Source organism: Theropithecus gelada, chromosome 3 (assembly GCF_003255815.1).
Source record: "Theropithecus gelada isolate Dixy chromosome 3, Tgel_1.0, whole genome shotgun sequence".
NCBI classification, from domain to species: Eukaryota; Metazoa; Chordata; class Mammalia; order Primates; family Cercopithecidae; genus Theropithecus; species Theropithecus gelada.
Window position 1 is genome coordinate 64049945 of NC_037670.1, and position 72089 is coordinate 64122033.

The window sequence follows — 72089 nt, forward strand, 5'->3', positions numbered from 1 at the left end:
CCATGTTTAAAAAGGAGAGCAGATAACTAATGATTCACTGAGAACATTTTTGCTAACTCGGCTACAAGTTACCCTAGGAAACAGCAAAGAGTAGATGATGATTATCCGGCTAAATATGTATTTTTTTTCCTAAAATTTGTGATTACTTTCAATGTATCTTTTTTACTATCAAAATGGATAATGTCAAAAAGCATATTCAAGAAGTGAAATAATTTTGCTTGAAGGGCTTGTGATTTGTGGCAAGATTACTTATTGAATAACTGTTATATAATCCTGCTTAAATTTTTCAAATAAATCACATTGAATTTTTATAGTAGGCATAGAGATTTAGCATTACTTACTGTTAGATGTGAAAAGGCAGCATCTTTGATTACTTGGTTGGTGGTGCTGAGCTCTAGAGCATCACATAGGAAGGACGGACCACAGGCCCAGTAGGGTGCTGTGTCTTGGCTTTATCACTTCCTTTTGTTACTCTCTCCGCTCTTCCCACCTTTTCATTTGTTGAAAGGACTGTAATTTTATCATGTGTTTCTCTCCCCATACTTCTTTGTAAAAATATAATTTATTTCTGTTATCCACTATAACTTTTCTCTTCTAATCCTTAGTATTCTCATTTTTCTTTTACTATCCCTTTGAGCCTTTTAATATCCACAGAGTATCTTGGCAGATGTCTGCTCTGTTTACTTTCCACATTTTGGTAGATATTAATAAAACAGGTGAAACAGGACTTGACTTTTATTGAAAAGATGCCTTCTTTGCCAATATCTACATTTTATACACACACACACACACACACACACACACACATATGCACACTGACATATATCAAATGATATATACATATATATATACACATATAATTTTAAAACTATAAGATGAAACCCACAGTTCAAGTACTAGTCAATTATTTCAATTTTGATTATTCTTCTGCAAAACACCAGTAAAAATTCAAGCTAAGAATACTGACTTTTGAATAGGGTCAAAAGATCAGATATTCTAATAATTTATCTGGCATGTTTCTTTAAGCTGTATTCCAGATATTGTTAGATATTCTATTCTTACCCAGAAAACTATACATCTAAATGATATTACTAAAAAACGTTCCCAGAATTTAAAATCAAGGAATCATCACTTTATTCTGATAAAATCCAATTTATTGAATTAGACAATGGAAGCTTTATAAATTTTTCTTTGATTGGAGAGTGTGCTTAATTACGATGTTTTCCTTTGCACTGTTTAATATATGCATTTTTTCATTCCCACTTATTGAAATATTCTTAGTATTTTAATTTTCATTTAGCTATCTCTGACTGCTTTTAAGAAAATGAGTATGATCAACTAATCAATACATTTTTTAAAATGCCTTTTAAATATATATTTAGAGTCCAAGATATTCTTGGACATTTGAATATCATTTTCTTATACCATTTGTTCTTTCCTGTGACTAATGCAAAACCCATAATATTTATTGTAATAACTATAGAAAATGTATACACAAAGCACTGTTTTGTAGATGTTTGAGGGTGGAGTTATTTCAAGCATTGGGTGATGAGATTACCTCACCCATCGTGACTTTTTAAATGCTGGCATTCTTTGATCTTTGACATATCCTTTACATGTTAAAATAAAATCTGTTTGTAAGCCCAAATTTATTTGGTTATAGTCAGCAAAATTTATTCAGGATAAATTTACGACTTTCAATAAGCTTTATGGTATTTGTGCCTTACATGATTATATATTTTTAAAGGACTACTTAATTTGTTTTTATTTATATGACTATAAAGTCACTTTCACTTGTTCTTACTTATAGGTTGTTTATGGTACCTTTAAGCCTTCAGAGTCTGCAGTTCTATCATGAGTTCTGCAGCGATGAACTTAGAAACACAGCCTAGTTATCTAATTGCATTAACTTCTAGTGATTAAACAGGAAGATAATTAGCAAGTTTACTAACTCGTAACTTAGTAGAGAGCATTACCCTGGTCTTGTCCTTCTTATAGTTTGCTTAATTCCGTACCTACTGATATACACAAAACATTTCAATAGCTGCTGTTTAATAAGTATGTGTCGAATACCTCTTAGTTTCTGATCATTTTATCCTAACTCAAATTTATTTTCCACAATCACAGATTTACTTCTTATTAAAACTATATCTAGTAATAATAAATGTAGAACCTAATTTCTAAATTACATTACAAAAAAAGCTTAATGCATCTGAAATTATTTAGACGAGTCTCAGTTATTCTAAACCAAACTGAGCAGGTATGATATACATCCCAATGAGCAAAAGATCCCTTTTTATTCTTCACACTCAGCTCTAGCTTGACACACTAGCTAATGTTTTTTAGATATAGTATTGCTATTATAAAAAATGCAGGAAAATCATTACTTTCCTGTAACAATGTGTATGGATTTATTGCTTAATTAGTCTTCTTATCTTTATTTGACAGGGGTTATTGAGTGCGGCTTACACCTCTATAAAGCCAGAACAAAATCTAAGTAATCTTTTATAAGGTCCCACATTAAAATGTAATATAACCAGACAGTGAAATGTATTATCACACCTCAGAGAGTTTTCAATTTGTCATATCTTTCAAGCAATTGGGAAGATGCATATTCAAGAAGTGAATTATTTCCTGGAAAGGAGCAAAGCCACTCAACAACAGCAAAACAATTCAATTAATTATTTCTACTCAATTGAAAATGGTCAATACCTAGACAACACCATGTTAAATATGAGCTTTATGAGCAAGCAGAAATGGAGACCAGATAATTATATGAGGAAATCATATTAACCATAACACAGTGAGTGTTTCAGATAATTTTTGGTGAATATTAGCCCCAAATTGGATACTTTTTAGAGATCCATAATGTAATTGTTGCGTTTTGACTGTTGTCTTCATGTTTATCTATCTTATCTGTTACTGACTAGCAAGACAACGATCTGCTTGATAGTCAAGGTACTCAATGCAAACAGTCATATCCCAAAATAAAGCCAAAGCTATTTATGAAAATATAAGCATAATTTTGAATATAAATATTTATTTACCATAATGTAGATACTATATATTCCACTAACCATCAGACATTCCTCAAGTCCCCTGAAATTCAGTTACTAAGTATCAAAAGTTGTTGCCTGAAGGACCCCTGGACCTTTTCCAAGAGTCTCTGTTGGTGATTTTTAGTTCCTTTTTTGGGGGACTGTCACATGTCCATTTGACTCTCTGTTTCCTCTCAAACAGTTTGATGTCATTCGAATCTTGTGGCTGTTGGTGTTGTGTCTAAATTTGCTTATAACTTGACTTCATAGAGATACATTGTAATATTCTTTTTGTTGTTGTTGTAGATAGTGTTTGTGGGTGTTTAGTTTTGTTCCTTTACATTTTCTGTATGATTTTTTTTTTTTGAAGGATTTGGTTTAACAGTTATTTGGCCCAAACAATTCTCAACAGATTTGTATAAAACTGAAAGCACACAATGTATATTCTCCAGCCACAATGCAATTAATTTAGAAATCAACACTAGAAAGAAATTTGGGGAATTCCCAAACATGTGGAAATTAAACAATATATTTCTATAACCAATGGGGAGAAAACTCCCAAAGGAGCTGATAATGTTCTTTAAAATGAATGAAAACAAAACGCAAGGGACTCTGGGTCATAGGGGCTGTCCCTAATTTTGGGATACCTGGCCCTGGGTAATCAGGGCAGTTGGACAGTGGCCCAGAGTGTGAGAGCCCCATAGACGAGGAGCTTGTGGTGTTGACTCTGGGTTTGTTGGTTTGTCTTTCAAAAACACAATTCTGGAAGGTCGACTTCCACCACGGCAATGGAAAGGAATAATGAGGCAGACAGGGCATCAAGGCAAGGTGACTCAGGCACATCATCAGGTTGTCCAGAACAATGTGTGTCCAGCACATGCATGGAGGTCAGATGTTAAAGTATCAAGCTTACAGTAACTAAAAACATGATTTGCACAACCCCCAAATCAAATTGATCTGGACTTAGATTCTTATCTTCAGGGTGGTGGTAATGGTGGCATTAAACATGGAACTAGGAAAGTAAAAGGGAGGACAAGGAAGCAGTATTTCTTCTTTGGGAAACCTAGAGACAGACTTTGTGTCTTCAAGTCTCAGTATTCTCCCAGCTCAGTCTCACTGGTTAGAGAAAAAAAAATGCATCAACTAACAAGGAGATTAACTGAATCCATTATAGATGTGCTAGAAGGAGTTAAAATTGTCTCATCAATATCTAAGACAGAGGCAATTACTACTATGTGAGGGCAAAACAGAACTGCTTAAGGGTTGTACTGAAATTAAACAGCCCATCCCTTAGAATTCTCTGCTATCCAGCTGACCAGGCTTACTCTAGTCATTTAAATAACCTCAAATTATCCCATTATGAATTTTAGCCAATTTAGACTTTCAGACTCCACCAATTAGTAGGATAGAATCTTTGGATTTCTGATTAAATTGAGTTTGTTGTTTTCCTATGTATTAACATTTCACTTCTGGGAACATGCTACAGAGATACTAAGTGAGTGAGGAAGCATAAATAACTATGCTTACTCTAATGAGTATAGTAGTGAAATACTAGAAATACATTTTTATTAGGAGGAGAATGGATAATTGAACCATTGAATACTAGTGCAATAAAAGTCTGTATAGAACTTAAATAACTTAGATCTACACACATTCAATGGATACATCTCTATTAGAAATGCAATGGCATAATAATACATTGGACCCTGGAACATCAGGATTATGATGACCCACACACAGTTGAATATCTTCATATAACTTTTAAATCCCCCAAAACATAACTATTAATAGTCTACTGTTGACCTTAAGTTTTACTAACATAATCAATTAGCATGTATTTTTTATGTTTTGTGTGCTATATATATTATGTATTCTTAGAACAAAGTAAGGTAGAGAAAAATGTTATGAAAAACAATAAGGATTTAATATATACATAGTTTATAATTATATAAACTATAAATATATTTACTGATCTTTAATTGGAAATGAATCATCGTAAACATCTTCACCCTCATCATCCTCACATATAGAGCAGGCTGAGGAGAAAGAAGAGAAAGGGTTGTTGGTCTCACTGTCTTAGGGATAGCAGACCAAAAGAGGTGGAGGAGATGGAAGGGGAATCAGGATAGGCAGGAACATTGGAGTGAATTTTATTGAAAAAAAATCTGAGTATAAATGGACCTAACATGTTATTCAAGAGTCCAACTATATAAATATTTTAAATTTTACAAAATAATTTAAGTGCATAAAGTATGTATTTTATTTATACAAATGTAATATAAGTACAAAAAGTATACAGACAGATAATATCCCCAGAAAATCGATTTTCAGAATGATTGAAATATTTGACATCTGGCACACCAGGGACACTAACCAATGAGAACAGATGCTGCCAATGCATGGACCATGTTTTTTAAGACTCATTTCTGGATGTAATTTATCCTTTTAACTATAGTTTACTTGGGAGTTCCAGGAGGTCAGAAGAGAGAGTTAGATGACAAGAAAGTAGTCTGATAACTGGTTGGGAGAAGGGTGCAGAACTTAGGGAATTTTATTTTATCATCTGTCATGGAAGTATTTCAAGGTCTTAATAACCAACATGGGTATACTGGCTGAATATTAACTCTGATAGGCAAAGGAAAATTGCCTAGATAAGATTTTTAAAAAATGCCTATCTTTGTGTGTGTGTATGTATACGTATGTGTATGTACATGTATACTTAACACACATGTATAAATGTATAAATGTGTCTCCATATGTGTTTGTTTTATTTTTAAAAGACAATACCGATATAACAATAGTCATATTTTTATGTGTTTACATTTTTGACACTGAACAGAAATTGTGTAGTGTAAAATATTAATGTTTTAAACTATGTATACATGTCAAATGACTAAAGTAAGCTAATTAACATAGACACCACCTCACATACTAATCATTTATTTATGGTGAGAACACTTATATTGCCAAAATACGTTTTTAATAAGTTAAAACTTTAGTTAAAATTTCTAGTAATATTAGCACAAAAAGTTTGTTCTTCAGAACTCCGTAGCAGATAAAATAGTTTAAAAAAATAATAACTAAAATGATATAACTAGGTTCAAATCCTAGAACATAAATGCCAGGGGCCAGATAGAACACAGAAAAGCAAAAATCTTAACAGGAATTTTGCCATGGAGAGCCTGTTGGATGCAGGATCTACAGATTGGTACTGGCATCCAACAGTGAATTAGGGACGATAATTCTGAGGAATTTCTGTTACCATCAGAAAGAATACAAAGGAGGCCACTATCACCACATCTATCCAACACAGGGAGGAACATAGCCAATTCAATAAGACAAGAAAAGGAAGTACATATCTATGAACTACTGAAACGAAAGCATCAAATGGTCCTTATTGTCAGATTATAAAACTGTACATATAGGAGCTACAGTAGAGTTTAAAGAAATCCTATTAGAAATAATTTAAAATTGAGCAAAGTCAATAGAAATAGAATGGATATGCAAAAATAAACCAATAATATACAATATTAAATGTAGTAGCAATGTTTTATTCAAATAGCAACCACACTTGTATAAATATCTATAATTTTTTTTAACTTTTATTTTAGGTTAGGGGGTATATGTGCAGGTTTGTTGTGTAGGTAAACTCATGCCACGTGAATTTGTTGTACACGTTATTTCATCATCCAGATGCTAAGCCTAATATGCAATAATTATTTTTTTCTGCTCCTCTCCCTGCTCCCATCCTCTACCCTCTAGTAGATCTCAGTTTCCATTTTTTTCCTCTTTAAATTAAACTATGTGTTAGTGTATCAAAAGATGTTCACGTGGAATATATGGAGCTAGTTCTAATATTTACATGGAAGAACAAATAATAAAAGAACCAGTATTTAGAAAAAAAAAACAAAACAAAACCTTGGAATCTTGCCTTACAGTATCTCAGGATTTATCATAGAATCTTATTATTTCGGAGTATGATATCGATATAGGAGTACACACACATACATGGAACCATGTCTTAGTCTGTTTTGGCATCACTATAAAGAAATACCTGAGGCTGGGTTATTTATGATAAAAAGAGGTTTAATGGGCTCATGATCCTGCAGGTTATAGAGTAAACATGGTGCCAGCATCTGTTTGGATTCTGATGAGGCCATAGGGAGCTTCTAATCATGTTGGCAGGCAAAGTGGGAGCCAGCATATAACTTGGTGAGATAAGTGCAAGAGAGTGGGGGTGGTGCCAGGCTCTTTTTCAACAACCAGCTCTCATGTGAACTAACTGAGTGAGAACTTACTCTTCATTAAGGGATGATGCTAAGCCATCATGAGGGACCTGTGCCCATGATACAGTCACCACCCATCAGGCCCTACCTTCTAAACTGGGAATCACATTTCAACATGAGAGTTGGAGGAAACAAACATGCAAATCATATCAAACCATGTAGAGAAGCATAAAACAGAGGCGCACACAAATGGGGATGTAATATATCACAGAAGCAGCATTATAGCGCAGTAGGGAAATAGTGGAATACATAACAAATGCTGCTAGGATAACCAGGTGTTCATTTGAAAGAGAAAATTAAGTGGGACTCCTAACATACCATTGATTAAAAAGAATTTAAGATTTTTTAAATGTGTGTTTATACCTACTATGTTTCATTCACCATTCCAAGTGCTTTACACGTATTTATTAACGTAATATTCAAACTATTATTATAACTATTATACAATCATCATCCTCATCTTACAAATGTGCCAACTGAGGTATACATAAAGGCAAAACATTAAAATTATGAAACATTTTTCTAACTTCTGTGTAGTAAGTGCATCTTTTAAAAGCACACAAAGCAAAAGTCATAACAAAAAATATTTCACTACACTAAAGATCAAAACCTTTGTTTCACAAAAATAAGACAAAAGATTTAAAAGACAAAGCTCGTGAGGAAGATTTTCCTATGTATATTACTAATACAGGGCTAGTATCTATAATTTGTAAAGATACTCTAAAAATCTTAATGAAAAAGTAGACAAAGCAGGAATTCACGGAAAAGAAACAAAAATGGTTAAGAAATATATCAAATATGCTAAGCTTCATTAGCAATGAAGATATGCAAATGAAAGCCACAGCGAGGTTCCATTTCACATACATCAGATTTCTCAAATGCGAAAAAGCTGAAAAATGCCAAATGGTGGAGAGGAATAGGATGAGCTGGAACTATCATGGACTGCTGGTCCAACCAGTTTGGATAGAAAAATTAGGTGTAATGTCATAAAACTAGCAGATTGGATCATCCCTGAATCTCTGGTCCTATATTATAGGAACACTAGAAACAGTGTAAATGTATACACAGAAACAGGAGCTTGTAGGTCATGTATTTAGTTTTATATTAAAGAATCTAAAGTTAATTTTAACTTGATGTTTTGTTGAACATGCTATAAACTCTCAGATATTGAAAAACACTCTGGGTACCCACGAAGCCTAATATTCATGAAACACGTTTAAAAGCTATTACTTCTGGCTCTAAAACTCTGCACGAATTTTTTCAGAGGAAGCCTAGCCACTTGGAATAGAACATGTCCAGCGTCCCCCAGAATCTACCCAGTGAAAGGAATAAGTCTATTATTTACAGTTTCAGGAAGCCAACATCGGTCCTCCAGTCCCTTATGAATACTGGGTGAATAAAAGAACTTTGAGAATCTGCTCTTGCCAAAAGGAGGCCCATGGTGATGAGGTGTGGAAGATACTTGAACAAAGCTCCTAAGTAACACGTGTTCTGCCTGTCTCCTAGAGGTCTTCTAAGGATGGAACCTGTAGTATTTGATTATAATCTATTTATTGTAAAAGCAGTCTTCAGTTGGGAATAGGACTGCAAAAATTCCATTCTTCTATGGTCTATAGACTTGACCATCTCTCTGCCATCCAGGAAAACATTATTCCTTTTGTTGTGAAGTGTGTGTTTCTGTTATTATTTTGCACACTAGGAAAGACAAAACCCAGTACATCACCTAACTTAGCAGTAACCTGTAGAACAATGTTTCAATATGCCCCTCTTTGTTTTAATCTTCTATGTTAGGCATACTTTCTTTAATGCAGCCGTACTTCAAAGTGTTAGTAAAAATTTTCAATATGAAGACATAAATAATATATATGTAAACCAGTAAATACAATTAGTGTACAATTAGAATTGCAGTTTTCTGGTTCCCATTTTCCATTTAATATCCACAGATGACAATTAAAGGATGTAGAAGTTTCTTGTTCAGGTCTCATAACTTGTGTTACTAGGGTAGTATAAAACACCTCTCTTTAAACATAGACTACTACAAACTTCTATTTTTTTGCTCAGCTAGAGGCGAAGGAATAATCCTGAGATCTAGTTCACTCTGTGCTTCTGAAGACTTTTTATTCTAGAAAGATTTTCAGCTTCCAGGGTTTTTATAGTAAGTTTTTGTTTGTTTTCTTTTGACAGAGAAATTCAAATAATGAAGAAAACTGGAAATTGGATGGCATAAGCTATTTGCCCTCAGCATGTGCTTTCATGCTAGATTTTTCTTAGTAAACCTTTCAGCAAGCTTACTATAGTGAACTGTAATCTAAATTGACAAAATATACTGTCCCCATCACATTGACTCATTTTTTACAAAATTGATAACACAAAGTACTCAAAAGAATGTAAACAAATTGAAACTTTTATATACTATCAGTAAAATGTAGACAGTTTTACAGTCTGTCTTTTCTTTTCTTTTTTTTTAAGTATATGCATTGTCCAAAAAATGTTTCCTTTAGGAGTTTGCTTATGGTTATATTCCCAAAATACATATCAGCAAGAAAAAAAAAAAAAAAGCAAAATGTCCATCAGGTGGAAATCGGTTATACAATTACATTGCATTTATCCAATGAAATTACCAATGGCTAAATAATTTTCTATGTGATGATATGGATATACATAAAAATATATATATATTAAGATTTAAAAGCAAGGTTTTGAAATTATATATCATTTGATACTATCAATAAATAAGCATTCAGGGATTGGGGTAAGGGAGGAAGTGTGTGTTGTGTGTGTATACTAAAAATATAAATACAGCATTATATAATATAATTTTTATTGCTTTTAAGGAAGGAATTTAAGAGTCAAACTAATCAACTTTAGATAAAGAAGAAGGGCAGAACAGAGGGGAACTTTTCCTTTTCACTTTGTGCTTTTCTGTATAATTTATTCTTCTGTTTTCTATTCATTGTTCAAAATGTACCAACAGAATTACCTAGATATTTGTAATATGTGTTAGGTTTTGTTTCTTTTTTATTTCTTTGTGTTAATAATATTAATAAGTATTGCTGAGTATCCACATGAGTAAATATCTGACTCTTTCATGTCTTGGAGAAATGGATTCTAAACTAGGTGGATTGAATAATCTGCAGGCTCCAACAGATGGCCAATACCTTGGACCTTTAGCCTAGGAAAAGCCCCTTCCTCTGGGCTTTACAATTCTCCATTTCCCATATGCTGCAGTCTCCCTTTCCATCTCCTGGGGAGGTCCCAGTGCGAGGAAGGAAAGACTGCTACTTGTTGCAAGGGCTTGTTCTCCAGCTCTACAAAGCGCTTGGCATCTAGATTCTGTAATGAGGCATTGGACAAATCAACGGACTGAATATATTCTCGGCAATTTTACCATCCCTATCCTATTTTTAACCGCATATAAAGGGGATATTTTTCACTGAAATAATCTTGTTGCAGATGCTCAGGCCATAAAGATGTTCCCATTTTTTTTCTGGCAGAGATGTTTTCTCAACCCAGATATCTAGGTATCAGCCAATACCCAAGGGAAGAGTATGGACTATTGTGTACGTGAATTAAATATCTGCTTAGAACTGATACCATTGAAATATACAAGCAATTGTAGTTCTGCTTCAGATGGTGCACATTACTTGGATATGGTTAGTACAGGGCAATTCGTCACTTGATCATCTCCACTTTATTTCCTTATATCAGATATCGGGGTCAAATCAAAGCACATTATAAAATAAATTATTTCCTGAATTTTTCTCCTAGATTCATAAAATAATTCTATAGTGGTAAATTATGTGTTGCAAAGAGGAATTATTTGAAAAGTAGTTTATCCATGGTGTTGTCACGGAATCCATTACCAAGTCAAGGTCAGCTCCTTTCTCACACACCCTCCTGGCTTCCTACAGATCACCTGATACTATTTAATATATGTTTTCCTCTTCCAAAGGACTGTGAAATCAATGGCATTAGGAAAACTGTTTATTTGCGCATTCTCCTATACTAAAACCTAGAATTCAAAGATGGTACTCAGTTGAAGATAAGTGCTATGTAAAATGTTAATGTATTTTTACAAATGTAATGCATGTCTAAAGGTTTAAGCCTGTAGGCACATGATGCATACATTTAATAAGGGACAGCACCCAGCAATAAATTTGCATATTCTAATTCCAAGTGTCAGGAGTTTTCTCAGTTATGTCATAATATGTAAAGACAACTAAAATATGTTGTGAAATACATTGCTAGAATCCTAGAAAACAATGTAATAAGGAGATGATCTGAGATTTAATAGATGTATCATTGCCTGTACACATATTATTGAGTATGCAAAGCATTACATGAGACAGTAGGGCAGATACAAATACCAAGACTGCATCCTCATTTAGAATATTCAGGCTAGGGGAGAGAGAAACAACCAGAATAAAAAGTAAAAAGTACCATGAAAGAGACACAAATAATGTATTCTTGGACTATAGAGAGTATCAGTCATTTACTGTCATAAACTGCCTATTTCTAAAATTTAAGTATACAAGAGCTTGGCATTTTGTTTGCCTTAATTTATTTTTTGAAGTTCTGTACCCACAATAAATATCCTATATACACAGATATCTTACTGAATTTTGAAATGATGCATGTATATTCACTAACTTGTGTCTCCTTTGTCTGTTGTAGCTTATCCCTAGGCAAATCCAAAATACCTTGCATTGAGAAAAAGGAATTAAGTATCAAATATAAAACAAATAAATCCTAGGACTCCAAAGTTAAAATAACTGTAAAAAATGCTAGGGAAGTAGTGAACTATTTGTGAAAATTGGCACTTTAGGAGCCCTTAAAATCCAGAAAGGAAATGTCAAGTCTGCTAAATTGATATTGAAGTCTTTTCTTCTACCAGGAAACTGGGTAAAAGGAAGGGCTGGGTCTTAACATTGGAAGCACTTGTGACAAAATAACAGGCACTGGAGGCTTTACTTATTTGACATCATGTTTGTATCAAGTGACTTAAGCAATGAAACTGAGAGGTAAGAAAATTTTCCAGGTCAGTTTTTATTGCTAGACATCTGAAACTTTATGAGAGTTATTTTAATACCCATCATAAAATAATGGATGTTAAAATAACAACAACAAAATAATAACATTGTGATGGTTAATTTTAGTTGTCAACTTCACTGGATAATCAGGCCCCCAGATATGTGGTTAAACATTATTTCTGAATGTGTCTCTGAGGGTGTTTGTGGATGAGATTAACATTTGAATCAGTACACTGAGCAAGCCAGATTGTCCTCCCTAATGTGGGTGAACATTATGCAATCCCTTGCGGGCCTGAATAGAGCAAAAAGAGGAATAAAGGAGACTCACTCTCTTTGAATGATAGTCTTCTTTAAGTTGAGACATGGGTCTTCTCCTGCTTGCAGATTCAGACTAAAACTTACACTATCAGCTGTCCTGGTTCTCAGTCCTTCGGCCAGTAAATCTTGTGACTTCTCAACTCCTGTAATTGTGTGAGCCAATTTCTCTAATAAATCATCTCTCATCTATCCATTCGTCTCTCTCTCTCATATATATAGGTGTGTGTGTATATATGTATTATATAGGTATATATAGGTATATATGTATAGGTATATAAAGGTATATATTATATAGATATATAGGTTTATACATACACACATATAGGTTTATATGTAAATATATAAATATATTATATATAGGTTTATATATACTTATATACCTATATAATACATGTATACCTATATATACCTATAAATATACACACACCTATATATATACCTATCTAGTCTATCTATCCTATTGTTCTATTTCTCTGGAGAACTCTAGCAAAACAACAGTTATTATAAGTAGTTTTTATTTTATAAAAACTTTTTTTATATTTTATATAACAGTTTAATAAGTAGTTTTTATTTTATAATTAGTTATTATTTAATAAGTTTTATTTAATAAGTAGTTATTATTTAATAAGTAGTTCCTCAGTGTCAAATTCCATCTTATTATTCTATCCTCATCTGAAGAAGATAACTTTGATTATATGCATTCTAAAGACAAGTATACTATGTCGCAAACTTAATTAACTAACCATAATTAACTAACTGGCCTCAGTTAATTGCAGAGAAGATTAAACTAGATTTTGAAGACGTTTCTAGTTATAAAATGGCAGCATAGCAGCAAGTTGGCCTAACTTCCCCACACAGAAAACAAAAATAAAACATAAGCCACTGAGATTACCACAATACCCCAGAACTCAAAGTATGCGATTAAGACAGTTCCTGGAGCCACAAAGAAGTGAACAGAATCTGAACCGATGGTAAGAGAACTGGACTTTCAAATCCATGACACCCTCCCATCCTTCTGCCTAGCACCAAATGCACATTTAATTTCCCTGAGATTAATGGTTTATAACAATGAAAAAGGTGAGACTGAGGTGAACTACTAGCTCCTTCATCATTTTGGATTCCATGGAAGGTTTATCTCTGCCTTAACCCACAAAAAACATCAAAAGTACACAGTGAGATATCTCTCTAAAGACAACTAGAGACAAAGAGGGGAAGTAGAACTACAATCCTTAGCCCAGGAAACTGTGCTCCGTAACTTGGCCAAAGGAGATGCCAAATCAGAGTGGCTATTCAGCAGTGCTGCACTGTAGGAGGCATGTTTCACAGGTTCCCTAGGCACACACCCCTAGCCATCCTTCCTACTGTTAGGATACCCTCTTTGGGACCTCCCTTATTTTGGAGGAGCCCTGCTACAATTGTTTACCAAAGCTGAAGCAAACCTGGGCTTAAGCCACCATCCAGTGCCACAAAAAAGTCAGCAACTTAATGGAAAACAAAGAGAAAAAAATCTAATAGGTAAATTAAAAAGACACTCTAAGCAAATATACTCAGTAAAAACCAAAACAAACCAGAGAGACTAGAATAAATAACTAATCCTCCAATGCAAAGGTATAAACACAAAACCACAAGAGACAACAGCAAACAGGGAACCATGAACTCTCCAAAAATAAAAAGGAAGGCACCACTGACTGACCCTGAGATGGCAATATGTAAGCTCTATGACTGAGAAATCAAAATAGCAGTTAATAAAAAATCTATGTGCTCTCCAAGATAAAATAAGAAGCCAGTTCAGAAGTGTGTCTGAGGCGGGTGAATCACCTGAGGTCAGGAGTTCAAGATCAGCCTGGCAAACATGGTGAAACCCCATCTCTACTAAAAATACAAAAAATTAGCCAGTGTGGTGGCAGGCACCTGTAATCCAGCTATTCCAGAAAGTGAGGCAGGAGAAGCGTTTGAACCTGGGAGGCAGAGGTTGCAGTGAGCTGAGATGGTGCCATAGCACTTCAGCCTGGGCAACAAGAGCAAGACTGTATCTTAAAAACATCTTAAACACAAAACAAAACAAAACAAAAAACAAATAAATGAAAACAAAAGTCAGAGAAATTTAGCAAATATTGAAATAATAACAAACAAAAATCTTGGAATTGAGAAATATATTTGCTAAATTGAAGAAAAAGAGATTATTCCAAGTAATATAAAAATCAAACTCTCAAAGGTTAAGGTAAAAGAGTAGATTCTAAAAGGAGCAAGAGCAAAGAAGCAAATAATATATAAAGGAGCTCCAATTTATCTGGCAACAAACTTCTCAACAGAAAGCATGGTAACTAACTGGACTCAGTTCCCAAATGCCAGGTGGGAGTGAAATTTTATATATATATATATAGAGAGAGAGAGAGAGACAGACAGACAGAGAGAGAGAGAGAGAGAAAGAGAGATATTTATATGTATAGATAGATATATATATATTTTTTTTGAGATGTAGTCTTACTGTGTTGCCAGGCTTGAGTAGAGTGGTATGATCTCGGCTCACTGCAACCTCCACCTCCTGGGTTCAAGCAACTCTTTGCCTCAACCTCCCGAGTAGCTGGGATTACAGGCGCCCACCACCATGCCTGGCAAATTTTTCTATTTTTAGTAGAGATGGGGTTTCATCATCTTGGCCAGGCTGTTCTTGAACTCCTGACCTCATGATCCACCTTTCTCAGCCTCCCAAAGTGCTGGGATTACAGGCATGAGCCACTGTGCCCAGCCTGAAATTATATTTTCAAAGTGCTGCAAGCAAAAACTGCCATTCAAAAACTTATCATACATTCACTAAAAATAAAAAGCAATGAATGAAAATGTACTACCAGAGAAAATCATTTGATCACAAAGGAAGATAGTGAGAAAATAAAGGATTGGGGGAGTTACAAAATGACCGGAAAAAAAGCAGCAAAAGTCAGTAGTAAGTCCTTACTTATCAATAATAACACAAGCTAAATTTACTTAATTCTTTAATTAGAAGACCTAGAGGGGCTCAATGGAAAAAAAAAAAAAAAAAAGTCTCCACTATATGCTGCCTAAAAGTTATCCACTTCACATATAAAGACACATACAGATTGAAAGTGAAGGAGTATAAAAAGGTATTTCATGCAAGTGGAAACCAAAAAGGAGCAAGAGTAGCAATTCTCATATTAGATAAAATGAAATCTAAGTCATAGACTGTAAAAAGAGACAAAGAAGGCCACTATATGATGATTAATGGGTCAATTCAGCAAGAAGATATAACAATTATAAATATCTGTGCACCCAACACTGGAGCATCCATGTATATAAAGCAAATATTAATAGATAAAATGGGAGATATACTGCAAAATAATAATAGTTGGGGGACTTCATCACTGTACTCTTAGTAATGAACAGATTATCCAGACAAATATCAACAAAGTACCAGAATTAAACTACATACTAGACCTCGTAGACCTAACTGACACTAGATTAACTACAAGGAAAGAGAGAAGGCTCAAATAAATAAAATCAGAAATGAAAAAGAAAACATAACTATGATCACAGAAATACAAAGAATCATTAGAGGATATGAAGAACTATACACCAAGATACAAAAAACCTATAAGACATGGATACATTCCTAGACACATGCATACCACCAACATTGAATCATGAAGAAATAGAAAAACTGAACAGATCAATAATGAGTAATGAGATCGAAATTGTAATAAAATGTCTTCTCATGAAAGAAAAGGCTAGGATCTGACGGCTTCACTGCTATATTCTATAAGACATTTAAAATATTAATGGCAATTTTATTCAAATTCTTCAAGAAAATTTGAACAGAAGAGAATACTTCTAAACTCATTTCATAAGGCCAGCATTACCCTGTTTCCAAAATCAGGGAAGAACAAAATAAAAAATAAAATCATAGGCCAATATCATCAATGAACATAGATGCAAAAGTCTTCAGCAAAATACTAATCAACCAAATTCAACAACACATTAAAAAGATCAGTCACCATGATCAAGTGAGATTCATCCCAGGATACAAAAATGATTCAACATATGCAAATCAACCAACATGATACATCATGTTGATAGAACCAGGAAAAAAATTATATAATCATTTCAATAGATGCAGAAAAACCATTCAATACAATTCAACACCTTTTTACAATGAAAGCCCTCAACAAACTGAATGTAGAAGGAATACACCTTAAAATAATAACATTCACATATGACAAACCCACAGCTAACATTATACTAAATGGGAAAAACCTGAAACTGTTTTCTCTATAATGTGAAATGAGAAAAAGATGTCCACTTTTACCACTTCCATTCAACATAATACTGGAAGTCTTGACCAGAGCAATTAAGCAAGAAAAATAAAGGGCATTCAAATTAGAAAAGAAGTCAATTAGCCTTGTTCAAAAATGAAATGATCTTATACTTAGAAAAACCTAAAGACTCCACCAAAAACTATTAGAACTGATTAAAATTCAGGAAAGTTGTAAGATACAAAATCAACATACAAAAATCAATAGCCTTTGTATATGCCAACAGCAAACAATCTGAGAATCTGGAAAGCAATCCCATTATGACAGCTACAAAGGATATAAAATACATAAGAATCAATTTAACCAAATAAGTGAAAGTTATATATGAGGAAAACTACAAAATACTGATGAAAAAAATTGAAAAGGACACAAGAAATAGAAAGATATTATATGCTCATGGATTGGAAGACTTAACATTGTTAAAATGACAAGTCTACCTAAAGCAATTTACAGATTCAATGCAATCACCATCAAAGTACCAATGACTTTTTTTACAGGAATAAAAAAAAAAAAAAATCCAAAAATTTACATGCAACTAGAAACGACCCAGAGTAGTCACAGTAGTCCTGAGCAAAAAGAACAAAGTTGGAGAGATAACTCTACAGGACTTCAAAATATGCTACAAAGCTATCATAAACAAATCAGCATGGTATTGAGAGAAAACCAGGCAAAAAGACTGATGGAACAGAATAGAGAACCCAGAAATAAATCCACACATTTACAGGCAACTCATCTTTGACCAAGTCGCCCATACTATACAATGGGAAAGTCTCTTTAATAAATAGTGCTGGAAAGACTGAGAAACCTAATGCAGAAAAATAAAATTAGACATCTATCTCTCACCGTATACAAAACTCAAATTCAAATAGATTAATGACTAAAATACAAGACCTGAAACTATGTAACTACTAGAAGAAAATACTGGGGAAATGTTTCAGGACATTGAGCTGGGCAAATCTTTTTTGTGTAAGACCTCAAAAGCATGGGCAACAAAAGCAAAAGCAGACAAAAGGGATTACAACAACCTAAAAAACCTTTTCACAGCAATGGAAACACTCAACAAAATGAAGAGACAACTCATAAAATAGGATAAAATCTTGCAAACTATCTATCTGACAAAGGATTAACAGCCAGAATGTATAATGACCACAAACAACTTAGTAGCAAAAAGATAAATTAACTGATTTTAAAATAGGCAAAAGATATGAATAGACATTTCTCAACAGAAGACATGCAAATTGCCAACAGGTATATAAAAAATGCTCAACATCAATAATCATCAGAGTTGCAATTCAAAGCTACAATGAGATGTCATCTCACTCCAGTTAAAATGGCTTTTTTCAAAAAGACAGGGAATAGCAAATGCTGCCACGAATAAGAAGAAAGGTAAACCCTAGGACAATGTTGGTAAAAATGTAAATTAGTACAGACAGTATGGAAAGCTGTATGGAGATTTCTCAAAAAACAACAAATAGAAATACTATATGATTTAACAGTATCACTGCTTGATATATACACAAAAGAAAAAAAAATCAATATATCAAAGAGATAGCTGCTGCAGTCTCATGTTGATTGCAACACTGTTCACAATAGCCAACATGTGAAATCAAGCTAAGAGCCTATCAATGGATGAATGGGTTTAAAAAAGGTATATGTATAAAATGGAATATTAGTCATAAAACGAGTGAAAACTTGTCATTTAAAACAATATGGATGAAACTAGAAGTTGTTATTTTAAGTGAAATAAACCAAGCGTAGAAAGACAAATATCACATGTTCTCACTCATATGTGGGAGCTAAAAAGTGGATCTCATGAAAACAAAGAATAGATTGGTAGTTACCAGAGGCTACAAAAGGTAGGGAGAAGTGGAGGTTAAAGACAGGCTGACTAATGTGTACAAATATACAGGTAGCAAAAGAAATGAGACCTTGTGTTTGATAGATTGGTAGGTAACTATCTTTAACAATAACCTATCATGCATTTCAAAATAGCTAGATGAGAATAAGTCAAATGTTCCTAGCATAAAGAAAATAAAAACATTTAAGGTGAGAGACTTTCCATTATTCTGATTTGATCTTTGCACATCATACTAATGCCCTGAATTATCACATGTGCCCCCAAAATAGGCATCAATTAAAAAGAAAAAAGGGAAAAAGGTGGAATTCATTTTTACAAAGAGACAACAGAAAATAAATGATAGAGACTAATTAAAAAGCTTCAAAATTCAGAAAAAAAATGATTTTTTATTTCAGCCAAACTGAGTATACAATACATTGGAGGTAGTGATAACATTATAGAATCTTGTTGGAGTGATTATAGTGGTGGACGTTTAACAACTGGCTATATGGTACCTCTAAATACAGATGCATAAACAGTGTGAGGGGATCATAACCTCCTATTCTCCTCAACACTGCTGGCCATTTTAATAAATATCTTTATAAATATTTATGTATTCCACATTCTACATTATACCAGGGACTGTAGTGAAATTAAAATATCCAGCAAGAAAGGCCTGAGGTATAATAATGAATACAAAAGCATGCATTAATCTGAAATCCAAGTAAGAAAGTTGACAGACCTGGAGATTTCTCAACATTCAGGTTTTTCCATATGTTGGTTTCAGCAAAAATAGGTTTAAGCCTTTTAGAAACTGATGAAAAGAAAAGGGAAGTGAAAACAACAACAACAACAAATTCTAGCTATGACCAAGGCAGAAAATTAATTAAAGGAGCAAGGAATTAGAGAGGATGTTTAAGCTGAAGAACAAAATATAGGGATTCTCTTGTCAGAACAGAGTGGATAAATGGCAGGGCTATGATACGGGGAAACATAAGGAGTACAACTACCAACATTAAGGAGCCAGGACAGGGGAAACTGCTTAGTAACTGTGCTGAGTGATTTACATACTTTCTCTTGTGGTCATCCTTCCAGCACTTACTCAGTAGTTATAACCATTTCAAACTTGAAGATAAGAAAACAAAGGCTAATAAATACTAAATAAATGCCTTATAGGCAATGAATACTACACCTAGGTTTTTCACCCAATACTGCTGGATACCAAAGCATTTGCTCATTCTAGGACATGGAAAGTGAGTCAGTGGTGCCTGCTATGGTGAAAGCGATACAGCCGTAAATGGGGAAAAGGAAGCAAGTACTGGAAAAGAAAGAAATATTAGAAGGAATTAACTGAGGAAGATGCTGACGATGGTGGAGAATGAAATAAAAATTACCTTTTACGTTAACCAAACTCAATCACTGGCAGTCAATAGATCATAGTAGTTAAGCACACGGGCGTGAAAGCAGACTCTCAGGATTCTTATGCTGGTGTGTGAACTTAATAAAAATATTTAATTTACCCAGAACTTAGTCTTTTCATATAGAAAGATTTTCAGTGGAATATTTTTATTGCTGAGATTGTCTCAATCAATAATAAAATGGTTTCTCTCATCACACAGAGCCTAGGGAAAGGCAAGTTCCCGGCATGGTAATCAAGCCTGGCTCCAGTGTTATATTTTCTTGTCTCTGCCCTCCTCTGTGTAATCTTCCTCCTCTGACTCAGGAAGGCAGCCATCTGGTGATATTACATTCAGACCTGTCAGAATCCAGAGGAAGGAAATAGACCACGCCATCCTGCAACTCATGAACAGTGAGAAATTGTTTCTCAGAAGGCACATATAGTTGCCTACCCATCACTGGAGAAATGAATCGCCAGTGGTTGGAGTTTAATCACAGCCTCTTGCCTAAATGCATCCTTAGCAAGATAGTAGGGCTTCCACAATTTGCTTCATGAACCATCCTCTATTCCTGGAGCTGGAAAGTGATCATATTCTTCTGACACAGAAGAAGAACTGGAACAAATTCAGATAGTTTTGGAAGTGGAAAAGGGGAGAAATACATGCTGGAGGAGCAAACAGTACTTACTAGATACAGTTGTTGAAAAGCCTAAACCACATAACATGTATAAAGGATTACAATGGCTTCTGGTACATATTTCCTCAGTGAACGTTAGCAATTATTCACTTATTATTGTTATGTGCTCAGTACTGAGCCAGGACTTTCTACAATTTAATCATCACCGTCATTCTATGAAGCATGTAAGATTTTTTGTTTTTCATTTTGCAGTTGACTAGAATAAATTCAAAAAAGTTTAAGAAATTGGCTGGAAGCCATAAATGTAGTCACAAAAATCAGTATTTTAATCTCTGAGCTGTCTGAGTGTAAAACCAATGACCTGAAATGTTTCTGTTTAGTGACCCCACGCACATGAAAAACTATTAAGCATTACTGTGGTATATAGTAAGGATACCCTTCTCCCCATAGAATGTTTATACTGAGACCTCCATGCTAGAGGAAAGGAAATTCCAGAGTCATGACTCCTGGGAACCAGAAGGCTAAGATAGTTTTACTTCAGGAGTGCACTTTCTCTACACATCATTTTCATGTTGAAGAATATTACAGCAGCCATCGTCCTCATTATCTGTCTGTGTCTAATTCGCAGGGCACATGCACAAACAATTCTATTGTTTTCTTCTTTTTTCTAATAAAAAAGAAATGAATACCGTTGCATTTAATGGTAAAATATTATGCAGTGAAACAAACTGATGAATAACAATCTGAATAATCTGCACTCATTTGAAGATACTTGTTGGAGAGGATCTTAAAATATCTGTAATTTTCATCTTGCTAAAAATTCATGAGGTCAATTGCCTATCTGCACAGAAAAGCACTGCAATTATTTTGGAGACTGTGAAATATTGCAAGTTTTCAGGTTCACTTTTCTTTTGATAAGCTGTTGTTTTACACATTCAATAAACGGTGGAAGTGGCACATCTGGAAGTGTCAGTGTTGAAGCCCCAAAGAACACAAAACAATTTTAATTGCAAGTAATAGTCCAATGAATGGATTCAGTAATTACAGAAATTTTCATGAAAAAGTCAGTTCCCATAAAAGTCTTCTAACGACAACTGAGTAATTTGAATTTTCAACCTGGGAAGGCAAATTTCTTAAGCTCAAGGTCTCAAATACAGCTTGACCCAGTGTCATTTTAAACTACTAATATAGTGAATTTTCTCAGGCAAAAGAATCTACATTTCTAAAGGATAAAAATAAATAATAAATAAATAAATAAATAAATATATATATATATATGCAAGTGGATATGATTCACTTTTAATGTCCCTTCAAGTTTCATGTTTCAAATCTTTAAATTTAGCCTTAGAATTGCCCTGAAACCAATTATGTAATTCTTTATGTGTTCAGAATAAACTTTCTGCAAAGTTCAGAATAAACTTTCCTTGAATTATAAACTCAAGGAAAAGGATGATTTGGAGTCTTCAATTCATTCTTTCTTGTTTCTTGAGTCCTTCAAGTAAAGTATTTCTGCCCTGAGTATATTATCTAATTATAATAATGTGAATAATATCACAAATACATAATGTGGTAAACTATGCCATGCATTATTCAAGCTGTTTATATTTATTAACTCTTGATTTTTATAATGCATTAAAATACGGCTAATAAATACCCAACTTAGAGATCAGGAGAGAAAAGGTATAGAAAAATTAGAGAACTTAGGTCCTGAGGCCACACAAGTAGCATCAGAGCAGGAATGAGCATAAATGCCAGATACAGATTTTGGTGAGAGGGTTGTATGGGCACAATTGCACTTCAACAAAACATTTTTTATTTGTGTAAATTTAGAGGGCACAAGTGCAGTTTTGTAACATGATATATATATTTCATAGTGGTGAAGTCTGATCTTTCAGTGTAACCATCATCCCAATAGTGTACACTGTATCTGTTAGGTTATTTATCATTCCTCATTCCTCTCCTACTCTTCCTAGTCTCCGATGTCGATTTTCCAAACTCTATGTCCATGTGTGCATATTATTTAGCTTCCAATAATAAAAAACGTACAGTATTTGACTTTCTGAGTTATTTTACTTAATAACTCATGGATGGCCTCCTGTTCCATCTATGTTGCACAAGACGTGATTTTATTTTTTAATGGCTGAGTAGTATTCCATGATATATATACATACCAAATTTTCTTTATCCAATTATCCATTGATGAGAATATAGCTTGATTCTGTATCTTTGCTATTGTGAATAAGTGCTACAATACACATGAGTGGAGGTATCTTTTTGATATAATGATTTCTTTTCCTTTGGATAGATACCTAGTAGTGGGATTGTTGGATTGAATGGCAGTTTTATTTTTAGGTATTCGAAAAATCTTCATACTGTTTTCCATAGAGGTTATACTAATCTACATCCCAACAAACAGTGTTTAAGCATCACCTTTTTTCTACGTCCTCACCAACATCTGCTATTTTTTAACCTTTTAATAATAGCCATTCTGACTGGTAGAAGATGGTATCTCATTGAAGTATTAATTTGCATTTCTTTGACATTAATGATGTTGAGCATTGTTTCCATATGCTTTTTGACCATTTGTATGTCTTCTTTTGAATTCAACTTTTGATTATCTACAATAATCCTTGACATTTATGTGACTTCAGAATTCAATAGGTATTTTGCTTATATTAACATATTTAATGTTTTCCACAATCCTCTGGTGAGCTCCTTTGTATACTCAGGGAAGTCAACTGTGAAGAACTTAGGATTCCAGCCAGTATTTTCTCCATTATAACTGCCAGAAAATTAATTACAAGTAAGGTCTGATACATTGCCTGGCAAATAATAGTTGTATAATAAATATGTATTAAATAAGTGTTTGGGGAAATTTTTGAAAGCTTTAATTATAATGTGGTTTGGTATTTAATTGCCTGCATGCCCACTGAGAGCCCCAAATGCCACACCACATACATAGAATTGGCAGAAGACCCTAACATGAAGAAATGGAAGTTTTTAAGTAGTGAATGAGAATGTTTTTGTTCTTGTAGAAAGTATAAATATGTATGCAAATAAAGTAAAACATGCCCCATTACAGAGGCAAAAAGAGTGATGCAGTAGCATGAAAGGAGGACTGAAAGATTCTGCCCAGAAAGTGAGACGCTCCTTCTCCAAAGAGAGGTACCTGAGATGCTCCTTGAAAGATTGAGTAGAGCTTTTGAGAGCTGGAAGCAGAAAACAAAACAAAACAACAAACATTCTTTGTAGAGGAAACACAGCTCTGTGTTTACAGCTTCTTATCATCTAAGGAGTCGTGGCAGCCCTACAGACTGGGCCCATGAAAGATCAAATGCATCCTGGATTTGCGTGTCTTTTTGGAATCCATTGCTATCTCCCTCATGCCCAGCACATTAGCCTTTCACTGGATTATTCACATGGCCCTCTAATTGATCCACACGCTTCTAATCTAGCCCACTTGTGGTTTATTTCTAAAATAACCAAAGTTACTTTTTAAAATGTAAAACAATTAATTTTACTCACCTGTTTAAAATATATTAATGCACCCCTGTCATAAATGTAATAAAATCCAAGTTCTTTGCTGTGGACCCCAGGGCTGCCTGGGCTGATCCACCTTTGCTCCATGAGCTCTTTTTCTGAACTGTTCCTTCGGCTCAATGTGTTCCAATAGTATTGGAAAATAATCCTGTCCATCAACCTTTTCATGTTGGTCTCTGTTTCAATCCCTGTGCACTCCTTCTGTCTCTTGTGCGTAAAATGTTCCCTTACCAGAGCTTCTTGGGGCTGATTCTTCATAATTCAATAATAAAGACAATAGTTACTTACACAAAAAAGACCCTCTGAACTCCCTAGCTGAAGGGTCCTTCCTTCATTACCCCTCAATCACCGCCTCCATCATTGTCCTCTATTATTTTTTACTCTAATGAGACCTATCCAAAGAATATCATTACCAACATCACTAATTGTCAGAAGAGAGAGGAAACTCTCAAAGAGAAGCTTATATTTTCAGAGATCTTGCTCTGAATGGCAAGGTAGAAGGAGTGTAACCAAGGACAGTAGGTTTACACCTTCTCAAATTCCTCTGCACCTCACATCTTTTATGTGACTCACAATCAACCCGGGGCAAAATGAAATGTCGGGAGCTACTTGGGTCACAAGTAGGCATGGACTAAGACATGTCACAAAAGTGAACTCTGACCAGTTCCTCAGTACTGATGTTCCTCAGCTTGCCTGAAGACCTAGGCGTGTCCCAAATGTGGACGAATTTTGGTTCTAGGTAAAGGATACAACAGCAATCCTAATCCCAGAATCTGGGTCCACTTGGATTTAGGGTGTACTGAAGCAAAGTATGGTATTTACGGTCCCTCACATGTGGCTTAGATGCCAATGCTCTTTATGAATTATTTTCTTCCCTTACCCTCAGCCACTTTGATCCACTTATACTCTAGTTTCATTTTCCGCTTTTGGCATTAAGACAATTCACTTGAATTCATGTTCTGAGTAAAGACAGCCTGTTTGGCTGAAAACTGAAACCCTTTCGAGCTCCTCCATGGGAGGCCAGATCAGTCTCCCTGGTCTAGCCAGCAACTGAGGACATTCTAAAACTTACAGACTGTTGAGGTGCTTATTGTCACCCTTTGCTTTTTTTTTTGCTAGTTACATAAAACAAAATTTTCCAATTTAAAATGTGGCCAGGTGTGGTGGCTCACTCCTGTAATCCCAGCACTTTGGGAGGCAGATCACCTCAGATAAGGAGTTCAAGACCAGCCTGACCAACACAGTGAAACTCCGTCTCTACTAAAAATACAAAAATTTAGCTGGGCATTGTGGCAGGTGCCTGTAATCCCAGCTACTTTGGAGGCTGAGGGCAGGAGAATCACTTGAACCCAGGAGGTAGAGGTTGCAGTGAGCCGAGATTGCGCCATTGCACTCCAGCCTGGGCAACAGGAGCAAGACTCCATCTAAATAAATAAACAAATAAATAAATAAAATGCAATAGGTTGGATAAATGCACAGAACAATGCAACCACCATCACATCCAGGATGTAGAGCAATTCCAACTCCCCAAAAGCTTCCCCCTAGTCTTTTGCAGTTACCCTCATCCTGACATATCCTGGACACTGACACTATCTGATTAGTTTTATCACGTTTGTTTTATGTATTCTAGAATTTCATATAAATGTAATTTAATAATTAGTATAATATCAAAATGAGAATTGTATTTCTTAACAAGTTAAAAGAAAGAGGTGTCTCATCATTTTGTTTTATTAGCTGAAACATGAATATTAAACAGGGTGGCACAGGACTGAGTACACAGGCCAGTTTGAGGTGTTTGGGGAAGGAAAAAGGTATAAGAACTATGAAAGGATAGAGAAAAAGGCATTTATACAGATAAAAGAATATGATTAAATATTTTTTAATTTACAAATTATTTGAAAGCATGTGTGTTCTCTTCTAAAAGCTTCTTGTTTTACTCATATTGTTACCAGGTAGCATTTGCTTTTGATTGTGTTATATATAATCAAAATGGAAAGCTTTTGGCAGATTTTCAAATGAAGAAACACAGTGTGAGAAAGTTTTCTGCACTTGTTTGCAGCCAATTTGGTCTGGGCAGCTCCAAGGTGCACAGGTTATCCATGACTATGGAAACTGTTCTTACTGCAGCCGTGCCTCTATAATGAGATTCAGACCAATTTCACTGAGGAAAATAAGTTTTAACACATGAACTGTTTGTGCTCAGGAATTTCAAAAAGTACAAAGCTATGGGAAACCACCCTGAAAATAAAATAATCTCAGATAGATTCCGTTTATAAAGTGAAAAATGGCACTAGAGAACTTTATAGTTTAAGACTGGTATTATCTACCTTTAGAAATGTATGTGAACCAATTTGAACTAAAGAATTTATTTTACTTACTTATTTTACTCCTTTTCGTGAAAATCATGTACGTGCTTTCTTGGCTCGTTATCTGTTTAGAAAAACTAATGTTATTCTTTGTATTGATTAATTGGCTGACATTTTTTTCCTTCTAGTTTGGCCAATTCAAACTTCTCTTCTGGCTGGAAGGGTGCCTTATTGCATGTATTTTTTTTTCCTTTTAGTGGTTAGATCTATTTGATGATAGCACTAAATACTCCTAAAAACTGTGAATAGGGATACTATAGTTTAATAGAAAGACTTGGGATTGGAGATGGACTAAGGCTCAGGTTCTTTCTCTGTGAATTATAAATTTTGCATATAGAATATATAACTTGTTTTCCTGATCATGAATTATAGTCCTTCTGAATAATGATAATATAAGTAAAGAACTGTGGTAGACAGAATAATGAAGGCTCCGCCAAAGATGGTAAAATGTTAATGCCCAAGCCTGGGAATATTTTATCTTACTTTATAAAATAAACTTTGCTCATATGATTAAGTTAAGAGTCTTGAAGGGGGGATAATCCTAGATTATTAGGATGAGCCGAATGTAATCATTGTCTCCAGTGTGTTCCTTATTTGGACTTGTTGCAGTTCTTCCCTTCTTTTTATTTTCCATCATATTGGTGATGAAGACCCAGAAACCCACCTTTCCATCAAAATCTTAGATAACAGCCCTCCAGTTATGAACAGAGTTGTGCTGATATCAGGACAGGCCATAACTGGTTTCAACTATTAAGTATGGCTAATGTATATCTGGAAAATCTTGGGACTTCCTATTCCTCAGTCAGAATCTGTTCCTGGAATATCCATGATATGTGCCTATAAAAATATAACTTGCTTGCTACAGCTCAAACCCTAACATTTTGCACCCCAGTTATATTCAGGTGTTATTATTTCCCTGAATTTACATTTACATGTATAATTTACATTTTTCATTTACTAATTCATCACACATGTATATCTATAGATACATTTAAATCGGAAAGGTGTATCTGCTTTCCGAAGAGCCTGTTTACAGAAGAACTTTTGGACTCAACTCCTGGGTGTGTATGAATAGTTATATATTTTCCAGCAGATAGTTTGGTTATATTACAATTTAAGCACTCCGTTATTCTTTTTGAACGCTGATACTTTCTGAAATTACTTTTTAAGGGTAAAGATCTTTCAATCTATGTTCTGTCTAAGCCAGAGGCAATCTGAGATTTACATTTTAATCATTAATTACTTGATTAAGTATCCTAAGAAGCACTTTCCAATTGCTCTATTATTTTTCAAAGCCTCTTTAAGCTTCTTATATATCTGATCCAATTATACTTCTGAAGTACTTGTCATTTATCTCATTATCTGAGAATTTCTGCTATCTGATTTTTTACTTAGAGAGGGATAGATTTGCATTTATATTCATATCTACAGCATATATACATATCCAATGCCATGTAAAAATTTTTATGCATCAGTCCCTCAACTAGAGTTGCATCTAACTCTGCATTCATTTATTATTATCAATGTCTTCAATCTCACTCCTTCTGCTAACTCTTTTCTCTTTGAACACATGTATGACAAATACACAATAAAAGAGCTTTATAAGGACCCCATATTCTTTACCAATTGACTTCTATCTCATTTCCTTTATAGCTTAGATAACTGAATAATCAGTTTGTCATTTTCTCTCTACCACTTTATCATCCGCTTGCCCTATATTACTACTAATGCCCTGGAAACTTGCTTTTGTTTCAAGACATTTCTGTTTCTTCTTAATTTTGTCATTGACCCACTGGTCATTCAGGAGCATTTGTTGAATTTCTATGTATTTGAACAGTTTCCAAAATTCCTCTTGTTATTAATTTTGAATTTTATTCCCATTGTGGTGAGAGAAGATGCTTGACATTATATTAATTTTTTGAATCTTTTAAGACTTGCTTTGGGATGTAACTTATAGCCTACCCTATAGAATGATTCATGTACTGAGGAGAAGAGTGTTTATTGTGCAAACATTGGATGAAATGTTCTTTAAATATCTATCAGATCCATTTCTTCTATATTACAGATTAAGTCCAATGTCTCTTTGTTGACTTTCTGTCTAGAAGATCAGTCCAATTCTGAAAGGGGATGTTGAAGTCTCCAGCTAGTATTGCATCGGGGGCTCTATCTCTCTTTAGCTCTGACAATATTTCTTTTGCATACGGGTACTGCTCCAGCATTGAGTGTGTATATATTTACAGTTGTTACATCTTCTTGCTAAATTGACCCCTTTATCATTACATATTAATTGACTTTGTCTCTTCTAGTAGTTTTTGTCTTGAAATCTATTTTGTCTTCTGTAAGTATAGCTATTCCTGCTGGGTTTTTTTTTTTTTTTTTTTAATTTTTGGCTTTCCTTGGCATGGAATATCTTTTTCCATCCTTTTATTTTCAGTTAATGTGTGTCCTTATAGGTGAAGTATGTTTCTTGTAGGCAACAGATGAATGGGTATTTTTTTTTTCATTTATTCAGACAGTCTATATCTTTCGATTGGAGAGTTAAGTCAATTTACATTTAATGCTATTATTGATAGGTACTTACTCATATCATTTTCTTATTTGTTTTCTGGTTACTTTACGATCTTCTCTCCATTCTTTCGTTCATTCCTGTCTTTCTCTGGTAATGGTGATTTCCTCTGATGATATGATTTAAATTCTTGCTTTTTATTTTTTGTGTATCCGCTGTATGTTTTTCTGGCTTGAGGTTACCAGGAGGCTTGCAAATACTCTTATAAACTATTATTTCAACTACTCTCTTATAAACTATTATTTAAACCCAGTAACCACTTACAGCTATTTGCATAAACAAACAAGCAAAAATAAAATGAATATGAACTCTACACTTTAACTTTGTCCCCTAGTTTTTAACTTTTTGTTGTTTCTATTTATATCTTATTGTTCTGATTATTTCTAGAAAAGTTGTAGTTATTATTTCTGATTGGTTCATCATTTAGTCTTTCTACTTAAGATAACAGTAGTTTACACACCACAGTTACAGTGTTATGATATTCTGTGTTTTTCTGTCTACTTATTATTATCAATGAGTTTTGTACCTTCAGGTGATTATTTATTGTTCATTAAGGTCCTTTACTATAAATGTACTCCTCTTAACATTTCTTGTAGGACAGATCTAGTATTGATGGAATCCCTCAGCTTCTGTTTGTCTGGGAAGGTCTTTATTTCTCCTGCATGGTTGAAGAATGTTTTTGCTAGATATACTATTCTATAGCAAAACTTTTTTGTTGTTGTTGTTTTATTTTTGTTTTTTTCCTTCAGCGCTTAAATTTGTCTTGCCAGTATCTTCTGGCCCTTAAGGTTTCCACAGAAAAGTCTACTGCTAGACATATTGTGTGTTATTTGTTGTGGTTTTTTTTCTCTCTCTCTAGTTGCTTTTAGGATCCTTTCTTTATTCTAAATCTTTGGTACTTTGATTATTAAGTACCTTGAGGCAATCTTGTTTGGGTTACATTTACTTGGTGTAGTGTAACCTTCATGTACTTGGATATTGATATATTTCTCTAGGTTTGAGAAGTTCCCTGTTATTGTTCTTTTGAATAAAATTTCTACCCCTTTCTCTTTCTCTACCTCCTCTTTAAGTCCGATAACTCTTAGATTTGTCCTTTTGAGGCAATTTGGTAGACCTTGTGAGCATATTTCATTGTTTTTATTCTTATTCCTTTTGTCTCCTCTGAATGTGCATTTTCAAATAGACTGTCTTTAAGCTCACTAATTTTTCTTCTGCTTGATCAGTTTTCCTATTAAAGGACTCTGATGCATTCTTCAGTATGCCAACTGCATCTTTTAGCTCTGAAGTGTCTGCTTAATTCTTTTTAATTATGTCAATATCTTTGTTAAATTTATCTGATAGAATTCTGAATTCCTTCTCTGTGTTATCTTGAGTATCTTTGAATTTCTCAGCACAGCTATAGGTTGGTGCAAAAGTAATCTATGTGATCTAGCTGTATCTGCTTTAGGGGCACCCTATGACTAGTAATGCTGTGATTCTTGTAGACTCATAGAGGTACCACCTTGATAATCTTGGACATATTCCAGGATTGCTAAGCAATCCACAGAATTCTCTTATTTTCCTCCAAACATATATAGTCGCTCTCAATCTCTCTTCTGAGCCACCTGGAGCTAGGGATAGAGTGACACAAGCATTCTTGGGGCCACCACTACTATGAAGCCAGCACAGACCTGGGTCACAGCCCTGAAACCAATACAAGACGTGCTGTCACCCAAAGTCTGTTATAATCACTCCTTGGTTACTGCCTGTGTTCACTCAAGGCCCTGGGGCTCCAGAATAAGCAAGTGGCAAAGCCAGCCAAGCCTGTGTCTTTCCCTTCAGGGTGGCAAGGTCCCCCAGTCTCTGGGTGGGTAGGGAGTTAGGGACTAGAGTCAAAAACCTTAGAAATCTAATTGGTGTTCTATTGTATTGTGGTTGAGCTGGCACTCAAACCACAAGACACTGTCCTTCCTTTCCCTTCCCAAAGGCATAGGATCCTTACCTTGTAGCCACCACCAAACCCACCCCAGGCCATGAGGGGTACAACCATACTACCACTGATGTTCCCTTAAAATCCAAGGTCTCTGATTTCACATTGTCATGAATGCTGCCTGTCCTGGGACTCACATTTCAGGGCAGTGGACTTCCCTCTGGCCAAGGGCAGGTCCAGAAATGCTATCTAAGAGTGAGGTCCTAGATGACGTTTCTAGACCTACTTGGTCAAGCTTGGTGTTCTACCTGCCTGTGGCGATGCTGGTACCTAAGCTGCAAGACAAAATCTCTCCCTCTACTTTTCTCAAGCAGAAGGCTTTTGGCCCAGAGCCACGACAGCTGGTAATGTGCTGAGTCTCGCCTGAAGCCAGCAAATTTCAAAGGATCACCAAGGTCTTTGACCTGGGTAACATTTCTGGTTATTCAGGGCCCAACAGCTCTTCATTTAGCAGATGATGAATGCTGCCAGGACTGGGTCCTGTCCTTCAAGGCAACGGGTTCCCTTCTGGCCCAGGGTGTGTCTAGAAATGTCATCTGGGAGCCAGGGCCTGGAACGGGGGCCTCATGACTGACCAGTGCCCTATCTTGGTGTGGCTGAGCTGGTATCCTAGATGCAAGATAAAATTCTCCACATTCTTCCTTCTCCTCTACTCAAGCAGAGGGAAGAGGTCTCCTTAGGAGCCATGAGCTGTGCAGCCTGTGGTTAGGGAAGGGGTGAGCCAGGACTCACTTGGCCACTGCAGCTTGTGTCTCAATATATCATGTGCACCCCCAGTCCACTGTCACTGGGCCTAGTTCAGCACTAGGACTTGCTTAAGAGTTGCAGTCCTTATGACCTAGACTGTCTTTCAAGTTTACTTGCAGACACAGAGAGCTATAGCCCTTAGTGGTAGTGAGGTTTGAGGGACTCCACTGTGGACTGCTGGGATCAGTGATTCCCCTCTCTTTAGGGCTGGTTTAAATGCTCCCAGTATGGGCAAGCATCAGTTGAGTTTGGTTTGGTTTTCCTTTCTGCTCTAACAGAACAGCACTGAGCTCAACACTTCACAGTTGGTGTGTTCTCCCTCCCCAGTGGTCAGCACCAAGCTGCTGCTGCCAGGGTCAGGGAAGTGTGGCCTTGGCAACTTAGAACTGTTTTTTTCTCTCTCTTCAGTGCCTCTTTCAGCAATATGAAGTTGAAACCGGGTACTATGAGTGTTCACCTGATTTTTGGTCCTTATGAAAGTACTTTTTATGCAGATAATTGTTAAGTTGGTTTCCTTCCAGCTGAGAGGAGTGGTGTACAGTTGGTGGAGCTTTCTCTTCTGTTCTCTTGCTCTGCCTCTTCCCCAGTTACTGAAAATTTTTTAGTATCCATGTCTGCATGTAATTATATCATAGTCAATCTTCTTTATGCTGTAAAAGTATAATATTCCTTTATCATAACATTTCATTCACAGCAACTGCTAGAATTTAGCTTTCATTATCTAGACCAATAGTTGTTAACATTATTGTGTATCAGAATCACCTGCAGGGCTTATTAAGTGGCTAAGTGTAGGGCCCCATTCTGAGTTTCTGATTCGGTAGATAGGATTTGCATTTTTACAAGTTGCCAGCTGATGCTGCTGGTACTGCTTTGAAAATCACAGGTCTGTATTCCAAGATATCGATAGGTCCTTAGAAATTATTAGTTTTTGTTTAAATTAATTTTACATGTGAAAAATCTGCAGATCAAGTAACAACATGTGGTCTAAAAGTTGCTTATATCAGAGTCAAAACTCTCAGATGAGTAATCTTGCTTGACTCTCCTTCCTCAGGGTGAATTTATTGCATCTCACTCGTTACAGCCCAGCCATGGTTGAGAGTTTTAGTAATTCCCATCTAGTGATTCCTTGACTGTTACCACATTAATTTTCCTTAAGCCCAGATAAACCTTAAGTGCTTTCTCCTTACCTTATCAAATTAAACAAGCACCTTATATTTTATAGCAGTAGAAATCTCAGCCCACAGACTCATTTGGAAAAGTTTAACTTTCTCTGGTTATCTCGAGTTCAACTTAATTTCTATTTCAATTCCCCATTCCTTTGTATGATAAAAATTCCTGCCACCCACTGGCCCTCTTGGTTGCATCTGAGTTCAAAGTGACTAGCATGGTACCAGCACACCGGGGAAGAGGATCTTCTGGATCATTTTTCTACTCCACTGATGCTGAGATTTGCAAAATTCCATCTGTTTCTCACTTGTTGTGCACACAAGTCATCGCATTACACACATTCTAACCCTTAAGGCTTCTGTCTAATGTTTCTGATCATTTACTGCATTGTCATAATGGGATAGAAAACATCGTCCTACTGTTCTTGGACTGCAGAAAATTGGGAGGCTACGTCAGGTCCACCTGCGTAAACACACTCTACAGCCACCCTTTCTATTCTGGAGTTTTATCAACTCTCTGGTCTATTATTGAGTGTGAGGACACAGCCTTCTTCTGATGGCTGTATTGCTGTCCTAGTCCTCTCACTGGAAGCTCTGTCTTTCTCAGAGATCAAAAGCCATAAGGATTCACATGCAATTTAGGATGTGCAAAGCATTAGCCTTATTCACTATGTGCTTCTATTAAATGTATTTTTTATTTTCCAAGTTCTTCTGTGTCTAGAAACTTCTTTTCTATGCTTTCCTGATGTAACATATTCTGTTTAGGGAAATAAATGGCACAGAGTCTCCCTGCTTGAACTGGAGTATAGAGAAAGGGATTAAAAAAAGGTAACAGTAAAAATGAAAATAAGGCCAGGCTCAGTGGCTCATACCTGTAATCCCAGCACTTTGGGAGACTGAGGTGGGAGGATCACTTGAAACCAGGAGTTTGAGATTATTTTGGGCAACAAAATGAGACCCCTTTCTCTGCAAAAAAATAAATAAAAAATTAGCCAGGCATGGTGGTGTGTACCTGTAGTACTGGCTACTCTGGAGACTGAAGTAGGAGGATTGCTTGAACCCAGGAGTTCAAGGCTGCAATGAGCCAAGATGAGGCTATTGCACTCCAACCTGGACTGCAGAGCAAGACCCTGTCTCTAAAAATAAATAAATACTATACAATACAATACAATACAATACAATACAATACAATACAATACAAATATGTCAGTACATTATCTGCCACAATAACAGTCATGGATGGGGAAATGCTGCCCTGCTCATGCTGTACTCTATCCTAGGAGGCTTATTTGTTTCTTTTTCAATGTTTTGTGTTTTTTAGCCCTCTTACCCAGTGAGACAGTCTGGTACATTGTATTGTAAATGCTGAATATCGCCAGGAGAAATGTGAACATTTTGTGTTGGAGTAATATAAGATCTTTCCAGGGGAGAAAACATACAGTAGTCCTTAAAGAAACATAGGGTTTCAACTTCCAAAAGAGAGAAAGTGACAGTTGTCCAGACATTATCCTGACAGCAGCATGAAGGCTCAGCTGTAAAAATGTGTGCATTCATGTGAAATAATCTGAGAAATGACTAATGCCCTTCCTCCCGGAGAAAACAGAAGCCCAGGAGAGAAAGCAACTTTCCCAATCTTCCACCAGGGGCCAAAGGGATTAGATACATTATCTCAATTCATGCTGTCCCATACTGCATTTTACTAATCATCACTGAGCATATGGATGGGGGTCTGGGTTAGCATACAAGTACTGAAAATGAGGCAAAATAGTTAAATTGTGGAAATGCCTGCTTAAAAATAATAATAAAATAAAGAAGATAAACAAAACAGAATGTCCTTGGTGATCAATTTACAATGTAGGTGGGAGGAATAGAGTGTTTAAAGTTTTAACCCTGCAGCTCAAATTCTAATACAACCAACAATTGTTGAGGCCCTGATAAATTCTAGGGACTGTATGAAGTGCCTTCATCCCCAGCATTCCCTTTACCTCCTTCACTTGCCCCCAAAGGATGTGCTTTGACCTCCTTCACAGATTTAAAACACACTAAAGATCAGTGTGGAGGAAAGAGGTAGGGCTGAGCTTTCTGTCCTCTTCATTTTCTTCTAGTTGCCCAACTATTTGAAACAAAACATTTCTCTTTCATCTCCAAAGTTTTTCAATTCACAAATCATGCATGGACATTTAAAAATGTATAAAAATAAACACATTTATAAAGAAAAACAGTCACCTATTATTTATAAGTTTACTAAGTAGAGATGGTCATTGCATTACCATATTGTGGTAAATTTTTGCAAGTTTCACTTTATGATAATCTCTATTTAGGTGCATGAATATGCACTTGTATATATGTGGAGATGTGTGTGGGTATATATACATATGGAGAGAGCGAGATTATATGTGTATATATTTTTCTAGTCTTCAGCTGCCCTTAATAAAGTTTTTCTTATTAACATAAGTGTATCTAAATGTAACTTTTACATTTTCTATTTTCTGCCCTGTACTAAATTAATAATAATTGCATTATATACATCTTAAAGTTATCTCATTATTCCTTCACATAATTTTATCTAATGCATTTATGACATGATTGTACCAATACTTATCCACTAATATTTTATAACCAGAAGAACTGATGGGTCATGCTGATTTCAAGATTAACAAAATAATTGAATAGTTTTTTGTTTAAAATAATAAAGCAATATCACAAATAGAAATGGCAAAATAGAATATTCAGTAAGGTCATTCTTTATACGGCATACAAATCAGACATGATAAGAAATAATCATTTGGTTCCAGGAAGAAATAGCAAGTTTTAATGTAGCAAAGTGTACAAATAAACAGTGCTGAATAACAAATAAACCAGAAAAGAAAAACGTTTTTCATTAATATATCTGGTTGTTTAAAAAATATATATCCACACATTTTATAGTATTTCTTAACTCAAAAGACGGAGCTAAGTATTCTTCACCTTAAGTATTTAGTAATAGATTTCTAGCGAGTAGAATACACCAGATAGTATGGGGCATCATTGCTGACATTTATCTGCAGGAAGACGATGATTTCTATCTTGGGTAAGTTCTTTTTCTCTCTTGAATCACTCACTCTTTGGGGAAGCCAGCTACCATATTACAAGGATATTCAAGCAGCTTTTGTAAAAGACCACACAACAAGTGACTGAAGTCTTATATCAAGTAAGTGACTTCAGATAATTTCAGAATAAAAAATAAATATGCAAAAATAAATTAAATTTCTTTATAGTAGCAACAAAAAGTCAGAAAAAAGTAAAATAATATTATACACAATATCATTGAAATAATTACTTAAAAATACATCTGACACAGAATATGATGAATATAGTTAAAAATACAAAGCATTTCTGAGAGGAATTACTAAAGGGAAATTTTAAAAAACAGATATAGCATGCTCAGTATTGCTAGAATTAAATTGTGTTTCCCTAATTTGTCCTACAGATTCAACAGACACCCAATGAAAATTTCAGCAAACGTTTTTATACATATTGACAAACAAATTTTAAAACTCATATGAAAATGTAAGTTTTCTAGAAAAAGGGTCCCCAGCCAGTCGGTGGCCTGTTAGAAACTGAGCCTCACACAGGAGAATGGCGGGAACCCGGGAGGCGGAGCTTGCAGTGAGCTGAGATCCGGCCACTGCACTCCAGCCCGGGCGACAGAGCGAGACTCCGTCTCAAAAAAAAAAAAAAAAAAAAAAAGAAACTGAGCCTCACAGAAGGAGGTGAGTGGCAGGTGAGCAAGCATTCCCACCTGAGCTCTCTCTCCCGACAGATCAGCAGCAATATTAGATTCTCATAGGAGCACAAACCCTACTGTGAACTGCACATGCAAGGCATCTAGGTTGCGTACTCCTTCCGAGAATCTAATGCCTGATGATCTGAGGTAGAACAGTTTCGTGCCTAAATCATCCTCCCCAACCTCCTGTTCCAAGGACATATTGTCTTCCACTAAACCAGTCGCCGGTGCCAAAAAAGTTAGAACACTGCTGATCTAGAATATCCAAATATTGGTAAGATAAACAAGGATGGAATACTAATGTTATCCTATTTGAGACCCACTGTAATCAAGACAGTGTGGTATTAGTCTAATGACATGTAAACAGCTCAATGGAACAGAATAGCCAATAAAGAGGCCAAATACTTATACATAACTGATTTTAGACTTACATGAAAGAGTAATTCAAGGAGGAAAAAATAGTCTTATTGACATATAAAAAAGTCTATATGTTGAAATGAAAAACCCAATTTCAATACATGACTCAGATTATGTTCAAAAGTTAATATACAATTAATCAAAAACAATGTATAAAATGTGGAAATATAAAATTACTAGAAGAAAAAAGAGAAGAGGCTGGGCACAGTGACTCACACCTGTAATTCCAAGGCTTTGGGAAGCCGAGGCCAGTGGATCACCTGAGGTTAGGAGTTCGAAACCAGCCTGGCCAACATAGTGAAATGCCATTTCTACCAAAAACACAAAAATTAGCCAGGCGTGATGGCATGTGACTGTAGTCCCAGCTACTTGGGAAGCTGAGGCAGGAAAATCATTTGAACCCGGGAGATGGAGTTTGAAGCAAGTTGAGATTACACCACTGCACTCCAGCCTGGGTGACACAGCAAGGTTCCATCTCAAAAATTAAAAAATGAAAAAATAGAAGAAAATCTTTATAACCTCAAGTTAGGAAAAACATAATCTATAATTTTTTATAAAATAGTTGATAAAGTAGACTTTATGAAAACTTATTTTTTTGTGGAAAACACTAATAAGATAATTAAGTCAAGCCACAGATTGAAAAAAAAAATCCTCTACAAACCATATTCTAAGAAGGAATTTTTATCCTGAATATATAAAAATTCTCTAAATTCAAAAAAAGAAAGTAAATAATCCAATAAATATTGGCAAAAGATTTTATCAATTTGCCAAAGAAGATAAACGGATAGCAAAAAATGTATATGAAAAAATTCTCAACATCAGTAGTCATCAGAAAAATTCAAAATGAAAATGAAATGAGATTCCACTAAAGACCTATTAGAACAGCTGAAATTTAAAAACATTGTTCATAGTTATTTTTGGCGGTGATGTGGAGGCTCAAGAAGCCGCATATACCACTACTGTGATTGTAAAATGATAAAACCTCTTCATAAAATACTTTGCTAGTTTAAAAAAATGTCAAAGAAATAACTACCATATAATTCACCTATCACCATCTCAGGTCATCCCTCTGACCAAAAGAAAATGAAAGCATGTTTCTACACAAAAGATTTATATGAAAGTTCATAACTGCCTGATTTGTACCAATAAAAAGTAACAGATACAACCCAAATATGTTCCACAGAAAAATGTTTTTGTCAACTTCTCATTGAATCATTCTAAAAAGTTCTGATCAGCAACAAAAAGGAATAAACCAATATTAGGAGGCAAAACTGATCTGGTTACTGTAATAGGATGTACTGTAATGGTGTACTTGATATGCAGGGAAATGTCAATGGCTAAGAAATTATGGAGCTTGATGAGGCAATATAGATGAAAAATAGGTTTTTTTGCAGAATGTGGATGAAACAATCAAAATATTGTGATCAGAAAGCTTATATTACCCTTTACAATAGGAAATCATTTCCTTTCTATCAGTTTTCAGGTGTAAGTCAGAGCCAGAGTCCATAAGTAAAAGGACATCTATGTTTCTTTGTCAAAAGATCCTACAAAATCATTGCAAATATTTAAAATAAATATTATCCCTGTCCTTCTAAAAAGGATCATGACTCTTTCTGAGCAAACAATACCTGAATAAAGCAAGCTGATTAGACTTTTTAAGGACTGGTGGGTATGGGGTTTGAGCTAACATTAATGCAACGAAACCTTCATGGTCATATGGCTAGGGTAGGAAATCATGGAGGCCATGCGATAAAGTGATAGATGAAATAAATGCAGACCCACCAGATGATCAATATCTTGTCCCTGGGTGTATAATTAAGATAAATACACTTTACAGTAGAGAGTATCTTCAAATTGTGACCCTGACCCCTCTAATCAGAGCTATAAAAATGGAAATACATGTTAGTTTCCTGGGGTGGTTGCAGCAAATTACACAAACTGGGTGACTTTAAACAACAGAAATTTATTCTCTCACAGTTGTTGACACCAAAAGTCTGAAATTTGGGTTGGTTTTCCCTGGAGGCTCTGAAGAAAAATCTATCCTATGCCTCTCTCCTGGCTTCTGGTAGCTGCTAACAATCCTTGTAGATCTATCACTCCAACTCTGCCTTCATCATCACATGGTCTCCCGTGTGTGTGTCTCTGTCTCCATTTTTATTCTTATAGGGATACCAATCTTAGATTAGGGCTCACCTTAATCCAGTATAACCTCATCTTAACTTTAGTAATGACATCTGCAGACAATATTTCCATGTAAGGTCACATTCTGAAATTCGGTGGACATGAATTTTGGAAGGATGCTGTCAATCCAGTACAAAAAAGCTAAATGGAAGTACCTGAAGCTACTCATATTCATCCAGCACAGAGAAAATCAGTAGCTATATTGTATTTCAAGAGTGATTGTAGAAGTTAGTGCCATGAATGAAGACCTAAAACAAGATTTCACAAACAATGTCCCATGCGCCAAATCTGGTCCACTGCTTCTTTTTGGAAACAAAATTTTATTGGAATATGGCCACAGTCATTAGTCTATACATTATTTATAGCTGCAGAGTTGAGAAGTCGTGACAGACACCTTATGACCTATATAGCCTACGGTTATTATCTGGTCGTCTGCAGGAAAGTTTGCCAACCTGACTTAAAGGATGTAGTATCGGCGCCTAGCATAATATCTCACTCCATTTTACCTCTGTGGCTTCTGCTGAAACTGGGGGAATTGTATCAGAAGAAGGTGGATTATTTTTAATATAACCAGATTGTGTTGGTATTTCCAATTATAGCTATTGTGCCAATATAGTTCTTTACTGAAGATGATCCATATAGCCGCTGGCATTCACTCCGTAACCACTGATCTGTGAATGTGTAGTTATTGGTCCATATTAGTAGGGCTGATCAAAAGCAGTTTGCCTTTGCATGAGTGACCCAGTAGTATATTTTCAATGTCTTACTTCGAGGCTGTATTAACTGTCAGAACTCTGATAAAATATGATCTTTAAGAACCTTGTTTTCCTGATGTTGTGTAAAGCTTCATGTTTGTGCACTGTACTAATAGCATTACACTAATGAGAAATGGTTAGCAGGAGGTGGTGAGTACCATTGATAACCTAGTGGGACACATGCATCCTACAATGTGAGGGAGAAAAAACATACGCACACCAAATACGTTTACTGACCAGTCATTGGTGAGAAGTTTTTAAACATGCAATATTCTGTGGCATGCCACCTTATACTCCTTATTAAGAAAGAGGCACAGCACTAGGCATCTTTGTGTTTTGAGGCAGAATATATGATACTTGAGAATAAATCTCTGAAACCTTTCCTAGATGACTCACCAGGCTTTCACTTTTGAGTGAGACCCAGAGCAAGAAATAATTTTGCACCAAAGTCAGACCCTGATCCAAGCTGCTTGCCAAGCTATGATCATATCTAAGCTATTATATATCTATATGATATACAACATATATATAGTTTATCATATATCATATATATAATGAATGATACATAACTATCATATGTAGCTTATCATATCTGATAGTGCTAGAGGTATCCATAAGGTGCCCTCTGGTATTTAGTGAGGGTAAGCTATGCTGATTAATGTCCAGGAAAGATTGTCAGGAAGCTGTGCACCTCCTGGGGTGTCTCCTTGTATTTTCTCCTGAGTTATAACAGTGAATGGTATTAGGTTGGGTTATTAGGTTGGTGCAAAAGTAACTGCGGTTTTGCTATCGCTTTTAATGGCAAACACTGCAATTACTTTTGCACCAACCTCATGTATTAGAACAGGGTCAAAACAAAAAGCTCCCCCAGGAATCCAATTAACACTGTATATCAAGATAAGCCAAGTTGACTAAATTACTAGCCAAGGTTGAGTGAAATATAAAATGGGTATTTTAGGAAGGATACAATAAATGCCATTTAGGGTGCTGGAACAGGTTTAGCAGCAGGGACTGTAGCTTGTGTCATTTACCTGTTTGCACTGAATATTTGCAGAGATTGTGGCTATCACCTCAAACTGGACTCTGCAGTGGATTGCACTTGTATCTCAGAAGAGTAAGAGCATCTTGTTATCACAACTGAGGCCCAATAAATTAGTATGGGAGTTGGATACAAGCTGTGGAATGATTAGAAATATGTTCGGTCTTTGCAACCCTGCTCCAATACCTTGCTCTATGCATCTTTTCTATTTGGCTGCTCCTGAGTTATATCTTTTACTATAAAAATTAATATTAAGTAAACTTTTCTGGAGTTTTTAAGCCATTCTATCAAATTATCAAACTTGAAAGAGTATGGAGGGAATCCTCCAACACTGTAGCCAAGTTAGACAGAAGAATGGGTTATCTGGGGACTCTATACCTGCCACTGGCATCTGAAGCAAGGTCAGTCTTGTGGGACTGAGAGCCTAAACCTGTGGAGCCTGACACCAACTTTGGATAGTTTATGTCAGAATTGAATGAATTTATAGGACACACATTTGGTGTCCAGAGAGTTTGAAAACTGGTGAGTATAAGGGAAAAAAATCACACATTTGGTGTCAGAAGTATTGTGAATAAAACAGCTCAAATGGAGGGCAGGAGCAGATCTGAATGACCAAGGTGTGGACTGTGTCAGATAACCCTTCTGCACCATTTGAGAGTCCCAGTCTGACTTGCCTTTATTCCCACCACTGCTGCTCTGTGTGGGCATCAGTCAGCTTCATCCCGACCTCTGCCTGTGTCACGTGGATTCTGCCGCATGATCTAGGGCTTCTTGATTGACACCAAGGCATGGGAAGCTATGGAAATTCTCTCTGAGTCTGTGTATGCATGAACCCGAAATGTGGGGTAGTTATGAGGTGGAGATGGGAGACAGTACACAAGCCATTTATCCTCTTTGGAGACAAATAGTCGTGAGATGCATATCATAGCCTTTTCAGATAATGCAAAGGGATTAAAGCCATCAGTTCCTCTTATGACAATCAACAATAACTCTTAATTTCATGAATTCCTTCTCACAGCCTGTTTTGTTTTCCCATCCCTCTCTCTTGCTCTCTGAGATTACATTTCCTAACTAAGTAACACGCATAAGTCTTTGTCTAAGATTCTGTTTTACAGAAAAAAAGCAACCTAATAAAATGTCTGTAATTTATTGTTAAATAGAACAAGTCAAGTGTTTTTTATTACATGGTGCATTTTCACTATGGAGAAATAGCCATATATAAACCCACACACATACACTCACAGGAAGAGACAGAGAGAAGAGAGAGAGAAAGAAAAAGAGAGACAGGGAAATACAGTACAGGAACAAGTACAGAAACATATGTTCCCAGATTTTATAATGTTGCCAGATTTTATCTCAAATGGTTAATGTTTTTCCTAAAGAGAGCAGGCTGATTTATGGAGGAATTTTAAAAATGTTTAAACATTTCTGTGTAGTTAAAGTACTTTGATAAATGAAGGCATTTCTTGGTAAACCATGAAAAAAAACAAACAAAGCCATATGGCTTAGCTTTTTAGGACAAAATTGAACAGAGTAAGCTAGAGATTATCATATAAATTTGGGATGATATGTATTTGGATATGTGGATTGAAATATCCTTAATCCGGAGAGGAATGGTGAGGAAGAGGCTATTTCCTGATTATATTCTTTTTCTTGAAAACTGAACTAAATAATTTATATTTATTCTTTCATTTTTGTCTCACTACTACCCTGTGGTGTAAGAATCACAATATCCATTCTATAGATAGTGAACTTGTGTTTGAAGAAGATGAGCTAAATTGGCAAGCCATTGTTCACATATGGAAGAGTGGAGCTGTAGACACGACAGTTTCTGGTACTGAATCTGGTTTCATTACACCCTGAAGTCTCATCAGGCCTAGCCCAAGGGTGAAACCTCTACAGCTTAGAACATGAGCCAGGTTCAATCAAATGACTGTGTGAACTAGCATGAAAAGCCAAAATAGTCTGAGAGCAAACTTTGGGAATTGGGAGATTAGTGTTTTAGTCCTCAGGGTTTTCTTAATTAGTTTTGTAACCTTGAGCTACACATGTAACAACCAGGTTTTTAGCTTCCTCACCTGTGAAATTAGGCGTTTGACCTAAATATTCTCTGAGTTGGATATCTTCTGACTCTAAAATTATAATTCTGTGGATATAAAGCAAAATCATTATGCAGCTTCTAGGTAATATGGGTAGAAAACTTGCAAAAATTGTCAGAATTCATCAGAAGTTGTTCGCATGTGTTTAACATTTAACTTTCCGTACTGATAAGGAAGTAAAGGTGAGTCATGAATGGTAAGCATGCAGAATGAAATCTGAAGAAACACTAAAAATCAAGTCAAATTAAATTGAAGTGCTGAAATAAGAACAGGGCCTCTGAGCTCTAGCCATGAGTAAGGGAAATGTTGAACGAAGACCCTAAGACAAGAGGAAATGCTTTGGGAATGTTTTACAAACTAGATTTTATTGTTCTCCTTCTCTGACAACCTCGAACTATTTTCTACTACCACCACACCTAAAAAAATCAATGAGAATTAAAGTGTTTCTTTAAGATCCCCAAGGAATACATTATTTTTTTCTTCTGACTTTTTGTTTTCATATGATTGAGAGGCATTTTTTTGTTCTTCCCCAGGCAGCACTCCTCAATGGGAGGGGTATGTAAATAAAGTAGAGAAGGAGAGAATTAAATATACTTTCTAATAAATTCCTGAGGCCCGGCTGAGAGGGCAGTGAGGCTCCCACGTGACTGTCTTTGATTTGTCTTGTTCCTTATGTGAGTTCCAGAATTCTTTCACTTCTAGTTGGCATCTGTGAACCTAATATTGTGCATGTATTTTAAAGGGGGAAGTAAACTTGTTATAGGACCATGAGGTTTGTGCCCATTGCCTGGGAACAGAGAAAAGCATCAAAACAGTAGGAGTTTCAGCAGAGAGAGTTTAATAAGTGGTTGGCAGTCAAATGAAGAGGTTTGAGGGAATGTTAAATCTACTCTCTGAGGAGTTTTGGACTGAGCTTTTTAAGGAAATTTTGGCAGGTAAGGGGGCTAAGGAACTGGTGAAGTGAAAGGTGAAGTCATCAGAAAGAGATGAAAAAACCACATTTCTGCACTTGCTCGGTTCCTCAGAGGGGTCTTCAGATTGTCTGACATCAGTGGACCCACTGAAATGCAGAATCTGGAAAATATCTCCAGTGGAAGACTTGAGGCTTCTTAATGTCAAAGATGTTATCTATAGATGCTAGGGCCTTGCGACAGGTGCTACATGACTTCTAAGCAGTAAGCAGCTATAAGAAAGTGGGCTATAGGCAACTGCTGAATGCTTAGCTATGCTTCTATTTAATACTTATGCTTTTGGTGAAAAGCTAGCAATTTAGTTTTATTTAATTCTATGAGGATGGTTTCAGACTTTTCCATACTCATTCTTACAAAGATAAACAAACATGATACATGTAACCAATAAACTGATTTATATTTCACCAAAATAAGGGGAGAAATAAAAAAACACTAATTAATCAATAGACATAGATTGTAATCTACTGTGCATCTGGGATCATAACATTTAACACAAGAAGGATAAGCAACTTTTCTTTTCATCATATTATCCCCATTCTAGCCAGGAATATATATATATATATATATATATATATTTAAAATATCTAAGATATGTATACACATATATACAAAAACAATTAACCAGGACAAAATGCAATGAGAGTTGCTCAAGGGAGAATGACTCTTAGAGGTCTAGGGCAGTGTAAAGGTATGTGTCTTCGCCATCTGTGATAAAGTGAGCTACATTCTTTCATGTTCTAGAGTGGGAGAGCTTTCTAAGGCATATGCAAAGATGCTGATGGGGAAATATTTTTTCAGAACAATAAACAGCACAAAGAAAATTGGAGAAGGGCCAGTTTTGGTGACGAAGTTAGGACTGTTCAGTAAGCCACACCTTAACCATGCAAAGTGTCGTTTATCAAGTCAAGTAGTTTGGACTTCTCTTGAGAGCTTTGGAGAGCCATTTGAGTTTTCCAGGAGTTGAATAGTTCCAATTTCATTTGCTTTTGAAGATGACTTTACAGGCAATGTCAAAGGAAACTACTAGATTAAAAAGAACAATGGTTTTGGAAACTAGGGAGAAAAAAGCCTTCATTCAAATCTTGATTCCTCTAATTTTCTGCGGTACCCTAAGCACATGGCTTAATTCTTTGAGAATTTATTTTCTAAATCAGTGCTTTAATTTCCCATTTTTTAAAATGTGAACACACATACACACACACGGAGGCACACACAATAATGTAGAATGCATTTGCATGGAATAAATTAGATGACAAGTACATATATTGTTTTTTCTCTGAAAATATTACAAGTAGTTCAAGCAGTAGACAGCAGAAAATTGGTTAAACAGAGGCGTTTCATGAGTAGAACTCTTTTAGCAGCCATCAGCCAGGTGAGAGGGTGGTATGCAGTCCTTGACCAACTGAGCGCCATTGTGTTCGGTTTGGATCCCTGGCGGCAGAGTCTACCTTTGTCCTTTGCATCCGGGATTCCTGCCAGGCTCGCTGTTGCTTGGAGCACGCTCCTTGCGTGGCTGAGCATTCAGCCAGGAAAGCATGAATGTCCCCCATGGCTCTGCCTCTTCTCATTTCATCATGTTATATAATCCCTCCGTGTCCATAAACACTGTCAGAGTTTGCCCTGTGCATTTCTCTCCCCCCAGCCCCTCTGCCATCCGCGAGATGACTATAGCTATTATTTAAAATCCTAATCCTTGTCAATTGCTTTCTAACACAGGAAAATGTGCTCTCTGGCTTTTTATTTGCCTGCATGTGGTCATGAAGTAGAAAAAAGCCCAGTATTGGAGGAATGTCTATTATTATTCAAACTGAAATGAAGTCAACCCTTATGCTTAAGGTCATCACAGATTAACAGGTGCAAAAAGAAAACACAGAAAACATATATAGATAATTGTAATAGGGAACCAGATACAAATACGAAAAGCAATGTGTAACTATTGTGCATTGTAAGTTCCAAAGAAAGAGATATATGAATTCTAAGGGCATCAGGGAAGACTTTAGGAAGTGAGCCCTATAGGCCCAAGTAATGGCAGTGCTTCTCAAGTGTCTGTGCTGGTGAGAGTGGGGAGGGAGCAGAGCACAGCACAGACAAAGATCAATGTTGCCAAACAAGAGAAAAATGAGAAGCAAGAAGGTGGAGGCATTTGTAGTCACACTGTAATGTGTACTTAAAATGGCTGCTGGAGGATACCTGTAGGTGAGAAGTTTGGAGGCCTGATGCCAACTTAATATTTCACAGCTAAAAAGTGCCAGGGAAAGTGTTTTGGCTCTCAAGTGTTTTTTCCAATGATAATATTAAAGCTACTCCACATTGCATCCCTACTGTATTTTACTGATTTGCATATAAACTTTATGCAGTCTTTACCACGGCATTAGTAGATTTTTACTTCTGAGGAAAGATTTTACAGTAGATTTTACTGCTGAGGAAACAGAAGAGCAGAGGGTTAAGTGACTTGCAAAAAAGATCAGGCAGATTGTGAGTCAAAAGCAGAGCAAGGGTGAGCTCTGTTAACCTGAACAGGACTGTGCTCTCTCCCTCACTTTGGGTCCAGGGTCTCTTCCATTACAGTCAACAACTTCCTCCCTCACAGTTAGTTTTACCAAGTAACTCATATGTTGCGGGCTGGGTGATCTAGATCCTGGCAGGAAATGCATAATCCTAGTACACTCTGTTTTGTACCAGATCGAAGCCATATAAATAAAATTAGAATTGAGATTTATTTTCAGATGTATATGGCTTGGGCCACCTGGCTGGCAGAGTCCTACTATTTATCTTAATGAACAAATCAGGAATGTTAAGATGAATAAAAAAGGGAATAGAGCCCTAAAGAAGTCAGTAGAGTTGATTTATTAACAAATAAAAATGCTTAATGATTAGGGCAACCTATCTAGTTAACTACCAAGTCTTTGCCAATGATTTACTACTTGAATGAATCACACCTCTAGTAACACAAATAAAAGTCCAATTATAAATAATACTTGCAGTATGATGCAATATACATGAAGTTGAAATTAATACTCCACTTTCCATGGATAGACCTTTGGTATTCATTTATAGGGTGAAAAATAGGGGATAGTTTTAAATTCAAGAACTACTGTTCTATTGAATATTTATTTCAAATATCTTCCATATCTGACAAAAAGAAGTAAATTTTATCTTGAATGCTTTGGCATTTACTGTGGGGGAGTGGCATTTCTTGATGAATAATAAAAAAAATAGGCAAAAGAGAGGAAAACAAAAGTTATAGGCTTTAGTAAAGCGTTTATATTCCATTGCTTTGGCTAAGATTAAGCAATTGACACTAGTGACAAATTTGTTTTCTGGGGAAATTAACTAATTGTATTTTATTGTGAATTCCAAGACATAATTTGGAGTTTGAATCTTAATTGTACCAGTTCTTATTAGTGGTCACAACTTACCAAGAAAATTATACCTTACTTTTCTCCTAGAGAAAATCAAGAACATAAATAACCCTGACCTCAAAAAGTTATGTGAAAAATAAGTGAGCTAAAAAAGAGTAAGTTATTTTGCAAAGAGTATAAGGGGAAAAAAGCCAACATTCTTTTTATTATTGTGATATCCAGTGTGATTTCCAATCATTTCAGCCTTGAACACTTAAGGATCTGAACCTCCCAAATGCTGGTGGCTCATTTAAGAAGACAGAAGAGCATGTTTATTGAGTTGCTACTAAAGCTGAGCCACATGCATCATCACCATTAATCTTATATTTGCAGAAAGTATGCATACATAAGTCCTATAAACTGTCTTTATCCTTCTCTCTAAAAATAAAGAAACTAATGCTCAAAGAGATCAAGTAGCAACCAAGTTTATGCAGGAAAAGTCAGAGCTGAGATGTGAGTCTTGATGTCTCTGATAGCAAAGGCTGCCTTCATGCTATGACTTTGCATGTAGCCCCTCTAGTGTGGCATCTGTGAACCCCATGCCTGATATCTGAGTATGCTGGAACCTGCCTCTGGGCTGTGGATCCAAAACTTATCGTCCCAACCAGCTGTTGTTCTTAGTTGGTTTGAGCTTTCAGTATATTTTTCTATAGAAATAAATATATATAATTTATTCTATATATTGTAAAATATCATTTAAAATCATTTTAAATTACATGCTACTTAGGTGATAAAATGATATATATGCCTATATGATTACAGCATTTTCCCTAAAGGATTTAAGAGAGTGTGTGCGTGTATATATATATATATTTATTTATTTATTACTAATTTTATAAACTCTTAACTATATAATAAATATTAGCATGTAATATGTATAAATATATAATATCTATTATTAATATATATACATACACTTAAATCCTTTAAGCAAAAAGCTGTAATTATTAGGCACAAATCATTTTATCACCTAAGTAGCATGTAATTTAAAATTTTAGTTGCCACTCTCCTTTTCTCACTACTGTGAAGATAACATTTGTCACTTCTTCAAATTCCTCTTGAAGAGTCCATTCATATAAACCCAGAATTGAACACAATAGTCTTTTTTAATCATTTCAAGAGTCAGAGAACAAGATGTTCGTCACCCACAGCTCAACATTAAAATCCATATTCTACAGTTTCATACATTTTTCTTATTTTTGCTTAAACAGCTTCCCAGCATCTCTTTTCTCCTTCTCCTACGATTGCAGCTATTACCTTTGAGAGCCTCTATTTTGCAGCATAATTAACAGGAAGCCTGATTCTGGCCCTAAATTATAGTGGTAGCCACCCAATGAAGGGGATCTAATTCCTTAGAAGGTCTTCCAAAGACACCTTCAGAACCGTTTCTTATCCGCACATGCACTTTGGAGCCTCAGACCTCATTATAAACAGCGTATCAAAATATTTCTTTATTTATTATGTTTTCTTCAAAAGGTATTCTTGTCAATAAAATTTCCCTATTTAGTTGTCCATTTCTCCTTTAGAAAATAACCTTTGAATTTGCGTTTTGCCAACCCGTTGTGATGGGTTAGCTTCCTAAACTTCTAAAGTAGCCAAACATACTCGGTAACATAATAAACAAGTCAAATTGGAATAGTAAATATGAATACCACAGATGAAATGCTCATACATTCAGAAAATGATAGGCAGTAATGGATTTTTCATAAAGAAACAAGGAAAGCCGCAAAGAATTTCCAAATGTCAATGTAATTTTATGGCTTCTATCCTAAAGAAAATTCAAGAGCTCGATCTGAAGCCTAGAAATTTTTTTTACAAAGCTTTTAACTGACTCCTTTTTCTACTCTATACATCCCACTGGGAAGCCAGCATGGAAGCAGCCATCACTTGCGTTGTGCCCCTTGATTTCTAACTTGTTTTCCTCCTCCTGCTCCCCACTCCTAATCCACTGCTTCTTGGAGATGCTTCTACAACACAGACCTAATCATCTCACTTTTATTTTCCTCTGGATCTTCAACAACTTCTTATTTTTAATATTAATATTTAATGATTTTTAAAAGTCTGGTCTAAACCTTTGTTTCCAGTTCAGTCTAAGGCCATCATGACACTTAAATCTGACAAATAAAAGTCAGGCACTTTTTTCCTGCACTTGTAACTTTTTGCTTCTGTGACTTTGTAAATATTTATTCATTTCCTGAAGTGGGCTTTCTACGTTTATCTGTCTGTGGAACCTTCTGTTGACCCAAAGACCCAGTTGTATCACAGTATTTTGTTCTATTAAACATTTGTTCATTTCTATGTTTCCCTATTCCACTAGATCCTGATTTGTCTAAAGGAAGAGGTCAGGAATTTTACATTGTTTCCCACGCCCTAATAGACTAACAGGAATATAAAAAGTAAGCAAACTGTTGATGTCAAACAAGTACATTTTTTTGTCATAATTCCACTGAATCTGCAATAATGTGCTTTGAGTACTTTTTTTTGTTTTGTTTTGTTTTTTGCTAGGCAGTGTGTTTAGATCAATTCTTGAAGGATGTTGTATGTAAGACATCTGCTTATATGCTAGTAAAGGTGAACAGCACTTAAAAGATTAGCAAACGTTTTAGTCTGCAGTTAAAATGCTGAAAAGATTAAATACCAAGATAGAATAGCCCCAGCCTGAAGCATTTATGGAAGAGATATCATTGCAAACGAACTTTAAGAGACAGGCGGGATTGAAACCTCAGAATATATAGTGAGGCCGTTCTAAGAATGGAAAAGGCACAGAACAACAGCAACATGATAATGCAAGGAACACACATGGAGGCTGTCAGGTGGCCTCTAGGAGGAGGAAAGAAGTAGATGTGAGGACACAGCCATAACCATGTTCCTTCACTCACAAAGTACACACACACTTCACACTCTTCCTCTTGAACTAGGCCTCCTCCAGTCCTTCTATCGTCCTTAAGCCTCCACATGCCCTGACCAGAGCGCATGCAGACTCTTGGCTCAGAAGCTGGGCACTGCCTCCTCAGTCATCTACCTGTCACAGCAAGTTCTGACTTGTCCTAACTGTCAGGGTGAATATGGGGCTGAATGAATGTGCAGCTTCTTTCAGTACAGGGTCTCTACTCTGTCACCTCTATGATCCCTTTTGATTAAAATATACGAATACTGTGAGGCGAAATAAACCTCGGGACCCCCGAATCACTAAGCCGAAGGAAAATGTCAGGCTGGGAACTACGTTGAGCAAACCTGCCTCCCACAAATTTCTTGTGGACAAAGGACAGGCAGAACTCAAAGTCATCCCTCTGCTCACATGAGACAAATGCATATGTGATGGCTTGCTTTGCACTAAGCCAGACTAAGGCATAAGTGACTATTCCTGTACATTGTGCATTCAGAGAATGGCTAATCAGAAACTCAAAAGAATGTAATCATTTGTCTCTTATCTACCTATGACCTGGAAGCCTACTCCCCACTTCAAGTTGTCTTGTCTTTCTGGACTGAACCAATGTACATCTTACATATATTGATTCCCCCACCTCATGTCTCCCTAAAATGTGTAAAACCAAGCTGTACCCCCACCACCTTGGGCATGTGTCAGGAGGTCTTGAGATGTATCACGGGTGAGTCCTTAACCTTGGCAAAATAAACTTTCTAAATCGATTGAGACCTGTTTCAGATACTTTTTGGTTTACAATACACACACGCACACACACACATACACGTGCGCACGCCTTTGACTACCCTAAAACACAAGCTTCCATCTTTGCAGAACTACTATAGAATTACGGTACTCTAAATGCTGCCTGAGAGAGCTGCGCTGAAGTACATGTGCCCATTTATTAACTAAGTTGTTTAATATTTTTCCCTAACGAGTTGTAGAATTTCTTGACATATTTTGGATATAAGTATTTTATAAAATGTGTGATTGAGAATATTTTCCTCCAGTTTATGAGTTGCCTATTTATATTCATTTAGCTCATTGATGAATAAATGTTATTAATGCAGTTCATTTTGTCTATTTCAATCCCATATAGATATCCAGTTTTTACTCTGCCAAGATTATAAAAAGCTACATAAAAAGCTACCTCCAGTTTTTATTTGGACATATATATGGCTTTTACCTGGCTTGCTGAATAGATATCTTTGCTGGTGGAATTGCTGTGGCACTATAGTTAAAAACCAACTTACTATACAAGTATGGGTATATCTCTGGACCCTATTCTGTTCCATTCATCTGTTTGGCTATCTTGAGTGCGCATCTTTGTAGTAATTCTTGAAATCATGTAGTGTAAATTCTCCAATTCTGTTATTCCTTCTAAAGATTGCCTGTGTTCTTCTAGGTCATTTACATTTCCATATTCATGGTAAAATCAGAATGCCATTTGTCACAACCAAGCTACAAGGATTTTGCATGGGACTGCACTGAATGTATACACCAATTTGGGAATATTGACATATTAACAACTTTGTGTCTGCTAATCCATGATCATAATGTATTTATTTTTCTATTTTTAGATCATTAATTATGTATTCCAGCATTTTTTAATACTTTTCAAGGGCTAGGTTTTACATATATTTCAGTAGATTGATTCCTATGTATTTTATAGATTTAATGCTGTTGTGATAACCTTTTTTATTTCATTTCAAACTATTCTTTGCTATTTTTTATACATAAACCCATGTCTTGCTATTTTATGAAAAGGTTTAGTTAAAATTGGTGTTAATTCATCTTTAATTATTTCATGGAATTTATTTTTGGAGTTGTCTGATCTCACATTTTTCTTTGTGGGAATTTTTAAATTACAAATTTAATTTCTATAATAGATGTAGGCATAGTCAGGTTTTCTAATTGTCTGTGTCAATTTTGATTGTGTTTTCTCATTGTTTTCACTGTTGTGCTCTCAGCTATTGTTATTTTACATTTTACTTCTAAATATGTTATAAAGCACAAAATACATGATGTTATTGATATATTATGGTGATTCCTCAAAGAGCTAAAAGCAGAACTACCCTCCCCCCATATATATATGCTCTTAACTATCCTGAAACACGTGCGCGCGCGCACACACACACACACACATATGCCCTCAACTATCCTGAAACACAAGCTTCTATCTTTACAGCATTACCATAGAATGACATTGAATGATTTATATTCCTCTGGGTATGTACCCAGTAATAGGAGTGCTGGGTCAAGGGATAGTTCTGCTTTTAGCTCTTTGAGGAACCACCATACTATTTTAACTTAATATATTCAAATGCCAATTGATGCTTTAGGTCATCAGTTAGCATTTATATATTGTTAAAAACAAAGTGGTACACTTTCATTTTCAAACATATTTATTGTTTTGATGTTCCTCATTGCTTTCTACAGAGCCAAGATTTTAGCCTGCCAAAAACTAGTCTTTCTTATAGTATGATTCTGCTGACAAATTCTGTTTTTCTTCAAATTTTACTTTGATTTTTGAAAGATGTGTTTAGTTTTTAACTTTTACCTTAGGTTCAAGTGTACATGCGAAGGTTTGTTACATAGGTAAACTCATGTCATGGGGTTTGTTTTGCAGATTATTTCATCACCCAGGAATTAAGCCCAGTACCCAATAGTTACTGTTTCTGCTCCTCTTCCTCCTTCCACTCTCAATTCTCAAGACACCAAATGCCTGTTGTTTCGTTCTTTGTGTTCAAAAGTTGTCATCATTTGGCTCTGCCTTAAAAGTGAGAACATGTGGTATTTGTTTTTCTGTCCCTGTGTTAGTTTGCTGAGGATAATAGCCTCCAGCTCCATCCATGTTCCTGCAAAAGACATGATCTCATTCTTTTTATGGCTACATAGTATTCCATAGTGTATATGTGTCACATTTTCTTTATCCAATTGGTCATTGATGGGCATTTAGGTTGATTCCTGTCTTCGCTATTGTGAATACTGCTGCAGTTAACATTTGCCTGCATGTGTCTTTGCAGTAAATGATTTATATTCTTCTGGGTATATACTCAGTAACGAGATTTTTGGTGTCTTTGTCATGAAATCTTTCCTTGTACCTACATGAAGAATGGTGTTGCCTTGGTTGTCTTCCAGGATTTTCATAGTTGTGGGTTTTACACTTAAGTTTTTAATCCGTCTTGAGTTGATTTTTGTATGTGGTGTAAGAAGCGGATGCAGCTTCCACCTTCTGCACATGGGTCACCAGCTATCCAGCACCATTTATTGAATAGGGAGTCTTTTCCCCATTGCTTGCTTTGTCAGCTTTGTTAAGTGTCTGGTGGTTGTAGGTGTCTGGCCTTACTTCTGTGCTCTCTGTTCTGTTCCGTTGGTCTATATGCCTATATATTTTTTAACCAGCATCATGCTGTTTTGGTTACTGTAGCCCTGTAGTATTGTTGGATGTCAGGTAACGTGATGCCTTCAGCTTTGTTTTTTTGTTTTGTTTTGTTTTGTTTCTTTGCTTAGAATTGTCTTGGCTATTTGGACTGTTTTGTGATTCCATATATACATTAAAATAGTTTTTCCTAGGTCTGTGAAAATTGTCATTGTTAGTTTGATAGGAATAGCATTGAATCTGTAAATTGCTTTGGGCAGCATGGTCATTTTTACAATATTGAGTCTTCCTATCCATGAGCATGGGATGTTTTACCATTTGTTTTTGGCTTCTCTAATTCATTTAAGCAGTGTTTTGTAATTCTCATTGTAGAGAGCTTTCATCTGCCTGGTTAGCTATATTCCTATGTATTTTATTCCTTTTGTGGCAGTTGTAAACGGGACTGCCTTCCTGATTTGGCTCTTGGCTTGGCTGTTCTTGTTGTATAGAAATGCTAATGAAATGTGCACATTGATTTTGTATTCTGAAACTTTGCTGAATTTGTTTATCAGCTGAAGGAGTTTTTGGGTAGACTACGAGGTTTTCCAGATATAAAATAATGTCACCTACAAACAGAAATAGCTTGGCTTCCTCTTTTCCTATTTGTTCAGCTCTGATTTCAGTTATTTCTTGTCTTCTGCTAGCTTTGGGTTGATTTGTTTTTGCTACTTTAATTCTTTCAGTTGTGATGTCGAGTTGTTAATTTAAGATCTTTCTAACTTTCTGACGTAGGCATTTAGTGCTATGAATTTCCCTCTCAACACTGCCTTAACTGTGTCGCAGAGGTTCCACTATGTTGCATCATTGTTTTCATTAGTTTCAAAGATCTTCTTGTTTCTGTAATTTCATTATTTGCTCAAACATCATTCAAGAGCATGTTGTTTAATTTCCATGTAATTGCATGGTTTTGAGCAATGTTCTTAGTCTTGTCTTCTACTTGTATTGGCATTGTGGTCTAAAAGTGTGTTTGATATGATTTTGGATCTTTTGTTGTTGCTGAGGATTGTTTTATGTCCAATTATGAGGTCAATATTAGGATATGTGCCATGTGGCATTGAGAAGAATGTATATTCTGTTGTTTTGGGGTGGAGAGTTCTGTAGCGGTCTATCAGATCCATTTGGTCCAAAGTTGAGTTCAAGTCCTGAATATCTTTGTTAATTTTCTGCCTTGCTGATTTGTCTAATACTGTCAGTGGAATGTTGAAGTCTCCCAAATAGATTTTAGGTTGCCGGTGTTTTTGTTTTCTAGATTTTTTTTCCCTTTGCACCTTAAATATGTTGTTTCATAGTCTTCCATGTTCCTTTGCTTCTGATGTTAAGTTCACTGACATTCTATCCTTCCCATCCCCCAGTACAGTATCTAATGTGTTATGTCTTGTTTTCCCCTTCAACTTTTTGGAAATTTTTTCATTATTTTGGTTTTCAGCCATTTGAGTATGGACATGCATTGGTTTGCTGCTCTGTATTTATTCTGCCTGGGATTCACTAGCATTTTAGATACTAGGATTAATATTTTTCATCAAGCTTTAAAAAATTGTGACCAATATTAGTTAACATGTATTCTACTTAATTTCTCTCTTCTCTCATATGTTAGGAGCCTTGGCACTGTCCCACAGGTTACTCAGACTCTATTTAATTTTTAAGATTTTTTTCCGTATTTTAATGTGAATATATTCAAATGATTTTTCCTCAATTTCACTGATAACTTATGTTATTAACCTCGAAGAGTGAGTGCTTCATCTCAAATATTTTATTCTTCATTTCTATAATTTTCATTTGGTTATTGGTACAGTTTCAAGTTTACTATTAAGATCCCCATTTTTTTCTTACAAAGTTTATATTTCCTTTAAGAACCTCAATATATTTTAATAGCTACTTTAAGTTAATATTTTATTTCTACATTTTTGATATATTTCTACTGACAAATTTGTTTTTCTGGTTGTGAGTTAATTTTTCCTGCATCTTCATATTTATTAACATTTTAATTTTATACTAAGCATTATAGATGTTATCTTACAGACTGTCTAGATTTTGTTTTGTTTCTTCAGGCAGGTAGTTGCAGATTTTCATGTGAGCTTGTTCCTTTTGAATATTGCTTGTAACTTTTTGCAAGATGAGCTGAGTAGTCCCTACTTTTGAGCTGCATTAGCACTATCCATAGATGTTTTATTACTGGAGTATCTTTCTTATGATTTGGTGCTTAATCACTCTGGCTGGTTGGAGTTGAGCAACTCACAGTCCTTTGGGAACTCCAGGTATTTCTTGTATCATAACTCCTCAGAATATATTTTTTTTCACTAACAGTTGTTCTTTGGCTAGCCAAATAGTCTTCCATCCTACAAATGCACAATTTAGTATTTTACCAAATGCTCAAAAAGAGTCTCATGCAAATTTCTGGAGGTTTTCTCTACTTAGCTCCCTTCCCTCTGAATGTGCCCCCAAGATTCCAACCTGCAGTAGTACATTAGTTCTGAACTCTCGTCTCTCCCTCCTCAGTTCTATAGGACCAGCATGCTATGCCCCACCCGCAACCTGCTGCTGTGATGCACAAAGAGCCAATGTTAGATATACTCAGTGGCTTACCTCCCTTGTTTCCCTTCCCTTATGGATCACAATTTTACTGACTATCCAATAAGATAAGCATTTACGTCATGTAGTTTGTAGAGTTTTACAGCTGTTTACCGCAAGAGAGCTGTAAACACGACTATTATATTTTAATTTCTGTGTCCTCCTAATTTGGTTTGAGTTCTGTAGTTGCTGTTGATGAATATTTCTATAACTTTTCATGATTCACCATATACATGGACAATAATCTGATTAAGGATGTCATTTTTTTTCTGGTTTAGGTTGTCCCAGCTACCTCATAGCCAGCGTCCCTTTCTTTACTCTTTCTTCCACTTATGCTGTTTCCTGTCCAGAAGATTCAGTGCTTTGTGTAAAACACAGAAATATCTGTACTTGGAATTCCATCAAAACTAATTACTATGCCACTTGAAAATGTCTGTGATCTGTTTCTTTCTTACTTTTTGAGTATCATATGTAATTTCTCCACGAGGCCCCACTGCATCTTACACCCTCACATCCAATCTGTACAACTTCAAACAACTGAAATCATCTTACATTGCCTAAATGGCCCATGGTTTGCCTTTCCTTCAGACTATTGATCCTGCTATGTTTTAAAATTTTTTTTCCCCAAACTTTCATCCCCATCACCATACCTGCTTAAACTATATTCAACTTCCAGGTTCAGCATAGATCGCATTCTGCAAAAATATCTTTCTCAAATGTTCCAAATTTGGGTCAAGATCACTGCAATTTGCTTCATAGCACAGTATCTCCCGTAAGATAAACACCCGGTACCATACAAACCAATATACTTGCCTGTATCTCCCATTAAAAGTGAATAGAGGCAGGGGGCTTTTTACATTGTTCAACATTGTATCTGGCACTCAGGATAGTGTTAATTTTGTGTGTTGGATGCTAATCTAAATGATTGAGAAATGTAAATGTAAATAAGGTCCACTCACAACCTTTGAAGTAACTTACAACGAAATTGGAAAATCAACACTCAAACACAGCAAATAAAACAAAAGCAACAAATTTCCCCTAGCTTAGAGGCTTAAAATAACGAAACCTATTCTTCTGCAGTTTTGATGATAAAATTCTGAAATGAACATGTGGGCAGGTCTGTGCTCCCTCAAGAGGTTGGAGGAAAACATCTTCCGTGCCTCTTCCTGCTTCTGGTGGCCATCAGCATTCCTGGGTTGTGGTCGCATCTCTCTGTCTACTATATCTTCACATCTTCATATTGCCTTCTCTTGGGTAGAAAGCTGAATCTAATTCTGTCTTCCTCTTAGAAGAATATATGGAATTGCATTAGGGCCAACCTAACACAGGATAATCCAGGATAATAAGCAAGATAATTATCCAGAATAATCTCTTCCTCTCTTGAACTCCTTTATTTAATCACACCATCTGCCATGTGAGGTAAGATGTGCAGATTCTGGTGATTGAGACGTGGATGTGTGCTTGAGGCCACCATTCTACCCTCTAGAGCAGGTCACAGTGAGGTGTTCCAATGAGAGAAGTACAAATCCAAACATCCATAGTTCAGAAAAATCAAGATCCTGACATTAAAAAACAAAATAAAACAAAAACTCTGAAAATGAGTAGGAGTTTTACAAATGATACTATAGGAAAAACAGTCCAGTTTCAAAAGGTTATTAAATTACATGGTACAGAACATAGTCAGGATTAATTGAAATTCTAGAGTATGAAGTATACAAAAGAGATAAAAGGGAGTTTTGAGACCAAAAAAGCAAGTGTAGTTTAGATAATAGAAATTCTTGGAAATAATTATTTATAGTTTGACTGTGATGTCTACTAAGATATTTGAAAGAATAAGACATTTTTGACCAAAAGAATGACACAAATAAAGTCTGATAGAGATTTCTCTGAGAGATGTGTGTGCACCAATTAGGATGTGGAAATCAACCTGTCCATTAGTTAACCTGATATTGGGTGTTATTATTTATTTGTTGAATATCATAGCAGGAAATCTTGTTATGGGCATTAAAATTATAAAAATTTTGGCAATGTAATTGAAGACAAAAAAAATGAGCTATCAAGTTACCTGCAAGAAATAGGAATGTAAAACATATATGCTTTCATTGCTATAATTGTGAATGCCATAAGATGTGTACATAATTTGAAAATCATTTAAGCATTTAGAAATATGTGTTAGGATTGTGGTTTTACACGAGCTGTAAAGTTAAAGCAAAGCATATGTTTCTGTCACCATAAGATTAGATTTGATTGAGTGTATTGCCAGCATTGTTTTCTTAGAGAAAAGAAGAAATTGAATTGCTCATGATTTTGCTCTATGTAAATTTCTATTTCTACTCATGGCAATCACATCTTGTGGCACGGAATTGTATATCTGGTAGATACACTGTTATGCTTTTAAAACTATACATGTATTCACAAGAAATTGACCAAGAAATATTTATTTCTACATTTTCAAGGTACATTTTTAGATTTCTGTTACATTTTAGGATCATTTAGTAATAACTTTCATAATTCCATTTAGCAGGGTGTTCCACTTGTGGTTTTTACATTTCTTATTCTATTTCCCAATATGTTAATTCAAAATGGTGTCAAGAACTATGATTTCTGAAGAAATTATGTGAACTTTTAGAACCTAAGAACCAAGGAGCTAAAGGAATTTATTTTCTAAATCAACACAAGACAGCTACTGTTCATGTGTAAAATTACATTTACTTAACATTATATTTTTGCTTTACTTAGAGTAAACATATGGTTCCCCATTTAAAGTGAAAGCTTTGTTTTGATGGGAAAAATCACATGCCCCTTTTAAGAGTGTGATTGAGATAACCAACTTCTATTTTTATTTTAATTTAGAAGTCGTATACTGTTTTATTGAACTTCCTTCAAAGGCCAGTCTTCAAGAAATTAACTGATGTTTGCTTTAATAAAAAGATCGTGGCTAACTGACATTCCCAACACTCTCTAAACCATATTCTTGCAAAAAAAAAAAATCAAATTTATCTTAAAAAGCATTTAGAGCTCATTTACACTGTATCTAAAATTAAAAGGATAGAGGAACATGATAAATGTCACAATGAGAAAAATGGACTAAAACTGCCTTCTTCAAGTTTACATCATGAGAAAGTACCTGTAAATGCACAGAAGGGATAGATTCCTGTTTAAAAAATAAATTGAACAGAAAAATGCACTGGGGCAAGCTTATATACCTTCTTATTTCAAATAAAGATATTTATTTTGATGTGAAATTTGAAAACTAGCTGGGTATTAGACATTATTAAAGATTAATTGCAGTTTTGTCAGTTGTGATAATGGCACTATAGTTGTGTTAGAAAATGTCCTCATTTTTGTAGATGAATGTTGAATTATTTATGAGTGAAATATTATAGTACATGTAGTCTACCTTAAAAATTTTTAGCAATAACAACAAACCCAAAAGGATAAAATAAATACCCTAAATTTTAACAACTCTAAGTTGTAGGCTATGACTTAACAGGGCTTCAATTATACCCTTGTCTCTAATTTTACATGGGTTTAAAAATGTTTATAATAAATAAATGTTCTTTTAAAACCCTCCTGAGAGTTAAAGGAGGGTAAATGGGTACTTAGGATTCTCCTAAGTACACAACGAAATATATGTAAAGAATGCTGTAAATCATCAATAGGTAGAATTAACCCATCCATTTCTGCCTGATCAAAATTAGCTTAGAGCTTTGATTATAATTATTAGGTTGGTGTAAAAGTAGTCACAGTTTTTGCTGTTGAAAGTAACGGCAAAAATGGCAATTACTTTTGTACCAACCTATAGTTTTAAAGGAGAGATAAAATTAAGTCATTTAGGGGAGCTTGGAAAGACAGAGATAAGGCGAATAAGGTAGTGTGGTTACATATTTCATAAAACTAATCTTTAGAAAAATTAAGTTGATCAAAAACATAATCAGTAAAGCTCGGGCCCAGAGCTCAAATGCAGGTTAACTGGCTCCAATATTCCTGCTGCATCCTCCTCCGTGTCCCCTTTTCCCTGAAAGCATCTTTGCACAGTTTATAGTACTACATACAGTAGTGCAGTTAGAAATAAATAGATATACCCAGGATAAAATGTGTAGTCAACACCCCAATAGTGTCAATGGGTCATTAGGACAAGCCATCTGATCCTGGGAGGGATGGCTTGAATTGGCACACCTCTGTCTCAACAGCGATGTTGAGCTGGTTGCTTCTTAGTTATAAAACATTCTGGGATTGTTTGGGGTTTTCAGAATAAAATGAATAGGATAGATATCAGAAAAGTAATGATGGCTGTGAATAGACATAAATCAGAATTCCTCACACCAAGGGAAATGAATTGGCAGGGATTTTGAGTGAACCCCAAAGGAGGAACAAACTTGGATAAGAGTTCCCACCCTCTCAGGGTGTCATGCAGGTCAGGTTGAAGAGAGTGTGGCTATGATCAGCTGGATGGTAGAGGGTTTCACAGAAGTAGCTCAGGCTAAAATGGCAAGCAGAAAACCAGGCACTGGGTGGCCAGCAAGACTCTGGGAAGCCATCCACTTTTGTGCCACTGAAAAGTGAAACTTGCTGTGAAGCCTCTACCTGGGTGAGGACAGTTGCCACTGGGTGCAATGCAGGGAGCTATCAGCCAAGCACCACAGGAGCAGGCTGGGGGAAGCGCACCAGAATCCAGAAGACAGCATCTTCCTGGGACAGTGTCTCTCCAGCACCCTCTACTGACAATGTTTAGCATTGTGCCAACTGTCAAAGGAGACTTGTTTACAGGGTCCAGCTCCAAGTGTCCCAGAGCAGGGCAAAGAAGGATTTAGAGCTGAAAGGCAAAACATGGATGATTGACATACATACCAAAATGACCTAAATGATACTGCTTCAATAAAGCAGGCCTACATTATCGCATTCAGTGTTAAACACTTTAGCCATCTTTTTTCTACCTGTTTTTAGTTTGATATCCTTGCTGAATTAGCTATCACCTCCACTGTTTTACAAATCCTTTGAGAACAAAACACATGTTATGTTAATTTTTTGCAAATACACAAACTTCTAACCACATGAATTGTACACAGTGAGAATTCAGTAAATATTTGTAATTGTGAGGTATAATAAGCTAATGATATAGATGCTTTCCAGAGTTTCCAGTGCATTTTTCCTTACCATATAAACTGAGGAAATTATATGCTAAAGCAAAGGTGATTTTTCATGTGAGTGTGTTTTGGAAGATTTATTTTTTAATGTTTCAATCTCATCCATTTTAAGTAAAAACTTAAAAAATATTCTGTTACTCTTACTATTTTTCCAAATTATCTTGAACCAAAAAATAAAGGGATATTGTCAACATGATAGCCTAAATAAAGTCATTAGAAGCTGTGTTAAACATTTCACTAAAGGCAAAACCTTAGTCGGGTTTGTATTTTTCTGTGAGTGTCCTGCCTTTCCCAGGACACCTTGCCCCTGCCTCAGTTCTGCAGCTCTGGCCCAGGGTCTTGCTCTTGGCAGTCACTCATGCTCACGCCCTCCTGCTTCCTCCTGAGAGAAAGGATGGGGCTGGGTAAGTCAGTGTGGTAACTCTGTGTCCTGTTGCATTGAAAAGGGTTTAATGCCTTCTCAGAAAATCCTTATAAATGTATTACCCCTCTGAATTTTCTTCAAGTCTTTTAGTTACTTAAGACACCAACATCTCCTTTACCTTATCAACCTATATTCTTTTTGAGAGTAAGACCTCTGACAGGGATACTACATAACCAAAATTTGATTTGCAAAGTTTATTATAAATGCAATTAAATAGTAATGTTATGAAAAGTTTTCCCAATCCTAAAGAAGTGTGACAAATATATTCTCTGCATAATTAAGCATAGTGTACTTGGTGAACATTTAGAAGGTTTATCACAGGAATAGGATAAACACTGGTCTTGAAATGAGTAGACTATGGTTTTCAAGGCAAACCCAGTTCCTTTGAAGCTCAAATTAGTCATTTCTAAATGATAATAATGATAATTTATCTGCCCACTTCATCAGGATTTTGTGAATATTCACATATCTAAAGAATACGAAGTTTCACTAGTGCTGCATTCCACAAATCTAGGAATTTTAAAAAATTATAAAAGCAAGATTATGCTAGCTCCAGAGCATCGATTTTGCTAATGGTGGAAAACTTAATTTAGTCTAATCTGGTACACTTTGTCTAGTTCTGTAATTCTTAATTTAAATTCAAGTATTATCTCAATCACTGTCCAATTCACAACCTACTTCTCACTGATTTCTTCCCCTTCTCAAGGGTTTCCTCTTTTACCTCTTTTAGAGATGCTTCCACATTGTGGTGTTTCCAGGTCTTGTGGGGAATAAAGTGACTGTCACAAAATGAGACCCGGAGCAGCAGCACAGTTTGCATATTTGACTGCTGTGGTCTTTACTAGGTGACCAGACTGCAGTGACAGCCACAAACAAATGAGGGACTAGAGAGGTTCCCTGGCCATCATTTGAGTCAGTCTGACATCGTGACCACTGATGTCTGAGTGTGGCTTCAGATTATGTTGTGCTCCCCACCTTGCAGGTGCAGGGGACAGGTGGGCAGCAGTTTCCAGGCACACCTGCTGGCCAGTGCTTTGGCACCCACTCTTCAGATGACATTTCAAGCTTTTCACCTCCAGAGGAGATTCAGGAATCCAATCCATCATTTCAGAAATTTTCCTTATACTCACTCTTCAGCAAAGGGGATTGGAAGCTAGAGAAAGACACAGCCTCTAAGCCTGCTGCTCCCTATTCAACACTCTTTGAAAGACGACAAATGAACAAATATTTATGTTCTCCCACGTGTCTTGTTTCAGAACTCTTTTGTGGTTTATATCTAGCTCTCCAGCAGTGTTGAGTAGAACAAGATGTCCTCTAGTTTATGTGGTTTCCTGATCATTTTATGATTGGAAAGTTGACAGTAGATACTAACCCAGTAAGTGAGCCCCATGAGGGTTTGACCGGGATGGAGGACAACATAACGCTTCATTGGAAGCTTCATAACATCGCCATAGAATTGTTCCATTATAACTGAAAGTGAGAAGAGTGAATGCAGTTTGGAAAAGGCAAGATTATATAAACATAACAAATGAAGGTGTGCATAAATGGATTGGTTAACATAAAAAATACGTTGTACCAAATACATCTTCATTAACAGGGGTCAGTGATCAAAACAATGGTTCAGAATATCTATCTAGGGTCATAGAAATCTTTACACCATCCTCTAATATATATGTCTGAGAACAGAAAAACAACTCAAACTGATTTTTTTCCTTTGCTCTCACATCACAACAATAATAAGCATCTACACAGAAGAGTTCTCTGAACAAATATGTGGGAATTTCTCCCCATCAACAAGTGAGCAATAATTTCTGTAGCAGACACCAGCTAAGTATCCTCCAATTCAATTCTGACACCATCTATCTGGAGACAGTAACAGATCCCACAGGTAGAGGGCTCAGTTTGCAAGACTTCCCTCCTTCCCCACTTCTGATGCCGATCTAAAGCCCCCATGTTACTTTACCAGTTATAAATCAGGATTCCCACAACCTCCTTCTCTGGTTCGATTAATTTGCTAGAGCAGTTCACAGAACTCAGGTATTTATATTTACCAGTGTATTACAAGGGATATTTGGAAGATACAAATAAAGAGCTAGATGAAGAGATACATAGAGTGATATCTGGAAGGTTCTGAGTGCAGGAACGTCTGTCCCTGTGTAGCTGGGGAGTGCCACCTTCCTGGCATGTGAACGAGCTCTTGTGCAGCTTCCTGTCAGTCTCCATGTGTTCAGAAGCGTCCTGGACCCTGTCCTGTTGGGTTTTTATGGAGGCTTCATTATGTAGGCATGGTTGATTAACCATTGGCCTTCAGTGATCAACTTGACCTTTATCCCCTCTGCCCTCCCCTGAAAATTTAATCCTTCTGGGCACTTGGCTGATTCTCCTGGACATTCAGTGGTTTCCAAGGCTTTCCTAAAATGACCTTTTTAACATAAATTTCTTTGAAAGGGCTTGTTGTAAATAACAAAAGGCTGCCTTTAACTTTTATTGTTCAAGATCTTCTTCAGGAACCAAGGACAAAGCCTAAATACTTGAACAAAAGTTATTCTTATTTCTCTAGTCACTTAGGAAGTAACAAGGCTCACAGGGGCCGAGAGCCAGAAGTATAATGGATGAAAATTAAAATACATCTATCATAATATCGTGGTGTGTATGTGATGAATAATGGGTATACTTTTCTAATCCACAGATATAGTTAAGAAGAAGACTCTGAGTTTTCAGTAGCTGAAAATGTCGGGATCCAAAAACATAGAAAGAGAAGACAAAAGGACTCCAGAGAAGCAAACTTCTTAGAAGAATCTAAGTAACACCTCAGGACAAGCTTACTTCTCCAACCAGGGAGGTTATAAAGGATAATCATGACAGAATAAAACATATTTCTCTTTAATGAATGGTTGATTTAGTAAGTTTCTTTTTGAGTTGGACTAGAGATACTCTAGGCATTTCTGGTCAAGCAGGTCATCATAAGACTAATCAAATTTGCCTAAGTGTCTGCCAAGTAGACTGAACTTGGTCTTATTTGTTAGTATATATTACTAGCACTTCACTGCTAAGGATGAAAGGCCTTTCTGATGCCAGTAAAAATTACAAACAAATGAACTGTCAGAAAATATCTGAGAAAGGCATTAAGCCACCTTCAAAATGACTTCTGATCCTTATTAACCTAAATATGGTAATGCCTTCCATACCATGTTACTGTATGTTTTATGAAGTGAGTAAATGTCATGAATTTTCTAATTCCATGCATGTCATTATTTATAGAAAACAATATGCACATTTTTTTGTTATACCCTGTCCAATCAAGGCACTAATTAACACTATTATGGGTTGCAGGAATGCATTCAAGTCTGAATATATTAGTCATTAATTTCAGCAATTATGAGGAGGTAAAAATGCCATGAAAAGAAGACCTAGAGACAAATGAGAATGCAACATTTCAAGGGAGCAATTAATGCCCTGGAAACTTTCATTTCACAATAAAATCCTCAGCAATAAAGAAATGACAGCAATTTGGCAAAACTATCATCAGTTGAGTTTGGATTTAACGAAAAAATAACATGGAATCCATCACTGTCAGTAACAGTTTTATTTCAGGGAACTTTAAAGAAGAAACAGAGCCTTGAAGAATGTGCCAATATGTATGTGGATCAAGTACATGTCAACTGTAGTCATTCATTTTTTACTTTACAGACCAAATCAAAAGTTATACAAAAATAATCTTAACTTTAGAAATATTTAATAGCTATCAAAGCTTATTTTCAAATAACTAAAATCACAATTCAGAGATTTCTTACACTTATGACTTACATGAAGATAAATATTCTCTTAGTTTCTCATTATTTCAAGTTTTAAATACAAGGCTTTGATATGTAGAAAGTAAATTTTTTAAAAAAGCTTTTCTATAATCCTTCCACCCTAAAAATAAAATATTTTTATTCACATGCACTTAATATTTTCATAGTTGCAGTTATAGCTAATACACATATTTTTGTTGAAGTTAATAACCTAGCATGTTTTGTAAACATGTTTCATGCAGCAAATTATTTTTCTACTAACTTTATTCAATAGATTAATTATGTTTTATTCAATTAGTGTCTTTTAAATTTAGCATTTACTCTGTGTAATAAGCTATGCTAAATGTCAAACTTAGTGCAACAGATAAATCATTCCACTTTTGTTATTTTGGCTTGCTCTCTACACTTATATTACTATTATAAATACCAGTTAAATTAACATATTTATGTTCAAAACATTTTTTAGATTATTTTTCTTAAAATAAATAGTTGAAAATGAATAATCAATAATTATGTAGTCCTTACTACATTCTGATCAATTGATATCCATTTATGCCAGGACACACTAGTGTTCTCAAATCTAATCAGAGTTGGATGTTATTATTAAGCTTATAATATCTGTTAGAGGAAGGTAACATTTTCACCCTGGTTGGATATCTCAACAAGACAATATATTGAACTCTATAAACTGCTTCATAATATCAGATCATAGAAGTATACATTTTTGCTATAGCCAGGGGACAGAAGCTCTTTGCTACAGCAAGTTTTTGATCCACAGTGGGAAAAAGTATAATTGAGTATGAATATTTTTGCTCATTCTTAGAAATGTGTTCCTTTCTCTTTTAATAAAATCCACTGTCCTAATTCATTGAAAAGGAAAGCAGAGATTAGTAGAAAAAAAGAATAAAAGAAGATGAGAGAAACAGGAGAGAGAAGTTGACAGAGGAAAATACAGTAGAAAAATAATTACTAGAAAAAAAGGAATCAAGTCATTAGATTAAGAAAATGATTGTTTTGGAGGAGGTACAGAGGAGCTATAGCAGCACATCAGTGGAGAGAGAGAAAATATCTCAAGTTTTTGATCCCATGTCCCTCTAGCCATTGCCTTTATGTAGATCTTGGACCTGGGAGAAGTAGAAGGAGCCTTCAGTGACCACTTGGAGCACGACTGTTCAAGTATACCGTTATCATCTGCCTCCAGGTGAAGGTAAAAAGGTGTTAACTCTTCTGGTCTAGGGGCACACTGGAAAAGGCAGAGGAAAGGTCCACTACAATGATGCAAGTGGTATTACTAGGAACTGATGGCATTATGGTATTTGGGTTGGAGAAGTAAGGAATACCAATTTTATTGATGGCCCTGAGCTCTTGAGCAAATTAATGCTTTTGCCCATTTGGTTTGGGTTCTTTACTGGTAGGATAGGAGTGGTGACAGGGCTGGTGCCGGGTATTAGAAGACCTTTGGATATAAGGCTTTCCACCACAGTAGCCCTTTGAGCAACACGAATTTGAACTTCATGGGTCCACGTAGACGTACATTTTCTTCTGTCTCTGCAACAGCTGAGACAGAGGGACCAGCCTCTCTTCTTTTTCCTCTTCCTCAGCCTACTCAGTATGAAAAAGACAAAGATGAAGTCCTTGATGATAATCCAATTCCATTTAATAAATAGTGAATATCTTTTATCTTCCTTGTGATTTCATAATAACATTTCCTTTTTGCTAGTTTGCTTTATTGTAAGAATATAATATATAATGCATATGGCATACAAAGTACATGTTAATCAACTGTTTATGCCATGGGTAAGGCTTCTTGGACAAAAGCTAGCTATTACTAGTTAAGTTTCTGGGGAGTCAAAAGTTATATGCAGGTTTTCAACTGTGCTGGAGTTGGTGCCCCCAACCCCCTCATTGTTCAAGGGTCCACTGCACAGGTGTGATTCCCTCTTGCTTCTGGCTTCAAGGGATATTCGGAATGTATAGATAATGGTGTGGTAGAATCTATCTGAACGTTTTTATGTTTTTCTCTTCTCTGTTGCCTATGTCAGTAGAATTTTAGCTTACAGAGCATTAGGCACACTATTAAGGATTTTATCCGGGCTCTTTATCAAATATAATTGAGCAAGTATATTCAGAGCAGACACAACTTGATATGAATAAGAACATCCTCTGGGACCTGAAGAAATTATCCCTCTGCTGTCCATTTAGTATCATGATTTCATTTGCAAAGTACATCTCTCTATTAAATTTGCAGGAGTAATATCACAGAGCAGGAAGAAATGTTTTTTCAGTCAAGAGCCCAAAGGTTATGATTAAGGGCTGGGAAATAGAGAAAATCTGTGGGTTACACACACAGGGAAACACACCTATGTGGTATGTTTACTCCAAGGAACAAGTTGAATAAACGTGTCTGGATTTGATACAGTAAGAGTAATATCCATATCTACCAGGAATTGATAAGAATGCCCACCTACGTTTGTGGTTAAACACCTCGAATGTTTAAGGATACAGTATGATATTGGGCATGTTTTCTTTCCTGAAAGCACTCTCATTGATCTGAATTAAGAAAATTTTTGTCTTGTTTTTCTTTTGTATGATGAGACAATTTTCTTTTCCCTTCTGTCCCTTCTGTTTAGAGTATCTACAAGTGTCTTGGTTAGCAGGGGATTGGTTGGTGAGTGGGCCACATAGCTGTTTGATGGGCTGGGCCATGGGTTCCCTTTGAGTCTTGTTTTTGTTCTAGAGCCCTTTTAAAATGTTTTGTCAGGTGTTGTAGTTCCACTAAAGGGGCCAGTTTTCATTCTGATTTTTATTTTTGAATTAGGGCTTCTGTTTCAGTTTTGACTACATTGATTAAAGTGAAATGAAAGTTCTGCTGTTCCATCAGTACCTTGTTTCACTCCCAAAAATTGTTGGACATGTTTCTAGTCCATTCCATAAATCTCCTACAATTTCTTCCTTTTGGTTTGCATAATTGAATTATGGGCCAATCAATTTTTATGGGAAATATTTCAGGTATGGCTTTTAAGAAACTTTAATATACTTTTCTGGCATTTTTTTTAACCCTCGGGTGTATTCTGGAAAGAAAGATCCCATAAGTCCCTTTTCAGGTCAGTTCTGTCAGCTTTTTCTCTCAAGGATGTAGCATCCAAGGCTCAGATCAGCACTGTGTTCAGGCTGATATAGGTCAGTTAGGTCTGGATTTTATATACACACAGGAATTCTAAATTCTCCTACGAATATATCCACTGTTCTTTTTTTTGGTAGGAGGACGGTTAGAGAAATCTTTAAGTATAACACTTCAATTAAATTCAGATGTAAGGTTTAAATTCCACAGTTGTTTGCATATTTGTTTCATGGGAGGAAGAGATTCTTAAAAGCAACTGGAATTTTAGGGTTTTAGGAGAGGTGATAGGAAAAGGAAGAGGATCTGGACAAGAAGAGGAGAGAGAGGGTATGGAAGGGGAGAAATCACATAAGAAAGAAGAAGGAGGGCTGAAAATAGAGAGACAACTGGAGGGAAAGGAGGGGGAGGATTTACTAAGGAAAGGAGCCTAGTTTTTTCCTACTTAAGATTGTCAACTTGCTCATTAACTTTGGCCAAATAATCTTTCAGTGAAGTAATTACTGATTCACAGCTTTTTTGTTTTTGTTTTTGGAGATTTCTGCATACCAATAAAAAAAATGCTGCCTATTGGGCTTGTGAAATCTTATTCCCTATATTTCCTAAGGTGCCTCTCAAATAAACAATTGTCCTCAAATCAAATATTTCCCAGAGTGGCCACTGAATTACCAAATCATCCTTGGTAAAATTACGCAACTTAGAAAGATAGGTGCAAGCATTAGAATTGTGAAGGGAGTACCTACAAGAAGCAGGAATATTTCCTGTAGAGGAGAAGACTTGAATGACCTGGTGAGTGCTGGTCATAGTTGGTAGGCAGCAATGCTTGTGGACCTTGTGTCTTGGTACCCCAACCTAATGAGTGTCTACCTCCAAAGCCAGACCTGACAATCTGCTCACCCCGGCAAGTGGAAAACAAGAGAAAATCTTCTTTCTGGATCAATGCCAAACCCACAGCATGCAAAATCAAGAGTGAAAGGAAATATCATTTAGTTTTATTGGTGACTTACAGCAAAGTTTGTCCAAGTAGACAACCGTTTCTCAGGTGAGGACTGTAAACCCACAGGTCTGTGAGGGCAGCTCAAACAAGAGGCTTACAGAGTCTATGGCTAGTTTCCTTCCTATATGTCTTTTCTTATGAGAAACAGCATTTCCAGATAGCATGACACAAAACAAAAGGCTGCAAAACAGAATGAAGAGAAATGGGTTAATTCCACCAAGAATGCCGAACAAACGGGAACCAATAACAAAACCTGTTACCAAACTAAGAATAAATAACTGAGGAACTCAGTGCAAAGGAAGTGGATTATTTCAGACCTAATCTGCTTTACCATGTCTTCACAGACTTGACAAGCCACCATCAGCACGGCACAAAAGGCCTCTGTGGTACTGCACCAAGGCAAAAAGCTGGTGTCTACCACAATGGGCAATGCAGATTGGGTGTCAGTGGGACCCCCAAGATTAACTGTGGAAGTAAATGAATACCACCCAAATGAAGATAAGTAGATCTGGCTGTAGCTTGCTTTTCACCAAGGGCAGCCATCAACTGACCAAAATGGAGGTGTTAACAGCCCAGTCCCTTATGTCTGGGTAAGACAAATGGTGAGACCACTTATACTCCAGAGCTGTCCATAGGATGAGGCTAGGGCTTGACCTTTCAAAACACATTTCTTCCCCTGCCACATTGAGCTTCTCTCACTTTTCCTGAGAGCAGTCAGTCAATAAATCATTGCAAGAGATTTCACATCTAAGAGCCCTACCTAAGACGGGGAGGCTCTGCACTGTGTGTCTACTGCTTTTTACCTCTTCACCCAGACTATGTTTAAAAACTTGCCACCACAAATTCTCTCTAAGGAATGTACTTGTTAACCTGTTTGAAATTGTCTTTTGTTTATAACTCCCAGGAGTGGAAGTGCTAGGTCATGGTGCTTTCTACAACTAATGTAACTAAGTACTTTCAGCTTGTTCTGAGTGGTGCCATCTCTCTACATTCCCAGTTTAGGAAATTTAAGTTCCCTTCAATTATTACTGAAAATACTTTTTAAATATTGACTCCCTATCTGCCATCAAGAGTAATAATAATAATAAATCTCATGCCCTGGCCCTGTTTATCCAATTGTCACATTTCTTGTTCTTATTTAAATCAAACTGTGTGAATGTGGATTGTAGATTTGAATAATTAAGACAATGTTTTTGTTCAATTATACAAACGTGGTCCCACCCCTGTGTAAATTCCACTACATCTTGATCTTTAACTCCCAAATGATCAAGGAAATAAATCAATGATGCTCACATTTTAATGCATTCAAATGACATTTTTCTTGGATGCTCAAAATTCAATCAACATTTACTGTTTTCACAATGTACAAGGCTCCAGCAAGGAATATGAAATATAATAGATATATATCACGTAATTGGAATATTGCTTGAGTTAGTATTTAAGCTGCTACTTGAAAGTATATCTAATGGTGGGTTCAGCTTAACAAGCGGTGTGGTTAATTGTAGGAGTCAGAGTTGTGGACAGTTAACCAATCAATGGAGGAGGCTGCAGAATGGTGATTATGATCTTATAGCCCATGACAAATGGAACAGTGCCAGCATATGGCTCATTTACTCACATTTCTGCTACTCCTTCTGTGGCCAGAACTGGATTAAAGTTTGAGGGAGGAAAATGAACATTCTGCAATGAGAAATATTCTGGGATTCTTGAGGTTCTATTCCTTCATCCTATCTAGTCTATTTTAGTATAAGTCATTAAGTAATTCTAGATATTCAGTGAAGGAATGATAGGTGCTAATGATTCATAACTGAATCAATCAAAACAGCCCAGTCTCTAACTAAAC